This window comes from Phyllobates terribilis, unplaced genomic scaffold (assembly GCF_046119375.1).
Source record: "Phyllobates terribilis strain yellow unplaced genomic scaffold, ASM4611937v1 Scaffold_2__4_contigs__length_985480577, whole genome shotgun sequence".
NCBI classification, from domain to species: Eukaryota; Metazoa; Chordata; class Amphibia; order Anura; family Dendrobatidae; genus Phyllobates; species Phyllobates terribilis.
In genome coordinates this window covers 129326907-129398995 of record NW_027362762.1, presented here as the reverse complement: position 1 = coordinate 129398995, position 72089 = coordinate 129326907, and positions in this window count along the sequence as shown.

The following is a 72089-nucleotide window of genomic DNA, read 5'->3' as shown; positions in this document are numbered from 1 at the left end:
CATCTTGTTGTTCGGGGGACGTTGGAGGCACCAGCAGCTTCAAAAACTTGTCTGCTGCTATGACAAGGCTTTTTTGCCGCTGCTCTTTTAACCTGACGTAATTGCCTGTAGGAAAGAGTCCTCAATTTGCCCTTATCAGCACGCACACGTGTGTACTGTGAATCAGCTACATACTTCTTGATTGCCAAGACACTTCATCCTGATCATCGCACAATGTTGATTGTAGTCATGCCTTGACCTAAACACTCCACAATTTGTTGCTTCTCAGCAGCCGACACATCCTTTTTCTTTCCCATTTTGGCAGAAAATGTAGGCTGCTTAATAATGTGAGACAGCCTTCTTAAGTAGTCTTGCCTTTCATTGGAGACACCTGCCAAACTAATTAGCACAGGTGTCTGCAATTGCTTACAGTGATATAAAGAGCCCTGACACACATCACCATCAATCAGTTTAACTGACAAACAAACAGATTCTTCCCTTATCACTCCTAAACACTTTTTGCATAATAATTTGGAACACAGTGTACATGTGCTTTTCCACAAAACACCAGTGGTTCACGTAGTGAATCTTACAGTTCTAACTTGCCAACCGTGGTCTGTATGGAGTTGTTCAATAAAGGGCCCAAAATTAAGATAACATAGATGGGAGAGGTCTCTATGAATAGGAATTCCTAAGTATTTGATACCCTATGAGGGCCAGGCAAAGGGAAAGTTGGACTGGATGGAATCCTATATGGATTTGGGGAGGGAGACATCGAGGGCCTCAGACTTCGCTGCATTGATTTTAAAATTTGACCATGTAACAAAGTGATCTATTTCAGCCATAACAGCATGGATGGATATATGTGATTGAGTGATATATACTAGGACATCATCAGCAAATAGAGAGCACTTGTACTCGGTGCCTCCCACCTCAATCCACCTAATATTGGGGTTATGGCGAATTGATAAGAGCAGGTGCTCCGTCACTAGGATGTATAAGAGAGGGGACAGAGGACATCCCTGCCTTGTCCCATTGGTGATTGTGAAAGGTGATGAAAATGTTCTGATGCCTTGGGACACCCGGAGCCGGACCCTTTTTGGTGGATGCTGGTGGTTGTAGTCTTCATGGCGGCGACCCGGTTCCGTGGCTCAGGGTGGTCAAACCAGTGGCGGAACTATTTATGTGGTTTTGATGTTTAAATGTCCGACTACGCCACCCGTGGATTGCGGTCAGAGTGAACCGCCGCTGCAGGGCAGACCGCTGAGGCTGGTGTTGTGGGTGCAGCAGAGCGTAGCATAACTCCCCACGGGAGGAGTATAGCCTCAGGGCAGTGTATGCGGAGGATGGGGGTGATGGTGCAGGGCAGCAGCAGTAACGACACGGAGTCAGTGATGCAGTCCAGGGCCTTTACTCACAGTTCTTATTATCCAGACCACGTCTGCAGGTAACGGCTACCGACGTCGTACTGTGCTCACCAGGTGAGGGGCTCAGACAACTCCCAGATAACTTTGGAGCGCTTCACAGGACCCCCTTTGTGTGTACTTTGTCTGGCCTTTCTTACCAACCCTTCTGTCCGGCTGCCTCGGGCCTCCTCTTGGTAAACTTGGCGCCAGTTTCCCTGACCCTATGTGGTGCCTTCCTAGCGGGTGTAGCGAGGGGCTGCGCCACATAAAATGTCACAGCCTCCGGTTTCTAGCTGAGGGTCGTTTCCTGCCTCCACTAGTTTCGGTGACCGGTCTCCCCCTTTGACCTGACCCCTTCACGCAGGTGGATTCGGGCGTGCGGTGGCGACTCACCCGTCCGCACCCCTGGGATCCCTTCATTCCTCGTTCCTGGAGCCTTCTCCGCTCCTCTTCCTTCCTTCTCCCTCTTCCAGGCCTGGGCCTCTGTTACTAGGCCCGCCTCCGGAGCAGAGCTCATGCAGAGCCCCTGCTCCCTGCCACTTCTGCTCAGACTTCTCTGCACTGAACTAAGATGGTGCCCACCTTTTATACTCCCTTCTCAATGCACCCAGGAACTGATTCCTCCCTGCTCCTGCACTACAGGGTTCCCCTTCCTCAGTGTTCCCTCCCCCCACTCCAGCCAGGGACAGGGACTGTCGTGCCCATCTCAGAGGCATATTGGTCGCCCTGCCCCACGGCAATGTGGTGTAATGCATGCAGGTGTCGGGTCCTGATCCACACTCCATCCTTACCTGAGAGTGAGATATCACACCTCTGGGTGATGTGCAATACCTCTGTAGCAACCGAGCCCTCAGGGTGCTACAGTTCCATTTATCTTCAGCCTAGGTGACGTATTGTGACACAGGGCCGTGATTTTGGCTATAAAAGGGTCCCCTAGACCCCTACCCCAAGCTTTTTAAGAGAATCATATATGGCGTGCCAGGAGACTCTATGGAATGCTTTCTCAGCATCCAATGAGAGTATCTAATTACAAATTTTTAACTGCATCTAGCCCAGGAAATACTTTGTGCCTAGTAGCAGTGTCTGCTAGTCAGCGGAATATCCCCGCTGTTAAGCAAGCTACACCACCTGTAGTTTGGACACTTAATTTTTTCAAAGGAAATGCTTCGGGACCACGGGATACTCAGTGAAGAGCATCAAGAGACATCCCAAGGCATAGGGGCTGGGACTGGCAGTAGGATGCCTTGCGGTGGACAGCCGAGCTCGATCCTTATAAAAGCTTTTTAACTGCAGCAGCTTTAGTGGACGCTACTGGAGCTGGAATTACGCGGCTGCTGGCATGAGACTTGCCCTCCAATAGATCCTTGTAAATGGATTTAAAGTGTATTCATTCAAATTAGAGAGACAATTTAAATTAAAAAGCTTAGAGCTGCCTCCACCACAGGGGGGCTCACTCGACCCACCAGCGGACAGGCACCAGTATTGGGAGAGGGGGGCTGGCCGTCAGGGTTCACCGCGGCTCTGGCACAAACCCGGCGACACGGAGGTGGCACGGGCAGGAGCGGACTGAACGTGTCGGCTTCTCACTTTTTGGATTTTAGAAGGGCATGACATGCCTATATCTGTGTCTCCCCCTCCTTTTACTCCTCCACCTCTTTTCTTTTCGCATGACTATATGTACTTGTCACTTTTCCATGTGTTAGTTGTGACTTCTGAGCAGTTTGTCAGCTTTTGGACACCTTTGAAGGTGTTTTCTATGTGTTTCTATGTGTTTTTGTTTGCCTGCCATTGGTTTTAACGGTGTTCGAAGGTGTTCGACGAACAGTTCGACGAACAGTTCGGCGAACACACGGGTGTTCGACGAACCGAACTCGAACACTATGGGGTGGCTCAACACTACTCTCAACCCGATTGCAGTCCGACACCAGATCATCATTTCACTTTTGGGAGGCATGGAAATGGGGAATGGGTCACTCAGTCTTACGCTACCAATCTCACCACCAGACAGTTCTACCTGCTGCCGTCTCATCAGGGCTTTTATCTCCTTGTTGAGGACTCTCTGTTGGCTGGAACTAGCATTCACCGCCACCTGTTGTAGAATTACAATTACCTCTGAAAGACAATTTTCAATTACATTAGTACCCACAGTTATTTTAGGGTGACTTTCACGACGGTCAATGTCCACAATAATCACTCCCTGTGCCGGTAGTTCAACTTTACCAATTTTAATGGTCATCTCCTTGAACCCCATCTGCGGCACGGGTAAGCCATTACTGGCGATGATGCTCAAGTTACTGTCTGGATACCGTGTGATATCAGCATCAGTCCAATACTGCTTAAAAAGTACATAAGGGATAGTGGTTACTTGTGACCCAGTATCCAGCAAGGCGCTCATGGGGATACCGTCCAGCACCACGGGTAAAACCGGGCGCCCCCCAACGTACTTATTACGCCAATTGTAAGGGCCTGGTGATCTTATGCCTGGGGGTTGGCCCTCTGCCCCAGGTTGGACCCGTTTAAATTACAGTACCTGGAAATGTGTCCGGGCTGGTTGCATCGACGGCAAATGGGCTGTCCATCCTCTGCGTAGCGGTCTGTGGGCCTCTCTCGGAACGACGGGATCCTCCTCTGTCGACGCCACGGGACATCCTCCGGACTTGAAGCCAGCTCGATGGGTCTTGACGGGTCCACTTGCAACGCCTGGACGGTCCTGGTCAACGCCGCGACGCTCCTGGTCAGCTCCTGGACTTGGTGGTGCAGGTCTTTTGACGGGGCTTGGTTCGGGACCTGTGCATCAGCCCCCACGGGATCCATAGAGGAGGGCGCCGCCTCCTGATGGTTGGTGAGAGCAGGGCGCCGGGGGTTTATAGCGCCACTGGTTGCAGATTCACGGAGCACCCTTATGGCCCTGTCCTTAAATTGGGCAAAGGTCAGGTCGGGGTTCTGAAAGAACATGAGGCGCAGTTGGGCCCTGTGGGCGCTAGACAGCAGACCTTCTATGAATTGTTCTGTTAGCAGCTTATCCGTTTCCTGCACACTGCCAGGGTCAGTTTGTTGAATAGCCCTCAAGGCTTCCTGCAGATTTAGGGCATAGTCTCTGATGCTGTCCTGTGCCCGCTGCTTACATCCATAGAACCTCATTTTAATTTCAGCGGAGGTACGTGTGTCAAAGGTACCCCGCAGCCGGGCCAGAATACCCTTTACAGTTCTTTTCTCCTCAGTGGGCCATGATTTTACCTCCCTTTGGGCTGCGCCAGTTAACTGCCCTGTTAGTATGCTGACCTTCTGTTCCTCTGTCAGGGGGTAAACGTGGAACAAACTGTACAGCCTTTCCTTAAAGTCAGTTAGGGCATGGGGCTCCCCTGAGTACTTGGGCAGCCAGGCCGCTCCAGGGATGTAGGGCAGGGAAAAGGGCATCACTGCTGCTGCAGCTGCGTTGGTGGTAGTGGGCGCCTCTGTGTCCGACATCTTCCTCCCCCCTAGTCAAGCGTGGCCTACCTTCCGACGATCCTCTTCTGTAGGCCTCGGCTCCGCTGCTGCTGCTATGGACGAGGACCTGGCGTCGCGTCCTGATGACGTCAGCGTCGCTCTCTCTCCCTTCCAGGACCTTGCGCAGCGTCGGTGCGTCGGGCGGAGCTTCGGGTCTCGCGCGCTTTCGGCGTCCACGCCCCTCTTCTTCCAGCTCGGCGTCCTGAAGATGGCGTCCGATGGCGGGAAGCAGCTGCGGATGGCGGGAAGACGGCAGAAGATGGCGGGAAATGGTCCAAGATGGCGTCTGATGGCGGGAATCGGCTCCGGTCGGCGGGAAACTTCGCCACAGGTAAGTTACAAAAGTCTTTTTCAGGCACGCAGTACCCGGTGGTTGCGGGCACGAAATCCTGCCGACTACGCCAAAGCTGACTCGCCCCCTGGGCCGTGGGGCACTCGGATCCGGGCAGTAGGGGAACGATGGGAGTAGTAGTGGCAACCCGGTTCCGTGGCTCAGGGTGGTCAGGCCAGTGGTAGTCCGTTATGTGCTATTGATTATGTCCGACTACGCCACCCGTGGATTTGCGGTCATTAGGAACCGCCGCTGCAGGGCAGACCGCTGGGGCTGATGATATATGCAGCTGGGATGGTGTGACTCCCCACGGGAAGAGTGCGGCCCCAGGGCAGTGTAGTGGATGGTGGGAGTGATGGTGGTGAGAGTCCCAGTACCGGTAGTGCTGGAGGCGCGAAGGAGCACACAGACAATAGGTTGCAGTCCAGGGTCTTTACTGAAACAGGTAAACTGACCCATAAACAGTCCCAGCAAGGAGGGGACCTGGATGTCTGAGAGCAACGGGGAAATTGGCCCTGGTCAGGGTGAGGGTGTAGGCCTACCATGCTTTCTGCGCTCCTTCTGGCTATCTCCTTGTTATAGGGTAACAGCCCACGTTTCCGAGCTTTCCGTGTATTCTCGCCTGTATGGTCTGCGACGTGGGTTCCTTTCTGCTCCCAGCCTTGTATGGCTTTACTGGTCCCTTCGGTTGTGGCAGGGCCTCCAGGCATCTTAGGCTAAGGAATATACAGTCCCTTGCGAACTGGTTATCTGCTGGAGGATGTAGAATCCTCCCAGCCTCAGACACCAAAGTCTGGTAAAGTCAGTCTCTTATCTGTCAAGACAGGCTCTCTTCGCCTCTTGTCTCTGGCTTGTGGCTCTCCTCCTGCCACACTTCCTCTTAGGTGCAGTGCAACTGTCTGTCCCTGCTGTGCTCTGGGACAAGTCTCAGTGCTGAGACAGGCCATCAAGTTCTCCCTAACCCTGCCCCCAGTACCAGCTTTTATAGGGGCAGCCAGCTCCCCCTACTGGCCTGAGACAGGAGGCATTGCATGCTAATGTTCCCCTGACTAGAGAACCTCCCCCTTGCTCTCAGACACAGCTTTAATTACACTTGTGGCATCCAGGCCAGGGTGACACACTTGCATGGTGCACCACCTCCCACCATGCAAGACCGTGATCTTACCTGTCAGTCCATGCTGCACTCTTTGTTTCAGTTCCTGCTGTGTCCATGTCTCTTGTCTGATTGCTTAGGGCGTCGGTTCGGCTTTCTGCTTGTTTCTTATAGCTACTGTGTGCACAGTCCTAATGCATCCCCAGCCTATTGCTGTGAGTCACTGGATACTTAAACCCCCTCCACCCAGTAGGAGGTGCCTGATCAACACTTTCTTACAGTCTGTTCTGTGCAACTGTGGGTTGCCAGGTCCTGTCATGACTCTAGTCTGTCTGCCACCCTGGGGGCTGAGTACCCAGGGCCTCTACCTGTACCTGTGACTTCTAGTCAGTTTCTGCCACCCTGGGGGCTGAGTTCCCAGGCTCGTTCCTGTATCTTGTTCTAGGGTTCAGATCCTGTCTGAACAGTGTCCTAGTCCGTTACTTGTTTGTCTCTATGTCTGTATCTTCCCTCTTTCCTGCAGTATCTGAACCTGCACCTAACTCCAACTCGTTGTCTCTGTACTTCTGTTTGTGAGTCTTGTGTCCACTCGCTACTTCATTGTAAGTACATTGTGTGTATCTGGTTCTGCTCGTTCTGCTTCCCTCCCTCTGTATCTATCTCCTGTGTTCCAGCTATCTTCTTGTGTTTTCCAGTCTGTTCCATGTGAACAGAGCCCTGTCCTGTCTACCGCATCTGCGGGTTTTGCTTTGCTCTGCTTGCTCACCGCACCTGCGGTTTTGCTCTGCTTTGCTTGTTCACCGCATCTGCGGGTTTTGCTCTGCTTTGCTTGTTCACCGCATCTGCAGGTTTTGCTCTGCTTTGCTTGTTCACCTCATCTGCGGGTTTTGCTCTGCCTGTTCCTGCATCCCCCGGTGTGGGTCAACAGCTGTGACTGGGGTCTGACCTGGAGCAGCACCTGGTCCCTCTGCTCGGTTCCTCCCTGGTTCACGGAGTCGACTGAGCCGCCATGTGACCTTGGTCGGATCGGGTTGATACTTAGTTACGCCCCTCCAGGCACTCCTCGGTTCATGGTACAGTGGGATCACTAATCACGCTCACGCCAGTCAGTCCGGGCGCGAGCGTAACAGTAGACACCTGTGACGCTAATTAGTGGACACAACTTGATTTAACATGTCCATTTTGTCACATTATTTTCAGGGGTACCATCATTTATGTCCAGGCCTATTTCATGAGTTGAATTTTTTTTTAAATTCTGTGGAAGCAGGGTTGAAAAGCAATGACTGACTTTCATATGTTCATTTTCATAGATTTTTAATTTATTATTACTTTTGTCAGATTCAAGTTATTTCTGTGACCATTGTGGGTTTTTCTTTCATTAAACGAGGGGTAAAAACAATTTTGACCACGTGTATAAATATTGATTGGTAATTTACTGACAAGTGACTCACAGGTCAGGGCATAGGATTGTTAAACAGCTAGTTAAAAAAGGGGAAGGGTACATGCAACATGAGTGGGAAAAAGAGAGGTCGTGATGGAAGGGGGAATAGGCTTGATGTTCAAGCTGTACGTGGGGTAGGTGATAATGTTAGTGAAATCTCTATTAAACCAACATCGTCACTTTCTATCCAAAGACAACTGACATCTACTTTTGATGGATGGGCTACTCTACTCCCTTTCTTTGGCAGTAACACAGTGTAGATGAGGGCCAGAAAGAGCATGTGCTCCAGTGGATGGCAAGCGCTGCATCAAGTGGCCTGTCCTCCTCTTTCTCCACCTCAACATCATGCACAGTACAGTCTTCAGAGGTGGTACCCCAATTATCCTTGTTTCCCCCACTCTCCAACCGCCCAACTGACTGTAGGGAACTACAGATGGGCAAATATGCAGAGCTGTTCACACAATTTATGCCATGGGCATCAGAGGTCTGCTCCAAAGATCACAGACTCAAGAGGAGGAAAGCATCTGCACCGATGCCCAAAAATTTTTCTATGTTGGATCCAGGGCAGGAAGAAGTAGGGTCCAAGCAGAATCCTGACCGTCGTCACCATGCATTAAACCCTGTGGGGGGAGTTGATCCTGATGAGACTCAGATACCTGAGGCGCACGCGGACTGTACTGTGCTGTCAGGGCAGAAAGAGGAGGAGAGTGAATTTCAGGGCAAGGAATTGGAGAACAGAGAGGATGGTTATGAGGTTGTAGATCCTACTTGGTGTGAACCCAGACGCATGCAGCTGAGTAGCTCATCTGAGTAGGTGGAGGAGGAGGAAGATGAGGTTAGGTTGTGGCCTACCGCACAGACACGGAATGATGAAACGACGCCGAGCACTGCATCCTCAGCCACAACTGTGGTAGTGGCCAGCAGCGGTCACGGGTCTGCAGCTCGCAGGGGTGGCAAGGGTTGCCTTGCCTGGGCCTTTTTTGAAACCGCAAAGGATGACCCAACTCACTTCATCTGCCAACTTTGCAAAAAAAGACTCAGTAGAGGGAAAAATTGCAATCATTTGTCTACTACAGAGGGGTTACAAGGACACTAAAGTAAAGGGGTTACAAGGACACTAAACTTCAGGAAGACAAATTTCCAACGGTTGAGAGATGATCTTAGTGCAATAAACTGGGACAATATCCTGAGACATAAAACTACACAAAGCAAATGGGAGACATTTATTAGCATCCTGAATAGGACCTGTGCACAATATGTACCCTATGCTAGAAATAGGAGGAAACCACTATGGCTAAATAGACCTGTAAGAGGCACAATAAGTGACAAAAAGAAAGCATTTACAGAACTAAAGCAAGTAGGTAGTGATGAGGCATTAAATAAATACAGAAAATTAAATAAATTCTGTAAAAACCAAATCAAGGCAGCAAAGATTAATACAGAGAGACTCATTGCCAGAGAAAGTAAAAATAATCCCAAAATATTCTTTAACTACATAAATAGTAAAAAACTAAAAAATGATAGTGTTGGTCCCCTTAAAAATAGTCTGGGTGAAATGGTGGATGAGGATGAGGAAAAAGCCAATATGCTAAATGATTGTTTTTCAACCGTATTTACACAAGAAAATCGCATGACAGAAAACATGATTAGTGATGACAAAAATTCTCCATTAAATGTCACTTGCTTAACCCAGCATCTAAAAATCACTAAAGGGCCCGGATGGGATACACCCGCGAGTACTGCAAGAATTAAGTAACGTCATAGATAGACCATTATTTTTAATCTTTAAAGATTCCATAATAACAGGGTCTGTACCACAGGACTGGCGCATAGCAAATGTGGTACCAATATTCAAAAAGGGGACAAAAACTGAACTTGGAAATTGTAGGCCAGTAAGCTTAACCTCTACTGTGGGTAAAATCCTGAAGGGTTTCCTAAGGGATGCTATACTAGAGTATCTGAAGAAGAATAACCTCATGATCCAATATCAACATGAGTTTACGAGGGACCGTTCCTGTCAAACTAATTTGATCAGCTTTCATGAGGAGGCAAGTTCTGGACTGGACCAAGGAAATGCAGTGGATTTTGTGTATATGGACTTTTCAAAAGCTTTTGATACGGTTCCACACAAAAGGTTGATACATAAAATGAGAACAATGGGAATAGGGGAAAATATATGTATGTGGGTTAAGAATTGGCTCAGTGATAGGAAACAAAGGGTGGTTATTAATGGAAAACACTCAGACTGGGTCTCAGTTAACAGTGGGGTACCACAGGGGTCAGTATTGGGTCCGCTTCTTTTTAACATATTTGTTAATGACCTTGTAGGGGGCATACAGAGTAATATTTCAATATTTGCCGATGACACTAAACTCTGCAGGGTAATCAATACAGAGGAGGACAATTTTATATTACAGGAGGATCTATGTAAACTAGAAGCTTGGGCTGATAAATGGCAAATGAGCTTTAATGGGGATAAATGTAAGGTAATGCACTAGGGCAGAGGAAATAAAATGTATGATTATATGCTTAATTGTAAAACACTGGGCAAAACTGTAACTGAAAAAGACCTGGGTGTATTTGTGGACGACAAGCTCACGTTTGGTGGCCAATGTCAGGCAGCTGCTGCAAAGGCAAATAAAATAATGGGATGCATTAAAAGAGGCATAGATGCTCATGAGGAGAACATAATTTTACCTCTATACAAGTCGCTAGTGCCACCACACTTAGAATATTGTGTACAGTTCTGGTCTCCAGTATATAAGAAAGACATAGCTGAACTAGAGCGGGAGCAGAGAAGAGCGACCACGGTTATTAGAGGACTGGGGGGTCTGCAATACCAAGACAGGTTATTACACTTGGGGTTATTTACTTTGGAAAAACGAAGGCTTAGGGGTGATCTTATTACTATGTACATGTATATGAGGGGACAGTACAAAGACCTTTCTACTGATCTTTTTACTCTGAGGCCTGAGACGGGGACAAGGGGGCATCTTCTACGTCTGGAGGAAAGAAGGTTTAATCATAATCACAGACGGGGATTCTTTACTGTAAGAGCAGTGAGACTATGGAACTCTCTGCCGCATGATGTTGTAATGAGTGATTCACTACTAAAATTTAAGAAGGGCATGGATGCGTTTCTTGAAAAGTACAATATTACAGGTTATATATACTAGATTCCTTGATAGGGCGTTGATCCAGGGAACTAGTCTGATTGTCATATGGAGTCGGGAAGGAATTTTTTTCCCCAATGTGGAGCTTAGTGTTTGCCACATGGTTTTTTTTTGCCTTCCTCTGGATCAACATGTCAACAGGCTATCGGTTGAACTAGATGGACTTAGTCTTCCTTCAACCTTAAAAACTATGTTACTATGTAACTATGTTACTATATGCATGAACCGTCACATGCGCGATCAACATGCATTAGTCTGGCAATCTCACTGTGATAAAATGCGGACTAGCAGGCCTCACCAACTATCGGCCACCCCATCAACTGCATCTGCTTCTTCTTTCTCCTCTGTCATCGTGCCAAGTGTTGTCACACAGGTCTCCAGCCGCTGAACCTCCACTTGTTTACCCACTCCAGTCAGGCTAAGTGAAAGCCCGTCAGCTGTAACGGAAGTGGACATGCCTGCTGTTTTTGCTTTACCGAGCAGACCACATCTTTCTCAATCCACCTGCACCTCACTTACGGTCCAGCAGTTTGTCGTGTTCACCCTACTCCACCCTCTGTCAGCACAGGAGCCAGCCCTCAGTCCCGCAGTGTGGTCACGTAAAAGATTGTTTCATCCTACACATGACAAAACTAAGAGGTTGAACTCCACCATCTCCAATCTGTTGGCTATGGAAATGCTACCTTTCCGCCTGGTGGATACAGACGGTTTCCGAAAGCTGGCCGCAGTCCCCCAGTATCAGTTGCCCAATCATCATTAGTTCACTAACAAATCAATGCCTGCGCTACACCAGCATGTCGCAGACAACATCACCCGTTCCTTGACTAAATCTATGTCTGCCAGGGTGCATTTCACCAGACACCTGGACGAGTAAGCATCTCCATGGGTGAGTCATCTTGCTGACTGGTCTCTGGGTGACTCTGGTGGGTGTGGGGACAGGCGGGGAAGGAGCTGCTCCACAAGTCTTGGAATCCCCAAGGCTTGCAGGACAAAACTCTGTATCTAACACTTACTCCACTGCTTCTGCTTCCTCCACCTCCTCTAGCGCCTCCACCTGCACCCTCAACCTCTGCCTGAATGAGACACGCATTCCAAGAGTGCGTAGCGAATCCCCAGCACCACCGTATTGCGCAGCCAGGGCACACTACAATCAGGCAGTCTTAAAATTAATATGTTTTGGAGATCGCAGTCACACAGGTCAAGAGTTGTGGACAGCTATCAAGGCTGAGTTTGAGCAATGGCTATCTCCATTGAACCTGGAGCCAGGAAAGGCTGTGTGCGATAACGGTGCAAACCTGGTGCCCTACGCTGGGGCAACCTCACACTTGCCTTGCATGGCTCACGTCCTCAATCTGGTGGTACAGCAATTTCTCTGCCACTATCCCGGCCTGGATGTGCTGCTGAAGAAAGTACGGAAGCTGTGTGCTCACTTCCGTCATTCACACACCGCAGGTTATCAACTATCATCCATACAGAGGTCTTTGTCCATACCAGTTAATCAATTGATATGTGATGTGCCAACATGGTGGAATTCCACTCTGCACATGTTGCAGCGACTGTGGCACAGCGACGAGCCCTCATGCAATATCTTATTTCGTATAGCCTGGGCCGACGCAGTATGGATATGGTTTAAATCACATTTGTGGAGTGGGTACAGATTAAGAACCTCTGCACCCTTCTGCACAGATTTGAAATGGCTACTAAGATGGTTAGCGCAGACGATGCTGTCATCAGCATCACTATTCCAGTCATCTACATGCTGGAGCACACTTTGAATAGTCTGAGGGAGGAGGTGGTGGTCCCAGAGGAAGAGACGGAATCAGAGGAGGATGCGGAGGGGATAACAATGTCTCTAAGTTCCACACTGTCGTCACACAGGCGGGTGCCAAGGCAGGGTGTATTACAGCGATCGAGGGAAGCTCGTCTTACCAGACAAACTGTTAGTAAAGGTGAAGGAGCCAAGTAACAAATGGAGGCAGATGAGGAGAAAGAGGTGATGGGCTAGCAACAGTCAGGAGATGAAGAGGATAATGATCCCCTCTCTGTTGTCCGTGGTTGGCGGGAGTGGACGGAGGAAAGAAACATTGGTGTTACCCAACCACCAACACACCATGAGCTTGGAATGCATGGAAGAGCCCAACACATGAGCACCTTCTTGCTGCCCTATCTGCAACATGATCCCCGTATAGTTAGGATTCGAAATAGTGCTGACCACTCTCTTAGATCCACGTTACAAGATTAAATTCTGCCAGATGCTCCCCACCCTGGAAAGGGACCGGCGCATGCTGGAGTATCGAAACACGCTTTTAGACAACCTTAAGAGAGGATTTCCCCAGGAAAAGACAGCAGTGAGGCACACAGTGTGCCTCGCAGCTCTAGACTTCCAATCACAGGAACCTCAGTTTGTCAACGCAAAAACATTAGCAGCAGCAGCAGCGTAAGTGTCAGAAGCAATTTCTGTGAGTCCTTTCACCATTTTTAGACCAGCTCGTGCACAAGCACAACAGAGTGCAAGTCTGACATGTGGTGGACAACTTACAATAAGAAAGCACAGCAGCACACTGTAAGGGCCAATACATATGCAGACACTGAGAACATAAGAGCTAACCTCCTAAATGATGGGATAACCTCCTCATGATGGGATAACCTCCTAAATATGCCTCTCTTGGGCAATAAGCCTAGAGTATAAATGGGCAAACATGCCTCTCTTGGGCTAGAAGCCTACAAATTTAAGTGGGCAGGTAGAAACCAACACTAATTAAAAGCACCCTTGGGCTGATGGGTGGAGTGCAGAGTCAGAAAAGGAGGCATTCAAAACCTCCATAGTAAACTGCAAAGAACAAAAAACCTGACCAGCACCTCCATATAGTGTAAACAGGTGCACACTGCAATGACTGCATACCATACAATAAGAAAGCACAGTAGCACACTGTAAGGGCCAATACATATGCAGACACTGAGAACATAAGAGCTAAACTGCACTATTGCTAAATAAAATGTACTTACAAAAAATGAAGGCTCTTAGTGCATAAATTGGCCAATTCATGTATGCCCATCAACCACGACAAGGTAGCCTCTGCATAATGGGTAACTAACCTCCTTAATATACATCTCTTGGGCTATAAGCCTACAGTATAAATGGGCAAACATGCCTCTCTTTGGCTAGAAGCCTACAAATTTAAGTGGGCAGGTAGAAACTAACACTAATTAAAAGCACCCTTGGGCTGATGGGTGGAGTGCAGAGTCAGAAAAGGAGGCAGTCAAAACGTCCATAGTAAACTGCAAAGAACAAAAAACCTGACCAGCACCTCCATATAGTGTAAACAGGAAATGTGGAGACTCCTGATTGGGTCTCCATCTGCTGGGTTGGCTGTAGTGGAAAAGGTGTCAGTTTCCATTATACTTTTTCTACTCTAGTGAAATTGATGCAACTTTGGTGGTGTCTGCCATTAATTTTTGGAAATGTGGGACTCCTGATTGCGTCTCCATCTGCTGGGTTGGCTGTAGTGGAAAGGGTGTCAGTGCCCCATTATACTAGTTCTACTCTAGTGAAATTGATGCCACTTTGGTGGTGTCTGCCCCTAATTTTTGGAAAGTGGAGACTCCTGATTGGGTCTCCATCTGCTGGGTTGGCTGTAGTGGAAGAGTTGTCCGTTCCTATTATACTATTTCTACTCTAGTGAAATTAATGCCACTTTGGTGGAGTCTGCTCTTAATTTTTGGAAAAAGTGGAGACTCGTGGTTGAGTCTCCTTCATGTGTGTTGGCTGTTGCAGTAGGGCTCCCAGATCGGCAGGCCTCCATTTACCTTCAGTCAACTACCTGTGTTACTATCCTTAAATTTTTGTACCAATAGTACTCTATGAAACTGATGTTTGTGCCACCTGAGTGTAGCTGAGCAAAAAAGGAGCTTGAGCTGTTGTATGAGGCATCAGGGCTCCCAGCACAGCAGACGTACACCAATACCTCACCCACCTTGTCTTAATTTGAAGTTTAATTGAAAGCTGTAAATGCTGACCCAGACCCTGATACCTCATGCATGGCTGACTGCTGCTGTACCATTATAAAATGTGTACTGTGGGTCAATTGATGCCACTTTTCATGGTGTCTGCCTTTAATTTGAGCTGTTTTGGCAGCTTTTGGGCCCCTTTGAAGGTCTTGTGTATGCGTTTGGTTTTGCCTCCTATTGAATCCAATGGGATTCAGATATATTCGACAAACTGTTCGGCAAACATCGGGAAGTTCTCCAATCTGGAACGAATCGAACCTTCAAAGGTTTGCTCATCTCTAATCAGGAGAAAAGTTTCCACAATGAATTTTAGAGGCGTGCCTGAGGAAACAAGATAAGCGCAATAGGGTGTTATCCATATAACAGTATTATTGCAATGCGGTTTTGCTTACCTGATTTAGTTGTGTGAGACACAACACTGAAATAGCATGAAACAATTTCCCAGCTGCTACAGCTCTACAGGTTGAAAATCCAATTTAGTAATATAGATTATTGGAAAGTGACGGGTCTCCTGCCCTGCTGGTGTATATCCAATCAAGGCGTCAAATCAAACGGGAGTAGTATCAATGTAGTTTATTCTCTATTCTCACTTTCCAATAATCCATACAATGCATTTTTCTATCACTTACAGTGTGTTCACATTATTATTATTTATTTACTAGCTATTGAACCCGTTCTACGCCCGGGTGGCGACCATTTTTATTGGTATATGGTCTCCCATGCTGGTATGTGCTGCCCCCCCCTCCTGGTATTTGTGCTGCCCCATCCTGTCCCCACCATCCTATCCTGGTATGCATGGCACCCCTCATCCCCATCCTGGTATGCATGGCACCCCTCATCCCTATCCTGGTATGCATGACACCCCTCATCCCTATCCTGCATTGCATGGCATCCCTCATCCCTATCCTGGTATGCATGACACCCCTCATCCCTATCCTGGTATGCATGGCACCCCTCATCCCTATCCTGTAATAATGGCACCCCTCATCCCTATCCTGGTATGCATGGCACCCTTCACCCCCAATCCTGGAATGCATGGCACCCCTCACCCCCAATCCTGGTATGCGTGGCACCCCTCACCCCCAATCCTGGTATGTGTGGCACCCCTCACCCCCAATCCTGGTACGTGTGGTAATCCTCATCCCTATCCTGGTATGCATGGTACCCCATCCCTCATCCCTATCCTGGTATGTATGGTATCCCTCATCCTGGTATGCATGGCGCCCTCATCCCCAATCCTGGTATGCATGGCTCCCTTATCCCCATCCTGGTATGCATGGCACCCCTCACCCCCAATGCTGGTATGCATGGCACCCCTCATCCCCAATCCTGGTATGCATGGCACCCCTCATCCCCAATCCTGGTTTGCATGGCACCCCTCATCCCCAATCCTGGTATGCATGGCACCCCTCATCCTCAATCCTGGTATGTATGGCACCCCTCATTCCAAATCTGGTATACATTGCACCCCTCATCCCAATCCTGGTATGCATGGCTCCGTAATCCCAAATTTGGTATACATGGCACCCCTCATCCCTCATCCTGGTATGCATGGCACCACTCATCCCCCAATCCTGGTATGCATGGCACCCCATCCCTCACCCTGGTATGTATGGTACCCCTCATCCCTATCCTGGTATGTATGGTACCCCTCATCCTGGTATGCATGGCACCCCATCCCTCATCCTGGTATGCATGGTACCCCTTATCCCTATTCTTGTATGTATGGCACCCCTCATCCCCCAATCCTGGTATGTATGGCCTCCTCATCCCCCAATCCTGGTATGCATGGCACCCCTCATCCCCCAATCCTCGTATGTATGGCCTCCTCATCCCCCAATCCTGGTATGTATGGCACCCCTCATCCCCCAATCCTCATATGTATGGCCTCCTCATCCCCCAATCCTGGTATACATGGCACCCCATCCCTCATCCTGGTATGTGTTAAGCTCACGCCCGGACTGTGTGGCGTGAACGTGGTTAGAGGTCCAACTGGGCCACGAACCGAGGAATGCCTGGAGGGGCGTGACTAGGGACCTCGCCAGATCCGACCATGGATGCACAGCGGCTTAATCGACTCCATGGTCCGAGGAAGGACGTGGGAGGTGGCCCAGGTGCTACCCCTGGTCAGACCCCGGTCACAGCTGTTGACCCACACCAGGGAATGCAGAAATGGGCAGGTTTGGCTGGTATGCAGACATGCGGGTACTGGCAGCCATGGCTGGTATGCAGACAGGCGAATACTGGCAGGTAGGTAAACAGGCTGGATAGGGACCAGTACAGACTGGGATACAGGAACAGAGCCGCAGGTGCGGAGGGCAAGCAGAGCAGAGCAGAGCCGCAGGTGCGGAGGGAAAGCGGAGTAGGACAGAGCAGAGACGCAGGTGCGGAGGGCAAGCGGATCAGGGCAGAGCAGAGCCGCAGGTGTGGAGGGCAAGCGGAGCAGAGCCACAGGTGCGGAGGGCAAGCGGAGCAGGGCAGAGCAGAGCCACAGGTGCGGAGGGCAAGGGGAGCAGGACAGAGCCGCAGGTGCAGAGGGCAAGCGGAGCAGGGCAGAGCAGAGCAAAGCCGCAGGTGGGGAGGGAAAGCGGAGCAGGGCAGAGCAGAGCCGCAGGTGCGGGGGGCAAGCGAAGCAGGGCAGTGCCACAAGAGCGGACAGACAGGACAGGGCTCTGTTCACATGGAACAGACAGGGACCAGAAACACAGAAAGATAGCCAGAACACAGGAGGTAGATACGGAGGCAGGGAAACGGGACAAGCAGAACCAGATACACATAAGGTACTCGCTATAAGTAGCGAGTGGACACAAAACTCACAAACAGAAGTACAGAGACAACAAGTAGGAGTTAGGTACTGGTTCAGACACTGCAGGAAAAGGGAAGGATCGGACATAGAGACAAACAGGTAACAGGCTAGGACACAGTTCAGACAGGAACTGACACAGGAACGAGATACAGGAATGAGCCTGGGCAGTCAGCCCCCAGGGTGGCGGAAATAGACTAGAAGTCACAGATACAGTTAACGGGCCTGGGTACTCAGCCCCCACGGGTGGCGGAAACAGACGACAAGATTCAGGATAGAACCTGGCAACTCACAGTTGCACAGAACACACTGTAAGAAAGTGTTTATCAGGCACATCCCACTGGGTGGAGGAGGTTTAAGTATTCAGTGACTCACAGCAATAGGCTGGGGATGCATTAGGACTGCGCACACTGTAGCTTTAAGAATCAGGAAGTACCAGCGCCGCTGCCTTAAGCCAGCAGACAAGAGACATGCATACAGTAAGTAGAGGAGTATAGTGCACAGCCTGGACTGGTAGGTAAGTTAGTGGTCTTACATGGTGGAAGATGGTAAGCCATGCCAGCATGCCACCAGGGATGTTACAGTACCCCCCTTCCTTTACGCCCCCTCTTCTTCAAGCCTGCAAGGATTTTCTGTAGAGAAGTTGGAGGCCAATCCTTCTCAATGGACTCCCAAGACTTCTCTTCAAGAAGATTACCTCTTCTGTCCACTAGAGGGAATGAAACAGGTCTCACCATCTTGATGACTAGGATGCTTCCTCCCATCGAGCCATCCTGAGCATCAGATGAAGTGGACGAAGTACCAGGAACAGGACATAGAAAAGTCTCTCTCCATTTGTTAACATCAGGTAGCACCCCGGAGGACAACTGGAGGTCCTCTGCCTGGTAGGAGGGGTGCAGAGACTTGGGGGCAGCCACCGCCTTGATGGACTTATTGCCCGATTTATTAGGGATGGAGGATCCTTGCTTTGGGACCAACTTTAGTCTGGTTTCAGAGATGACACGTCTGCGAGGCGGGGCGGTACCTGAAGTCAGATCATTGGTACAATCGCTGAGACTGTGTGGGGACATCGCCTCCGCTTCCCTTCCTTTGAAGACTTCAGCGCACAGCGAGTCAGCGACTAGTAAATCTGGTGAAGAAGAAGAAGACATTGCTGACTGTTCTGAAGGTATGGGGACTGGACACCCCTTGTACCTCAGCAGTCCCTCAGGAAACACCATGCAGGATCTCCAGACCTGAGCGGGCACTGGAGCTCTCGGCTCTGGACGACCTGTGGGTAAACCAGTCTGCACCTGGAATGTGAACTTCTTCGTGTGTAATGCTCCAATCTGGAGCTTAATTTGTACAGACATATTTTGACTGTTTCTGAGTACGGCTCGTCCTACCCCTGACAATGCAAAACCGGATTCTGGAGTTGTCGGACGGGGATCAGACACCGACTCTACAAGGCTTTCAGCCCAAAACTTCCAGTTAATCTGAAGCCTTCACTTGCCACGGAGACAGTCACAGTCATCTGTGGAGAGGAAACACTAACGCTAAGGGCAGCCTCTCCTACAGGCCTAATGTCTTGGGACTCTACGAGCTTCGCTAGACAAAGACCGTCAGGGTGTTCCAAACAACCGCAGCGGGTCCGCAATCCGATTTTATGACTGAGCTCCGGCCTCTGCTTTGCCTCACGAACATGGTCGACCTTCATGGATTCTGTGCGGGTAGCTGCCTCTACAGGCTGGGGAACAGGAGGTCTTTGGGAGAACAGAACCTGACGTGACGGTTTACCTCTACGCCTTGCTCGTCTGGACTGCCTCTTGAGGTTGGGAAGGGAAGTATTCTGTGGTGCATTGTCATCCTGTGTGGATTCTGCATGGGCAGCAGCCTCTTCAGGCTGAGGAACTGGTGGGCTACCTACACGCATCACCCATCTGGACTGCTCCAGGATATTGGGAAGGGAAGCTTTAACAGAAGATTCAAGGTTAGGGTCATCAAAGACCATTAGAAAGGCCACCAGGAAGGCCTGCAGGTCAGAGATGGTAGGATCCCTTGCTTCCCATAGGGGGGTGACCCAATTTAAGGCCTCATCTGCTAGGTAGGACATCAGAAATGCTACTTTAACCCAACCAGTGGGAAAATACAGTACAGACCAAAAGTTTGGACACACATTCTCATTTAAAGATTTTTCTGTATTTTCATGACTATGAAAATTGTACATTCACACTGAAGGCATCAAAACTATGAATTAACACATGTGGAATTATATACTTAACAAAAAAAAGTGAAACAACTGAAAATATGTCTTATATTCTAGGTTCTTCAAAGTAGCCACCTTTTGCTTTGATGACTGCTTTGCACAATCTTGGCATTCTCTTGATGAGCTTCAAGAGGTAGTCACCGTAAATGGTCTTCCAACAATCTTGAAGGAGTTCCCAGAGATGCTTAGCACTTGTTAGCCCTTTTGCCTTCACTCTGCAGTCCAGCTCACCCCAAACCATCCCGATTGGGTTCAGGTCTGGTGACTGTAGAGGCCAGGTCATCTGGCGTAGCACCCCATCACTCTCCTACTTGGTCAAATAGCCCTTACACAGCCTGGAGGTGTGTTTGGGGTCATTGTCCTGTTGAAAAATAAATGATGGTCCAACTAAACGCAAACCGGATGGAATAGCATGCCACTGCAAGATGCTGTGGTAGCCATGCTGGTTCAGTATGCCTTCAATTTTGAATAAATCCCCAACAGTGTCACCAGCAAAGCACCCCCATACCATCACACCTCCTCCTCCATCCTTCACGGTGGGAACCAGGTATGTAGAGTCCATCCGTTCACCTTTTCTGCGTCGCACAAAGACACGGTGGTTGGAACCAAAGATCTCAAATTTGGACTCATCAGACCAAAGCACAGATTTCCACTGGTCTAATGTCCATTCCTTGTGTTCTTTAGCCCAAACAAGTCTCTTCTGCTTGTTGCCTGTCCTTAGCAGTGGTTTCCTAGCAGCTATTTTACCATGAAGGCCTGCTGCACAAAGTCTCCTCTTAACAGTTGTTGAAGAGATGTGTCTGCTGCTAGAACTCTGTGTGGCATAGACCTGGTCTCTAATCTGAGCTGCTGTTAACCTGCGATTTCTGAGGCTGGTGACTCGGATAAACTTATCCTCAGAAGCAGAGGTGACTCTTAGTCTTCCTTTCCTGGGGCAGTCCTCATGTGAGCCAGTTTCTTTGTAGCGCTTGATGGTTTTCGCAACTGCACTTGGGGACACTTTCAAAGTTTTCCCAATTTTTCGCACTGACTTTCATTTCTTAAAGTAATGATGGCCACTGTTTTTCTTTACTTAGCTGCTTTTTTCTTGCCATAATACAAATTCTAACAGTCTATTCAGTAGGACTATCAGCTGTGTATCCACCTGACTTCTGCACAACACAACTGATGGTCCCGACCTCATTTATAAGGCAAGAAATCCCACTTATTAAACCTGACAGGGCACACCTGTGAAGTGAAAACCATTTCCGGTGACTATCTCTTGAAACTCATCAAGATAATGCCAAGAGTGTGCAAAGCAGTCATCAAAGCAATAGGTGGCTACTTTGAGGAACCTAGAATATAAGACATATTGTCAGTTGTTTCACACTTTTTTGTTAAGTATATAATTCCACATGTGTTAATTCATAGTTTTGATGCCTTCAGTGTGAATGTACAATTTTCAAAGTCATGAAAAGACAGAAAAATCTTTAAATGAGAAGGTGTGTCCAAACTTTTGGTCTGTACTGTAGTTGGCATAGAATTTGAAATGTAGCATGCATTGCTCCACAAATGCACGGCTTTGTTTTGGATCCCCATAGTACCGTGGTGGATCCGCGGAAACGAGTGCTGATAGCTCCATTTGGGCTGGTGCGTAAATCGCTTGGACCTCAGCTTGGGAAAAAAAATAAAAATTCTTGGTGCATGTATTCGCCAGACAAGGATTCAAAATGTCTCCGAGAGCGAAGGGCCGTGGGACTCAACGGGGACCATGGCCTGAGCAAACTGTTACGCTCACGCCCGGACTGTGTGGTGTGAGCATGGTTAGTGGTCCCACTGTGTCACGAACCGAGGAGTGCCTGGAGGGGCGTGACTAGGGACCTCGCCAGATCCGTCCATGGATGCACGGCGGCTTAATCGACTCCGTGGTCCGAGAAGAGACGTGGGAGGTGGCCCAGGTGCTACTCCAGGTCAAACCTCGGTCACAGCTGTTGACCCACACTGGGAAATGCAGGAACGGGCAGGTTTGGCTGGTATGCAGACAGGCGGGTACTTGCAGGTACGACTGGTATGCAGACAGGCGGGTATTGGCAGGCACGGCTGGTATGCAGATAGGCGGGTACTGGCAGGTAGGTACACAGGCTGGATAGGGACCAGTACAGACTGGGATACAGGAACAGAGCCGCAGGTGCGGAGGGCAAGCGGAGCAGGGCAGAGCAGAGACGCAGGTGCGGAGAGCAAGCGGAGCAGGGCAGAGCAGAGCAGAGGCGCAGGTGCGGAGGGCAAGCAGAGCAGGGCAGAGCAGAGCCACAGGTGCGGAGGGCAAGCGGAGCAGGACAGAGCAGAGCCACAGGTGCGGAGGGCAAGCGGAGCAGGGCAGAGCCGAGCCGAAGGTGCGGAGGGCAAGCGGAGCAGGGCAGGGCAGAGCAGAGCAGAGCTGCAGGTGCGGAGGGCAAGTGGAGCAGAGCAGTGCCACAAGAGCAGACAGACAGGACAGGGCTCTGTTCACATGGAACAGACAGGGACCGGGAAACACAGGAAGATAGCCAGAACACAGGAGGTAGATACGGAGGCAGGGAAACGGGACAAGCAGAACCAGATACACATAAGGTACTCGCTATAAGTAGCGAGTGGACACAAAACTCACAAACAGAAGTACAGAGACAACAAGTAGGAGTTAGGTACTGGTTCAGACACTGCAGGAAAAGGGAAGGATCGGACATAGAGACAAGCAGGTAACGGACTAGGACACAGTTCAGACAGGAACTGACACAGGAACGAGATACAGGAATGAGCCTGGGCAGTTAGCCCCCAGGGTGGAGGAAATAGACCAGAAGTCACAGATACAGGTAACGAGCCTGGGTACTCAGCCCACCGGGTGGCGGAAACAGACGACAAGATTCAGGACAGAACCTGGCAACTCACAGTTGCACAGAACACACTGTAAGAAAGTGTTTCTCAGGCACCTCCCACTGGGTGGAGGAGGTTTAAGTATCCAGTGACTCACAGCAATAGGCTGGGGATGCATTAGGACTGCGCACACTGTAGCTTTAAGAATCAGGAAGTACCAGCGCCGCCGCCCTAAGCCAGCAGACAAGAGACATGCACACAGCAAGTAGAGGAGTATAGTGCACAGACTGGACTGTTAGGTAAGTTGGCGGTCTTGCATGGTGGGAGATGGTAAGCCATGCCAGCATGCCGCCAGGGATGTTACAGTATGTATGGCCTCCTCATCCCCCAATCCTGGTATGCATGGCACCCCATCCCTCATACTGGTATGCAGGGTACCCCTCATCCCTATTTTGTATGTATGGTACCCCTCATCCTGGTATGCATGGCACCCTTCATCCCAATTCTGGTACATATGGCCTCCTCATCCCAGAAACCTGGTATGCATGGCACTCAATCCCTCATCCTAGTATGCATGGCACCCTTCATCCCTATCCTGGTATGCATGGCACCCCATCCCTTATCCTGGTATGCATGGCATCCCTCATCCCCTAATCCTGGAATGTATGGTACCCAATCCCTCATACTGGTAATGCATGGCACCACTCATCCCTCAATCCTGGTATGCATGGCACACCATCCCTCATCCTGGTATGTATGATACCCCTCATCCCTATCCTGGTATGTATGGTACCCCTCATTCTGGTATGCATGGCAGCCCATTCCTCATCCTGGTATGCATGGTACCCCTTATCCCTATTCTGGTATGTATGGCACCCCTCATCCCCCAATCCTGGTATGCATGGCACCCCATCCCTCATCCTGGTATGCATGGTACCCCTCACCCCTATTCTGGTATGTATGGTACACCTCATCCTGGTATGCATGGCACCCCTCATCCCAATTCTGGTATGTATGGCCTCCTCATCCCAGAAACCTGGTATGCATGGCACCCAATCCCTCTTCCTAGTGTGCATGGCATCCTTCATCCCTATCCTGGTATGCATGGCACCCCATCCTTTATCCTGGTATGTATGGTACCCCTCATCCCTATTCTGGTATGCATGGTATGCCGAATTCCTATCCTGGTATGCATGGTACCCCGCATTCCTATCCTGGTATGTATGGTACCCCTCATCCCTATTCTGGTATGCATGGCACCCTTCACCCCCTAAACCTGGTATGTATGGTCCCCTTACTACCCAATCCTGGTATGCATGGTTCCCTCACCACCCCAATCCTGGTATGTGTGGTACCCCTCATCCTGCTATGCATGGTCTCCTCACCCCTATTCTGGTATGTATGGTACCCCTCATCCTGGTATGCATGGCACCCCTCATCCCAATTCTGGTATGTATGGCCTCCTCATCCCAGAAACCTGGTATGCATGGCACCCAATCCCTCTTCCTAGTGTGCATGGCATCCTTCATCCCTATCCTGGTATGCATGGCACCCCATCCTTTATCCTGGTATGTATGGTACCCCTCATCCCTATTCTGGTATGCATGGTATGCCGAATTCCTATCCTGGTATGCATGGTACCCCGCATTCCTATCCTGGTATGTATGGTACCCCTCATCCCTATTCTGGTATGCATGGCACCCTTCACCCCCTAAACCTGGTATGTATGGTCCCCTTACCACCCAATCCTGGTATGCATGGTTCCCTCACCACCCCAATCCTGGTATGTGTGGTACCCCTCACCCCCCAATCCTGGTATGCGTGGTACCCCTCACCCCACAATCCTGGTATGCTTGGTCCCCTCACCCCCCAAACCTGGCATGCATGGTCCCCTCACCCCCCCAATCCTGGAATGCATGGCCCCCTCACCCTCCAATAATGATATGTGTGGTACCCCTCATCCTGGTATGCATGGTCCCCTCACCCCCCAATCCTGGTATGCATGGTCCCCCCACCCCCTAATCCTGGTATGCTGGGTCCCCTCACCCCTCAATCCTGGTATGTGTGGTACCCCTCATCCTGGTATGCATGATCCCCTCACGCCCCAATCCTGGTATGCATGGTCCCCTCACCCCCCAATCCTGGTATGTGTGGTACCCCTCATCCTGGTATGCATGGTCCCCTCACCCCCCAATCCTGGGATGTATGGTCCTCTCACCCCACAATCCTGGTATGCATGGTACCCCTCATCTCCCCAATCCTGGTATGTATGGCACCCCTCATCCCTTTCACGCTGCACACATACAAAAAAATAAACACTTATACTCACCTTTCTTCCCTGTGCTCCAGCACTGCTGTGTCATGTTCTGTCGGAGGCTGGGGGAGGAGTGTGGCACCGGAGTACGCGCTTGCCCATACCGCGCTGTCCGGCGCCATTTTGCTGAAGACACACTGTGAATGTGTCTTCAGTAAAATGATGCCGGATAGTGCTATGCGCATGTGCCGATTCCAACGCCTCACTCCTGCCCCGGTCTCCGGCGAAGAGAGGCGCAGCGGCAACGCTCCTCCCGGTCAAGTAAGTATGTAAGTATGGTGCCGGTGATTGCGGTATGCGTTCAGTGTCTACGCATACCGTGATGTCCGGCACCATACATACTCCTTTTACCTGTAACGGCTCCATGCGGTCTTCTGTCTGGAGCCAGACTGTGCAGGCGTGTCGCGCTTGCGCAGTTTATAAAGGCTTCAAACAGAGACACACATCTCCCGTTATATTTTAGATATAGCACCATTCATTCCATGGTGCTGTACATGAGGAGGGGTTACATACAAAATACAGATATCACTTACAATAAACAAACTAACAATGATAGACTGGTACAGAGGGACGAGGACCCTGCCTTTGCATGATTACATTCTGCCTACATGGTCTGTTTCCCTGCACTCTGGACTTTGAGCTCCCAATGATCAAAGCTTATGACTTGATTCTATGACATAGCAGAAATGTTGTTAAAATTAAAGGTTAACTTTAAATTTTGGCTGCTTTCACGACTAGGGAGAGCTCAGATATTTATTGCATACAGATATTTAAAGGGAATCTGTCAGTAGGATGAACCCTCCTAAGCTGACTATATGGGTATGTATGTCATAGGAAGCTGAATTAAATTATACCTTAAGATCTCTGATCCGATGTCTTATTCCAGAGAAATCTACGTTTTTCTCATATGTAAATGAGCAGTTAAGATCTATGGCCGGATACTGATCTCCCTGAGAATCTGTCTCCAGAGCTTATTTTAAATGAAAGAGAGCCTTACCAATGTGAGACATGTAACTAACACAGAATTGTATAACTAAACACATTTGCTACAGATCTACAGCTCTTTGGGGGCTGATTCTCATGCAGTTCAGTGTCTGGGTATGGAGGATTTACAATATATTTGAAAAACAAAATGCACAGGAGAATAAAATAAGTGCAAAACTGTCCACTTATAACGTGATAAAAGGCCTCCTTTAACTGAATCTTGGGATAACTATACAATTGAAATCTTTTGAAAAGTTAGTGACTATAGTCAGGTCGTTCCTGGCTCCCTTTTGATGACCTACTGTGGATGTGAATGAGTAGTTGTAAAGAAGAGGCCACCCATGTGAAAACCCATCATGGATTTCCAAAACGGCAAGGACAGGTAAGTATAACTTTGGGTGCATGGTAAGCATCTCTGCCTTGCGCTAAAGCTGAATTTTAGATAAATGGACCTATCATGTCAGAAGTGGTCAGTTTTTGCTGGTCTTTACCAAGAGTGTGGATCATAGGGTAATAAAGTAGAGCAGCGTAAAGACACGCCCCCAGAGAATCCTGTGAGCACCGCCCCGTTGGTAAAGGTCATAAGAAATATCAATAAATAGAAAGGCCCATATCTCTAGAACCTTATGGCGGATTAATGGAGAATCTTAGAAGAATAATGATAACCCTTCAAATTAGCCTCCTAATAAAAGAGTGATAAAGAAACCGTTCATAAGAAAAAAATGAGAGCGCCACATAAGGTGATAACGTCAAGCAAATAGGTGAGTCAAATAATTGATAGGTTCTCACCTTGTTGAGTTGTGAACAGCCACAACTACTTGAAAAACCTATACAGAGATCAGTGTCAATTCCAGCAGCAGGGCTTCTGGGATTACTGCCAGTGGAATGAAAAGTTCCCAGAGTGGATGAATAGAATCAGGAAGAAGCGATTATTTGTGAAAATCAACATATATAATTGAAAAAAACCTGGATTCCAGCCTGGATAAGTAACGAAGGATAATTTATTGTTTATGAACTATAATGCGTTTCAGGGTAGGAAGAATTTCCTTCATTAGATAATCAAAGACAGTAGGAACTCCGAATTTTTTTTTTAGTTATTTGATGATTTTTAGTTTTACAAATAATCACTTTTTCCTGATCCTAATAAAAATTGACAATTTGCTTTTAAAGAACAAAGATAAATGGTGATTTAATATAACATAACACAGAGTGGGTTGTGTAAGCCATGTCAGCTTTCTAAAGCTGAAGAGTGACATCCTATTTCCCACAGTTCCTGCAGACCCATCTGAGATCTGCAAAGATGTAGTATAGCACCAATAGATGTCTGTAGGGTTACACTGTACCTCTTTCAAGCAGAAGCCACCTGAAGAATGAAGATGTCACTTCTTTTAACTACTTCAAGGTTCCCAAGCCCTAAAGCGGTGAAAAGAAATGATATTAGACAGAGCATGTGCACAGCAACGTCGTTTTGATGTGGCGCCCCTGCGGGTCCAGTTGCCACAGAGGTACTGCATCTCAGCCAGAGGTGTGGTACCTCACTCTCAGGTAAGGAGGAAGCACTACCCGGGACCCATACAGTCACATCCAACGCTACACCACTCCTGAGGGAAGGTCCAGATAGCTCCTAAGGGAGAGCACAGGCCTGGTCCCTGTCAGGAGTGTGGAACTAAGTACAGGAGGTGGGTGGAGGAAGTAGTTTAGGGGAACACTGAAGGAAGAGTATAAAAAGAAGGGTAGAAACATCTAGAAGGAGTTCAGTTTGGGTCCAGTCCTAGGTTCAGGGTTATGGAGCAGGAGTTCAGTAAGTGAGGACTGTGGAGGAGAGCGGCCCAGTCAGAGAGGCCCAAGAGGAGAGTGAGGAGAGAAGACAGGAGCAGTGAGAAAGGCTCCAGAGAGAGAGAGGATCCTAGGGGCACGGGAAGTGCAGAGTTCACCCGTGCGCCCGAGTTCACACTGACCGGGATCAGGCCGCTGTAGGGGACCGGCCCCAGACTAGTGGAGGACTGAAAGACTCAGCTAGCAAACCGGAGGTTGCGGTATCTTCATGTGCCATAGCCAAAATCCACACACATTCGCTGAAAATGTGGCCTTATAGGACAAAGAGAACAGACAGGACGTCACCCAACAAGGCCCTCGGCCACTGGCTCGGGACACTGTGTGTGAGGCACAGGGCAGGAGGGAGAGAGCCAGCGCAGTGAGATCACCTGGAGAGGTACACAGAAAGGGGTCCCGTTCAAGTGCACCCAAGTTGTCTGAGAGTTGGCTGGATCATTTCCCCGGAGGACACAGGATGACGCGGGCGGTTATAACCGGCTGCAGCGGCAACCTGGAACTGCCTAAGAACTGTGAGTAAAGCCTGAAGACTGCACCCCACTGTGTCCTTCACTTAATTGCTGCGTTACCTGCCTTGCACGACACCAACACCCTAAATCATTTATTTAACCACCCTGGGGCCTAGCTCTACCCGTGGAGAGCTGAACCATCTCTGCCTTGTCACCAGCAGCCCCAGTGGATCTGAACAGCAGCGGCGGCCACCTATAGCCGCATACCACGGGTGGCGTCATGAACTTTATTCCCCTTTTCTTTATTCCCCAATTGACTATTCATTGATTGATCGCCCTGGGCCACGGACCGGGTCACTGCCGCCACGACTACCCCAAATACTATGTTCATTTTATGGAGTACTATTGAGAGTGATTTTTCAGGTGGATCCAGGGGAGAATCTGCTTAAAAAATACGCTGTGTGCAAAGAGCCTTAACATATATTTGTCACAAGATTTAACAATATGGACTGCACCCTTTAGTGAAGGTCTCTGGTTTACTTACTTTGATAATTCATGTTAGAATGACTGTATAATCCTTTGTGAAAATATAAACTCTGCCCACCTAGCCTGATTGACAGCTCCTCAATATCCCTCCTCCCTAGTCACACTGCTCAGTGCAAGCTGCAGTTGTCTTTAAGACTGGGTGGGCAAAGTCTGTAAACCCATGGCTTATTAGCTTTTTCATTCTTTAACTTGACTCATGAAATGATTAGATTTTAGTTAGTACACCGGCCTGGTCAGGTCTAGGGGATTTATGTAATAGTGTAGTATTGCAGTATTATGAAATCTGTTCCAAAATATTGAGCGGTATGATGTCATTACAGACTCACAGACTGTGAAACAAAAACACAGACTCATTTTTTAGACAAATATTAACTTTATTCCAGGTAGTATTTAAAGATGGATTTAGTCCGTCAAAGGATTTTCACCACCTCAAGCGCTGATATTTTTGTCAACACTGTGCAACTAAGGCGTCTCAGTATAGCACAAATAGTCAATCTGATAAGAGGATACTCCCTTATCTGTCATCTCTCGTGGTGTTTAACCGTCCATCAGCCTGAGGCTTTAAGACGAATGTGTGAGAACTGAGGTAAAAATCCTACAGACCATACGACTTGATATAAGGAATGTCCATATTCACCTTCTCGATTTACCTCGAGAGAACTGCATATTTTATTTCTCACCCATTTTCACATATCAAAGACATATTTTCATTTTTCTTATCGATATCATTGGCCAACACGAAACAGGATTCATTACATAAACAAAAGGATCAGATTTTTCATTACAACTGAAAAAAAAAAGAAAATGGCACCCACGACAAGAATGCAACCTGGACTTTCACTGCTTTGTGACTGCTCAATATTTTTAACTTCCCTTAAAAATGATAGACATATAGCTCATATTCAGTGACAACATTCACATCACATATGATATACAGTCATGGCCAAAAGTATTGAGAATGAGACAAATAGTAATTTTTCCAAAGTTTACTGCTTCATTTTTTGTAATGGCAATTTGCATATACTCCTGAATGTCAAAGAGTGATCAGCTTAACAGCAATTACTGTACTTGCAAAGTCAATATTTGCCAAGAAAATGAACTTTAACCCCCAAAACACATTTCAACATCATTGCAGTCCTGCCTTAAAAGGAGCAGCTAACATCGTTTTAGTGATTGATCCATTAACACAGGTGTGGGTGTTGATGAGGACAGGGCTGGCGATCAATCAGTCATGATTAAGTAAGAATGACATCACTGGACACTTTAAAAGGAGGCTGGTTCTTGGTATCATTGTTTCTCTTCAGTTAACCATGGTTATCTCTAAAGAAACACGTGCAGCCATCATTGCACTGCACAAAAATGGCCTAACATGGAAGAGTATCGCTGCTACAAAGATTGCACCTCAGTCAACAATCTATCGCATCATCAAGAACTTCAAGGAGAGAGCTTACATTTTTGTCAAAAAGGCTCCAGGGCGCCCAAGAAAGACAAGCAAGCGCCAGGACCGTATCTTAAAACTGTTTCAGCTGCGGGATCAGACTACCAGCAGTGCCGAGCTTGCTCAGGAATGGCAGCAGGCTGGTGTGAGTGCTTCTGCACGCACTGTGAGGCGGAGACTCTTTGAGCAAGGGCTGGTTTCAGGGAGGGCAGCAAAGAAGCCACTTCTCTCCAGAAAAAACATCAGGGACCGACTGATATTCTGCAAAAGGTACAGGGAGTGGACTGCTGAGGACTGGGGCAAAGTCATTTTCTCTGATGAATCCCCTTTTCGATTGTTTGGGACATCTGGAAAACAGCTTATTCGGAGAAGAAGAGGTGAGCGCTACCACCAGTCTTGTCTCATGCCAACTGTAAAGCATCCTGAAACCATTCATGTGTGGGGTTGCTTCTCAGCCAAGGGAATCGGCTCATTCACAGTCTTGCCTAAAAGCACAGCCATGAATAAAGAATGGTACCAGAATGTCCTCCAAGAGCAACTTCTCCCAACCGTCCAAGAGCAGTTTGGCGCCCAACAATGCCTTTTCCAGCATGATGGAGCACCTTGCCATAAAGCAAAGGTGATAACTAAATGGCTCATGGAACAAAACATAGAGATTTTGGGTCCATGGCCTGGAAACTCCCCAGATCTTAATCCCATTGAGAACTTGTGGTCAATCATCAAGAGACGGGTGGACAAACAAAAACCAACAAATTCTGGCAAAATGCAAGCATTGATTATGCAAGAATGGACTGCTATCAGTCAGGATTTGGTCCAAAAGTTGATTGAGAGCATGCCAGGGAGAATTACAGAGGTCTTGAAGAAGAAGGGGCAACACTGCAAATATTGACTTGCTGCATTAACTCATTCTAACTGTCAATATAACCTATTGGTACTCATAATATGATTGCAATTATATTTCTGTATGTGATATAAACATCAGACAAACACTAATAAAAACCAGAGGCCAGCAGATCATGTGAAAATATAATTTTGGTGTCATTCTCAAAACTTTTGGCCATGACTGTACAGTGTAGCAGGCATTTAGGCACAGGCTACAAAGGTGGCAACATTTTACCAGCTTAAAAAACAACCATAACATTGTCTCAAGTAGCTGGAAGCCTGAAATAGAAGTCTATAAGTGCATAGTTCCCCCTATATGGATCATCGCTAGGCCTAAAAGCACTTGATAAAAGGCCAATTCAGAAGAAGAGGTATTTTTAGATCCTAAGTTTAATGCTCTTTCTCTGCCAGTTCTTTTCCGTAAAGAAAACAATTTTATCTCACGCTACTTAACCTCAGTATGAAAATTGGAAACAGACAGGGCGTCTGCTTCTCCAAGTCTGTTCTGCTACATTAATTAAGTGCTCTATTTCATTCACCAGTCTGATGTATGGTAATTGTGACGGGCCCACTGGGCTTCAGTTTTCAGACATGACATTGTACACGGACTGCGATCACTGACACCTCATGTATTCATGCAGAAAGTAGATGAATCATCACAAAACCAAAGCACTCACCTCTTTAAACAGATCTGACTCATTCAGACATCGATGATTTTTCTCATACGCAATAAACGTCAGTTTTTTTGATCAGAGTCATCAGAGTTTGGTCAGAGTAAATTTGTACTATCAGAGTTTGATCAGAGTTTCATTAGTTTTTCCTGGATGAAATTAAAACTGGTGAGGTTTCTCAAACTTTCCTATCAAACAGTCCATGAAAAACGGACAACACATGGCCCGGCATCGAAGTGCTGTCTGATTTTTTTCACGGATCCATAGACTTGCGCTGGTGAGTTTGATCAAACACCTTGATTAATATCAGACAAGACTCCGTGCTTTTATGCGGACCACTTGGTCCGACGAATAAAAGTTGGACATGTGAACTACCACGAAGACTATCCTAGGTACAAGTGTTATCCATGAAAAACCGAGATAGCATTCGTGCAAGAAAAAGTAATGCCTGAATGAGCTTTTGGTGTATGTTCACACATGGTATTGGCAGAGCTTTTTTTGCTGCTTTTTTCTGTGGAAAAAATCCTGAATTTTACTTTACTAGCAAAGTGAATGAGAATCCAAAAATCTCATGCATATTCTTTTTTGTGCTTTTCAAGCTACTGGCCACTTTTTGAAATCCACAGCAAGTCCATTTTTTTCAACATTTTTGCCATGGTTTTTTGCCCAGTCTAATGAATGGACAAAAAAGAAGTAAAAACGCATCAAAACCACATGCAAAAATGTGTCAAAAGCATGGAAAAACAGGCAAATTTTATGCAGCGATTTTCCTACCAACACTGGTGTTTGCTGCAGAAAGAAATGCTGCAAAAACGCCACGTGTGAACATACCCTTTGATTTCATCCAGGGAGTATTTGGTCCATGTTTAATTACAGATGCATCTGACAAAATTAGAATATCATCAAAAAGTTAACTTTTTCAGTTCTTCAATTCAAAAAGTGAAATTCATATATTATATAGAGTCATTACAAACAGAGTGATCTATTTCAAGTGTTTATTTCTGTTAATGTTGATGATTATGCTTTACAGCCAATGAAAACACAAAAGTCATTATCTCAGTAAATTAAATTAATTAACAAAAAACACCTGCAAAGGCTTCCTAAGTGTTTAAAAGGGTCCCTTAGTCTGTTTCAGTAGGTTCCACAATCATGGGGAAGACTGCTGACTTGACAGATGGCCAGAAGGCAGTCATTGACACACTCCACAAGGTCCCAGAGTCTGGAGGAAGAGTGGAGAGACACATAATCCAAGCTGCTTGAGGTCTAGTATGAAGTTTCCACAATCATCAGTGATGGTTTGGGGAGCCATGTCATCTGCTGGTGTAGGTCCACTGTGTTTTATCAAGATCAAAGTAAGTGCAGCCATCTACCGGAATATTTTAGAGCACTTCATGCTTCCCTCTGCCGACAAGCTTTTTGGAGATGGAAATTTCATTCTCCAGCAGGACTTGGCCCCTGTCCACACTGCCAAAAGTACCAATACCTGTTTAAAAATAACAGTATCACTGTGCTTGATTTGCCAGCAAACTCGTCTGACCTTAACCCCATAGATTCGGGTATTGTCAAGAGGAAGATGAGAGACACCAGACTCAACAATGCAGACGAGTTCAAGGCTGCTATCAAAGCAACCTGGGCTTCCATAACACCTCAGCAGTGCCACAGGCTGATCGCCTCCATGCCACGCCGCATTGATGCAGTAATTGATGCAAAAGGAGCCCAACCAAGTATTGAGGGCATTTACTGAAGATACATTTCAGTAGGCCAACATTTCAGATTTTAAAAACATTTTTCAACCTGTTGTTATAAAGTATTCTAATTTACTGAGATAACTTTTGTGTTTTCATTGTCTGTAAGCCATAATCATCAACATTAACAGAAATAAACACTTGAAATAGATCACACTATTTGTAATAACTCTATATAATATATGAGTTTCACTTTTTGTATTGAACAACTGAAATAAATTAACTTTTTGATGATATTCTAATTTAGTGAGAAGCACCTGTATGTAGGTGCACACATTGAGTATTTGCAGCAGATTTTTTTTGTAGAAAAAATAAGAGTGTTGGCAGGAGAAACGCTGAGTAAAATGTGTGTGTTTTGGATTTTTTTTTGCATGCATTTTTTCTCAATTCATTTGAATGGGCGAAAAACACTGTGTAATCACTAAGAAAATTGACATGCTGCAGATTAACACTTGGATGAAAATCAGACATACCTGTCTCCATGATTTTCTGTCATTTTTCGGTGTTTTTCACTCTGTTTTCAGCTCTTTTTTTGTAGCAGTTTTTCAGTAAGGATTACACGTGTGCTTTAGCTACAATACATATTTATTAAAGTTAGTTTTATTCACCAAAAATGCTTCAAAAATCTCTCAAAAACATTTGTTGCATTTTTACAGCATTTTTCACTTTCTCATTACTTTCTATGGGTAAAAAATGCTGCCAAAATGCTAAAAGAATTGACATACTGCAAATTTCAAATTTCATGCAAGACAAACTCTGACAGAGTTTGAGCCAAGTGTCATCTGAGTGCAATCAGAGTCTCTCGCATGAGAGTATCGCAGCTAAGTTGCAGAGAAGATGGAGAATGTAATTTCTCCATCTTCTCAATTGTCTCTGTAAGCGTACATCGAACTGCACTCGGATGACATCCGAATGTAGTCCGATGTTTCACACGCACCCATAGACTTCAGTATGAGAAGATAATCGCAGATCTGCACTGTCCCATAGTCTAACATTGGCCCGAGTGCTATATGATGAAACATCAGATAGCACTCATCCATGTTATGCGCTAGTGTGAGGGAGCCCTTAATGCGATGTCTGCAATTTGGATATGTCTTGCATACACATTACTTAGGGTACTCTATGTTATAACTGAACATGTTTAATAATACCATATAATAAATATTTATGTAGTATTAGAGCATTAAGTACACCATTTTTCAGGCAAAGAAGCTATCAGTCAGGCAGGAAGAGGCGGCACTAGGCGGGGAATAGAGTTGGAGTGATATAGAGTCTTCAGATCTACAATATCCATTTGAAAAACAATTCAAAATCAGTTTTCATAGTAATGGATGGATGAACTGGCCATGTAAAGATATTGCTGAATTTGCGTTTAAAAGAGCTACATGTGCATATAAATAGTTTTTGGAGTTAAATCCTGCTGACAGATTCCCTTTAATAAACATCTGCAACCCAGTAAATTCTCTATTTCCATTTATACATATTTAAACTCCTCAGAATTTTCATCTCTGCTTCCTGTCACTTAATATAAACATCACTGTTTATACCCAAAGGTTGAGATCTGCAGATCTAATATTTCTCACAGCTAAAGGTTTGCTACTATTCTGTAAAGGCAATTTGTCAACTAAATTGAAACTAAAAGAATCAGTTACACTAAACTCTTTCTTCTAAAAGACTCTATACTAGCAACGCCTGTTTAAACTGATATATTGCAAAAATCAGCAGCTATGTAATGACCAGTTCGTTGAGAGGGGAGGATCTTTTTCCTGGCAAGAGCCATTTACATATTTAGAATATCATTTGTGGGAAGTACAACATTATAACATTATCAACTTAAAAATTAGCATGATATATTTGCTCAAACAGCCCTAATGCCATGGCTAGATCTTCTTCTCTTTGGTGAGTTGTGTAATGTTAGGTCGTATTGATTATGTTGTAATTCACAACTACAAGACACACTAAGACTCTTTTATATACATCACATAAGATACACTGAGACTGCTGTATATATATCACATAGGAGCCACTGAGACTATGTACATATATCACATAGGAGACATGGAGTCTACTGTATATAAATAACATAGGATACACTGAGGCTGCTGTTTATCCACAAATAGGATACACAGAGACTGCTTTATATACTGTACATTACACAGTATACATTAAGACTGCTGCATACATCACAAAGGATACACTGAGATTGCTGTACATACAGTCGTGACCAAAAGTGTTATCACTGCATTGTTACTGTTTTGCTCTTAAAAACCTAAATTTAAATTTTTATTATTCTGTAAATCCATCTTTGGCTTTCAATACTGCCTTCTGGGCATGCTCTTGATCAGATTCAAGCATGTCTGAGTCAAAATTTGATCCTACGTCTCTTCTACACATTCCCAAAGTTGGTGCTAACTGGTCGACTCACTTGGGTATGTATACAGCTTTTTCTTCAACTTTACTCACAAGTGTCTGTTTGGTTTGAGGTCTGGGGATGGTGGGGGCCAATCCAGCACCTCTACTTCATTGTCATTGAACCATTTCTTCGCCAATCTCAACATATGCTTTGGGTTGTTGTCCTGCTGGAACACTGTGTCGTCTTTTTCATACCCATAGTGATCGAGTGTACGAAGTAACTCATCTTGTAGGATACTCACATTTAGGTCAGCATTGAGACCACCATCATTCCTGGTCAAGTATCCAATGCCTTTGGCTGGGAAGCAATCCTATATCATTAGGCTTCCTTCCACAAACTTGACAGTTGATTCAATTTCTCGATCCGTTAACCCCTTTTTCCCTTGTTTCTTCCTGACCCATTAGCACCTATCAAAGCCTAGTCTATTGACTTTCATTTGAATGGATGGACAGACTTAATTTCCTATTCTTCACATGATGCATTTTGGCAATTTTCTTGTCTAAGAGACCACTATCGATGAGCTGGATGATGCTGTTTCTCTTTTCTTGGGAAATCTTCTTCATGACTGCTCCTTGATTTGAACCAGTGACCTTTCACTTGGGAATCAACCTAATAACACACTGAGCTATTAGGGAATATGAGAACAGGCTGTAATTTATAGTATACTGGAAGAAACTGATTTTTCCACCACCAGGAACAAAACAGTAACAATGATACGCAAATCCAATTTTCATGACAAGAATCTACATAACTAATCATATGCTAAATAGTTGCCAATTAACGTCATGTATGAGATAGCCAAGATGATTGTCTATAAAATGACTCACTATTGAAGCAGTAGTGGATGGTGAGATATGGAGCCTGAAAGTCAAAAGTTCAAAACATTGTTACCCTTTTGCTTGTCAGTGTACATCACACAGAACACTGAGACTGCTATATATACATCACATAGAACACTGAGACTGCTGTATATACATCCATTAGAATACACTGAGACTCTGGTGTTTGGAGCACAGTGTCTCAGTGGTTAGCACTATATACACTGTTTCCTCCAAGTACTCTGGTTTACTCCCCCACTCCAAAGACAGACTGATAGGGAATTTAGACTGTGAGCCCCAATGGGTACAGCAATGCTAATGTATGTAAGATGCTGTGGTGCTTTAAAAGTGAGTAAAATAATTAAGAAAAATACATCACATAAAATACACCGAGACTGCTATATAAATCACGTAGGATACACTAAGACTGTTGTGTAGATCACATAGGATAAAATTAGACTCTGCTCTAGACATCACATAGGAAGTAGTGAAACTTTGCTGTACACCGAGTTGCAAATTATTATGCAAATGCTATTTCCTGATTTTCCTAAATGGTTAATGCAAAAGAGTCAGTATAATGTTTAAATTATCAACCGTTAGAGTAGAAATCAAATGTTATTGGTCAAACCTCCCATGATAACAGTATTTTTTTCAAAACTAAAAAAAACTCAAAATGCACTGTTCCAAATTATTATGCACAACAGAGCTTCTGAACATTTTATAGGTTGTAAAGAACTGAAAATGGTCATTTGTTGAATTTGCAGCTTTAAGAGGTCACATTTACGGAAATTACAAGCTTTTTCTTTAAAATTCTTTTTTATTAGGAGATTTTTACAGTATAGGGAACAAGGGATCAGGAAAGGGATGAAGGGAAAGGAAAGGCAACCAAATAAAGGAAAAGAGAAAATGGGGTAGGGAGGAAGAGTAGAGAAGAAGAGAGAGAGAAAAAAAAAAAAAAGGAAATGAAGAAGATCATCTTAACATAATTGCACCACAACGTTAACATACCAAGTGCAAAAGCAACATAGAATGAAGTATAGATTAAAAGAATTCTGGCAAAGTAATAAAACATCATATAAAGAGGCTTCTCTTGCTAGCGGGAAAAATTGCATTCCAAGGACCATTTGGAATTATATTTAGGTAGAGAGTTATTCCTTAAAGTTAAGGAGATTTCAAAGGCATTATAGGAGAACATGATATTAATTATGTTGGAAATAGAGGGAATATCCATCGATTTCCATTTTGACGCAATACAAGTTTTTTAACAGAAAAAATATGTAAAGAAACTTGTCTAATTTTATTACAAGCTTTTTCAAACAAAAACGTCTTAACAGACCACGTTACATGTTAACATAGGACCCCTTCTTTGATATCACAGTCACGATTCTTGCATCCATTGAGCTTGTGAAGTTTTGGATAGTTTCTGCTTGAATTTCTTTGCAAGATGTCAGAATAGCCTCCCAGAGTTGCTGTTTTTTTTCATGCGAACTGCCTCCCACTTTCATGGATCTTTATAGATCTTTTGTTTGACCATACTCCACAGGTTCTCAATAAGGTTGAGGTCAATGAAGGATGGTTGCCACACCATGAGTTTCTCTCATTTTATGCTCACAGCAGCCAGTGACCCAGAGGTGTCCTTTGCAGCAGGAGATGATGCATTGTCATGCATGAAGATAATTTTGCTACAGATGGCACGGTTCTTTTTTTGTACCATGGAGGACAATGGTGAGTCAGAAACTCCTACTTGCCGAGGTCATTTTACACCTTCGAGACCCATAAGGGGGCCTACCAGCTCTCTCCCCATGATTCCAGCCGAAAATATGACTCCGCCACCTCCTTGCTGACGTCACAACCTTGTTGGAACATGGTGGCCATCCACCAACCATTCACTACTCCATCTATCTGGACCATCCAGGGTTGCAGAGCACCCATCACACTAATCTTCATGTATGACTGGGCCCACAGCAACTGTTTCTGCTTGTGAGCACTGTTTAGGTGTGGCTGAATAGTAGATTTAAGCACAACTGCAAGTCTCTGGAAAATCCTACACCTTGAGGTTCAAGGTACTTCAGAGACACCAGCAGCTTTAAATACCTGTTTGCTGCTTTTTAATGTATTTTAGCAACTGCTCTCTTAATCCAATGAATTTATTTGGCAGAAACCTTCCTCATTATGCCTTTATCTGCACAAACCCGTCGGTGCTCTGTGTCAGCCACAAATCTCTTCACAGTACGGTGATCACGCTTAAGTTTTCGTGAAATATATATTTTCATACCAATGCAAGGCATTGCGGCAGAGAAATCTTTTTTTCTTTCCCATAGTGCTTGAAACCTGTGGCTGCTTAATAATTTGGAATGTCCTTCTTAAGTAGTTTTCCATTAATTGAGCTTACCTGGCAAACTAATTATCACAGGTGTTTGAGTGATTTCAGTGATCCAAAGAGCCCTGAGAGACAATACCATCCATGAGTTTATTTGAAAAACCAAAAATTACATCTTTGAAATTTTAATAATTTGAAAGATGGTGCAGTGTTACAAAGTTACAAAGGCAGGCCAAATTCATGTTAACGTCTGTGGATTTAGAATAAGGTGTCATGAAAGCTTCTGTAGGTGTAATGTATAGGTGTCCCAATATTTTGGTCTATATAATATACATTAAATGGGGCTGTAGGGAAATAGAACAGTTGCTTTCAGGACTCCCCACTAATTAAAGCTAATTACTTGGGGTCCCAGTAGCCTGATTCTCTCTGATCAACTTACTGACAGAGATACTTCTGACAACGGGGATTGTTCAAAGTGAACAACTCTGTTGGATTTTACTGCAATCTTTCTCTTTGGTACAGTTTAAGTACTTGCTCAGTAGCTTTGGTGTACAGAATTCATTAAATCATGGTTGGCATGAACTAAATGCATAAATACAGTATGTGCTGGATTAGACAGTTATATGTAAGAAAATTATTATATATTTTAAAGTACCAAGAATTTCATGGCCATGCATATATGAAAATGAAAAAAATAGCTTATTGCCATCTTCTCAAATTACCAAGTATCCACAAGATAGATGATAGCTAATTGCTGGGGGAAGGCAACTTTACAATGGAGGGGGGTGGCCACACAGGCTTACTAATTCTCTAAGCATTATGTGTGGGACTGTGGAAGATATTGAAGTACGTGACCTTTGCAGCTGAGTGAGCATTGTCAGCAACCGAGGAAGCGGCGGCCAATCACAGGTATAACATCTCTGCTTGCTGTATCTATGTTATCTGCTGCATTCTCATCTTGAAACATTTTTATGGTATAACATTTCTGCTTGCTGTATTTGTGATATGTTACCTATTGCATTTTATTCAATATTTACTGATATATGTCTGTCCTTCCATCATTGTAGACTTTATCTGATGGAAGGTGTTATACTGTGTCAGGCATAGTGTGTTAGGCCTGTGTCTTTGATCAGCTCTCCGCCCCCTGGGGTGGTGACCAGCTGTTAATTTATCCACAAGCAGCTCCCACAATCCCGCTCACCTGATGCTGTAGTTCTTTCTATCTAGATGCATCATAAGGGGTGGATGTGGTGTGGGGTGCATGCACATGTCCTCTTCAGCAAAGTGTCCTATTCGACAAGTGTCTCCGACAGTCATTTCAATGGCAGTCATTCAGGGCAGGAGTCAGGTAACCCACACTTTGTACTCTCTTCTAACTATGTACCTTTTCCTGCGTTTATATTCCTGTGTGATTTTTTCATCCACATTCACCGTTCCATCCCCCCTCCATCACCACTCATCCACATCTGCCCATATCTCCAGCCCTCTCCCATGTACAGCTTCCATGCACTTTTTAATTTCCTGAAAAATCTCACTCTATCTTATCCAAAGATATTGCACAATAAACTATGTCACAAATCCAAAAACGATTTGCTCTTTCTCTTTTTACTGTTACTACTTATTTCAGGGGATATCTCTCCTAACCCCGGTCCACCCTGCACCAACCTCAACCCCTCCCCCACCTCACATCGAAACCCTGCTAACCTTATTAACATCAGTTGTACTCCTTCATCTCCCTCTTTCAATTATGCACTATGGAATCCACGGTCTGTATGCAACAAGCTTCCTTTCCTGTACAACTACTTTCAGACCAACTCTCTCAATTTGCTTGCCTTTATTGAAACCTGGATTCAGAATTCTGACACTGTCTCCCCTGCCGCTATTTCTAATGGCAGCTTGCATTTTTCCCATTCCCCGAGACCTGCGAATAGACTTGATGGTGGTATCGGTTTAGTCCTGTCCCCACAATGCTCTTTCCAGGTCATCCCCCCAGTTCCATAACTCTCATTCCCTTCTTTTGAGGTCCACATCATGAGGCTCTTCCATCCCCTCTCCCTCAGAGTAGCAGTTGTATACCGTCCCCCAGGCTCACCCACCCAGTTCCTTGACCATTTTTCCACCTGGCTGCCGCACTTCACGTCCTCAGATTTACCAACCCTTATCTTGAGAGACTTCAACATCCCCATAAACAGCCCCACCTCCCCATCCACATCCCAGCTTCTATCTTTAACCACTTCTTTTGGCCTCTCACAGTTTTCAACCTCTGAGACACACAGTCGGAAACACCCTTGATCTGGTCTTTGTCCGGCTTTGCTCAATCCCCTACCAAGATAACTCACCTCTTCCCCTCTCCGACCACAACATCCTCTCCTTCACGCCCACAAATCCTCGCCCACCCCAGCACACTCCTACCTATCACACATTCATAAATCTACAGGCCATTAACCCTCATACACTTACAGACTCCCTTCACTCATCACTGTCCCCAATCTCCTCCTTTTCCTGTACTGATCTGGCTGTAAATCACTACAATGACACTCTCAGAAGCACCCTGGACCAAATAGCACCCCTCACCCTCAGAACCTCTAAACATGGAGTAAAACAGCCCTGGCTCACACCGCAAACCCGATTTCTCCAGTGATGTTCTAGGAATGCCGAACACCTATGGAGGAAAACTCGCACACTAGAAAACTTTATCCACTATAAATTTACGTTAAAAACCTATAACTCTGCCCTTCACCTCACCAAACAGTCCTACTTCATCACCCTGATCTCCTCACTATCCAACAACCCAAAAAAACTCTTTGAAACTTTTCACTCCCACCTCAGTCCTAAAGCGCAGGCCCTTATCATGGACATTTGTGCTGAGGACCTGGCCTCCTACTTCACAGAGAAACTAGAGAACATCCATCAGGAAATCAGCTCCCAGCCACCAAGTGCCATGACTCACATCCCTCCCCACATCTCCTCTGGATCACTCTGCAAATTTGACCCAGTCACAGAAGAAGTCTCTAGGCTCCTCTCTTCTTCTCATCCCACTACATGCACCACTGACCCCATTCCCTCACACCTACTCCACTCTCTCTCTTCAGTCGTCAATACTGACCTAACTAAAATCTTCAACCTCTCCCTCTCTTCAGGTATCTTCCCCTCCTCCTTAAAACACTCCATCATTACTCCATTATTAAAAAAGCCCTCTCTTGACCCTTCCTGCACAAACAACTACAGACCAGTCTCCAATCTCCCCTTCATCTTTAAACTCTTGGAGCGCCTGGTCTACTCCCGCCTTACCTGTTACCTCTCCATTCACTCTCTTCTAGACCCATCACAGTCCGGCTTCCGCCCTCTACATTCTACAGAAACTGCACTCATCAAAGTAACCAATGTGCTTCTGGCATCAAAAGGTTATGGTGACTACTCTCTGCTCATTCTTCTAGCCCTCTCTGCAGCTTTCAACACCATTGACCACCACCTCCTACTCTCTATGCGCCACTCAATCGGCATAAAGGGCACTGCTCTCTCCTGGTTCTCCTCCTTACTATCTGACTGCTATTTCAGTGTATCGTTCGCTGGCTTCACTTCTTTCCCCCTTCCTCTCACTAATGGGGTGTTAGAACCGTCCTGTTTGTTTTTTCCATCTTGTGTTTTGCGGTCACGTGACCATCTGCCTTTATATTCCAGCTCCGCCTTTTTGGCTGAGCTGGACTTCAGCGTTGTTTGACTGTTTTGCTAGCCAGGCGCTTCGTGCCTATCTCTCAGTTCGCTTGGTCCTTTGGGACTTCTAGTACCTTTTTGTCAGTTTGTCTTTGTTTTCTGCAACAACTTTCTCTGTTCAGGAGGTGTCCCTTTTTGTTCCAGTCCTTAGTTCTTTTAGGGATCCCTTCTCTTTACTCTATAGGTCTTCGTTCAGACTAGCCTAGGACTAAGGCGGGTCTGTTCGCTAGGAACAGGCAGCCCGCTACATTGTAGGGATTCAGCTTAGTCTTACTGTAGGGAAAGCTTTTCTCTTCCTTCCTTAGTTCTTGTTGCAGATCATAACAGTAAGTCCTGCCCAAAAAAAAAGAAAATTAAGGAAATATTAATACTGGGATCAGTATGGCTTCCGCCCAGGATTTGGCTCAACGCTTGCAGGGGTTGACTCTGGAGGTGGTCGAGCTCCAGCAACACGTGAGCAGCTGTTCCGGAGCACATTTTTTGGAACCCAAGGTAGGACTGCCGGATGTTTTTTATGGTAAACAGCAAGATTTTTTTTCCTTTAAAAATGTTTGTTTGTTATATTTTCATTTGAGACCAAGGTCCTTTGGGAATGAATCGCAGCGCATTGGTTTTATTATGTCACTTTTGCGCAATGAACCACAAGGGTGAGCCTTTTCTCTTCAACCTAATGATCCATGCTTGAGGTCGGTAGAAGAGTTTTTTTCTGAAATGGGTCTGTTATATGACGATCCTGATCGAATCTCATCTGCTGAGGCAGAACTCAGGCATTTGAATCAGGGGTCAAATGATGCTGAGATTTATTGCACACACTTCAGAAGGTGGGCTTCTGAAGTCAGATGGAATGATCCTGCTCTGAAATGTCTATTTCTTGCTGGTCTGAGTGAAAGGGTTAAGGATTTGCTAATTGCATTCCCTGCACCTGAGACTCTGCAGGATGCCATGCGATTAGCTGTTCGTGTGGATAGGAGGCTGAGATCTAGGCTGAATGAGGTAAAGACTCCTGCAATGCCAAGTCCTAGTCCCCAGAAAATCTGCTCAGACGGCATAGAACCGATGGAGGTTGGGGAGATGTCGCTCCACTCTCAGGAAAGAGACCGGAAGTACACAGAGGGATTGTGTCTTTATTGTGGTAAAGCTGACCATTTGATTAAATATTGTGAGCTTCGTTTAAGTAAAGAAAAAAAAGGTCAGGTACGCCCTTATAGCTTGTTTACGCTCTGCAGGAGTATTTCTTTCAATGAGTACTACTTTGCAGGAAAATTTGATTGAATTTCAGGTATTTGTGGATTGTGGTTCAACACTTTATGTGATTGATAAAGGGTTTTTGGAAAACCTTAAATTGAAATCCAAACTTTTGTCATCACCTATTTCTGTGATTGCAATTGATAACACTCCCTTGAAATGTATTACTCACAAGGTTGCTGCATTTCCCCTTACTATCAATGGTCTTCACCAAGAAATTTTGGACTTGGTTGTATTAGATAATTTACCCTCTCCGGTCGTTCTAGGATTGCCTTGGTTAAAACTGCACAATCCTTTGCTGGACTGGTCTAATAATATGATTACGTCTAGGAGTCCGAAATGCTATGATAAATGTTGTAATGGTCGCATTGCGGCTGTGGGAAAAGGGGAATTACCTGTACCTATTCAAGATTTTTGGAGGGTTTTTTCGGAAGAGGAGCCGCAAGTTTTACCTCCTCATAGAGATTATGATTGCGCCATTGAGTTTATTCAGGGAGCTACTCTTCCCAAGAGTCGCTTGTTTAATCTAACTATCCCGGAAAGAAAGGCCTTGGAGGAGTACATACAGATTAGCCTGGCTGCTGGTCACATTAGACCTTCTAAGTCGCCTGTGGCAGTTGGATTTTTCTTTGTTAAAAAAAAGGACGGGTGTTTGCGTCCATGTCTGGATTTTCGTGAAATTAATAAGATTACCATATGCAATTCCTACCCATTGCCGTTAATTCCTGACTTGTTTAACCAGTTAGTTGGGGCCAAGTGGTTCTCTAAGATTGATCTCCGGGGGGCATACAATTTGTTACGAGTGAAGGAGGGTGATGAGTGGAAAACTGCTTTTAACACTCCGGTAGGTCATTTTGAGAATCTTGTGATGCCTTTCGGTCTTACCAATGCACCTGCATTTTTTGAGAACCTTATTAATGACATCTTGAGACCTTTGATTGGTAAGAATGTGGTTGTGTATTTGGATGACATTTTGATTTATTCGCCAGATCTGGAGTCCCATTGGCAGAGTGTACATGAAGTTTTGCAGTTATTGAGTGATAATTCACTCTTTGCTAAGCTGGAGAAATGTGAGTTTGCTGTGCAGAAAATTAGTTTTTTGGGCTACATTGTCTCCAGCGAGGGCTTTGAGATGGACCCGGTGAAGGTTCAGGTTGTGCAGGAATGGCCTAGGCCTACTGGTTTGAAATCTATACAGAGATTTTTGGGTTTTGCCAATTATTACTGGAAATTCATTATGAATTTTTCTGTAATTGTTAAGCCTCTAAGCCCCAGGAAAGGTGCAAATACGGTCCAATGGACTACTGAGGATATTGAAGCGTTTAAGTATCTCAAAGAGAGGTTCAGTTGAGCCCATATCCTTATGCAGCCTGATGAGACCAAGCCTTTTTTGGTCGAGGTTGATGCTTCATCGGTGGGGGTCGGAGCAGTTTTGTCTCAGGAGAACAGGGATGGAGTACATCCTTGTGCCTTCTTTTCGAAAACAATTTCGGAAACCGAATTGAATTATGTTGTTGGAAATCGGGAGTTGCTGGCTATTAAACTCGCGTTTGAACATTGGCGTCATTTTTTGGAGGGCGCTAGATTTCCTATTCAGGTTTTCACAGAATCTAAGAATTTGATCTATCTGGATGCTGCCAAGCGCTTGAATGCCCGTCAAGCTAGGTGGGCACTTTTTTTTTCTCAGTTTCATTTTTCTGTTACCTATATCCCTGGTACTAAGAATGTTAAAGCCCATATCTCGCAGCTTCTCTTCTGCGGTTGGTGCCGAGGAGGAGGAGAACATTTTACAGAAAGGAGTTGTGGTGGCGGCATTGGACTCCGTTTTAGAGAATGGGATTCTAAAAGCTCAAGATGATGCTCCATCTAACACTCCCCATGGGAGGTTGTTTGTGCCTAGAACCTTTAGGAGAGACTTGTTTGTGGAGTGTCATGAGTCTCGGTTGGCAGGTCATCCAGGAATTTCTGAGACAAAGAGAGTTATCAGTCGCAGTTTGTGGTGGCCTGGATGGCAGAAAGAAGTCATCAAGTGGGTGCGTCAATGTACGTGGTGTGCTAGGTCAAAGGCTTCACATACTCCTGCTGCGGGGTTGCTTTGCCCTCTGGAGGTTCCTAGTGCGCCTTGGACACATCTCACAATGGATTTTATTACTGATCTGCCCGTGTCCAAGGGTTTTACTGTCATCTGGGTGGTCGTGGACCGTTTTAGTAAGATGTGTCATTTGGTTCCATTCATTAAGTTGCCCTGCGCCAAGACACTTGCTAAGGCGTTTGTTAAGGAGATTGTCAAGCTTCATGGCATTCCCATGGATATTGTTTCTGATAGAGGACCTCAGTTTGTGGCTCGTTTTTGGCGTGCTTTTTGTGACAGGTTGGGAGTCCATTTGTCATTTTCGTCTGGGTATCATCCTGAGTCTAATGGACAGACTGAAAGAAAGAACCAGGATGTAGAACAGTTTTTGCGATGTTTTGTGGCGGACAATCAAGAGGTGTGGTCTGAGTTTCTGCCTCTCGCAGAATTTACTCTTAACAATCATACATCCTCCTCAGCTGGGTGTTCTTTTTTTTGTTGTACTGGGAGACATCCGTCTTTTGGTTCGTCCTCCAAATTGGGGTCAGCGGTGCCGGAGGAGGAGAATTTTTCCCGTGATTTGGAGAGAGTTTGGACTAATGTACGTTGCAACCTTCAAGAGGCTAACAAGAAGTCCAAGAAGTATTTTGACAGGAAACGAAAAGAGGTTTTGTTTACTGTGGGTGACATGGTTTGGTTGTCCTCAAGGAACCTGTGTCATGTTCATAGAAGGGTTGTCTGGTGAAAACAAGATATCACTTATCCACAGGTTAGATGATAACATATTGATTGGTGGGGGTACCATCAATCCATGAGTACATCACCAGAACCACTATCAGTGCAGAGATACAGCATCACAACCATAATTTATACATGAATACAGCACTAAGCTTAGTACAGAGATTAATTGCAATGGCAGGTCAATCTCATATACAGTTGTATTGCTTGACCATACAAATCTCAGTATGTCCTTAAAAGGATTGTCCAGGCTTATCACAAACGTCTGCAGTGACTGTCTGTGAAAGTCTGTGTGATTGCCTACTTGTGAAACCTCACAGTGAGCAATGTGCCCTGCAGGGCTGACACCAGCAATTTCAGGGCCCCATACTGGCAACATTTTTGGGCCTCCCTAAGACTTCGCCCCAGGCTCCACCCCAGCTTCGCCTCCACCCCTCGAACCTTCTACAGTCCCACCGCCCACTCTTGGAAAAACCTCACTTCTGCACCACGTCCTCACCAATCACACATTAACAGTTCCTATCGAACACCACATCACATATATAGCCATCAGCTTTTGTTTTTGCCAAAAGACAAGGTAGACTCTTCTGGCCGGGCCTATTCTACTCTAATCTATTAAACATTTCTTATAATACCCAATACTCTTTTTAAGTATATTTTTCAGTGTCACATACATTTTTTAAAAATGTCCAATAATACCACATACAAGGGACAAATACTGCCACACCATAACCAGACCACATATTACCAACACATAGTGACCAAATAATACCACATACAAGAAACAAATACCGTCACACCATGACCAGACCACTTATTACCATGACATAATGACTGACTACTACAATACTGATCATTAATAAAAAAACACAATACTAATAGAACTATAAGTGCATTTATACACAGGAGGTCTGCACATAATATACAGTGTATACTGTCAGTGTACAGGTAATACAGGGGTCACCAGTGACATAATACACAGGAGCTCTGTATATAGTGTCAGTGTACAGGAAATACAGGTATCAGCAGTGACATTATACACAGGCGCTTTGTATATAGTTTCAGTGTACAGGTAATACAGGGATCACCAGTGACATTATACACAGGAGCCCTATGTATAGTATACAGTGCATAGTGTCAGTGTACAGGTAACACACTGACTCACCGGTGACGTCTCTAGTTGAAGGCATTCCTTAGCTATTTTTGTTCACCCAGTGCAGACCGCCATGACTTTGTAACATCCCTGGTGGCGTGCTGGCATGGCTTACCACCTCCCACCATGCAAGACCGCCATCTTACCTATTAGTCCAGGCTGCACACTTTGCTCCAGTACCTGCTGTGTGCATGTCTCTTGTCTGATTTCTTAGGGCGGCGGCGCGGTTACTGCCTGATTCTTATAGTTACTGTGTGCGCACTCCTAATGCATCCCCAGCCTATTGCTGTGAGTCACTGGATACTTAAACTCCCTCCACCAAGTAGGAGGTGCCTGAGCAACATTTTCTTTCAATGTGTTCTGTGCAACTGAGTTGCCAGGTCCTGTTCTGTATATTGTCTGTTTCCGCCACCCGGGGGGCTGAATACCCAGGCCTGTTACCTGCATCTGTGACTTCTATGCTGCTCCACCACCCTTGGGGCTGTATACCCAGGCCCGTTATCTGTATCTGTGACTTCTAGTCTCTTCCGCCACACTGTGGGCTGTATACCCAGGCCTGTTACCTGTATCTGTGACTTCTAGTCTGTTTCCGCCACCCTGGGGGTTGAGTTCCCAGGCTCGTTCCTGTATCTTGTTCCTGGTTCAGTTCCTGTCTGAACTGTGTCCTAGCCTGTTACCTGTTTTGTCTCTATGTCCAAACCTTCCCTTTTCCTGCAGTGTCTGAACCTGCACGTAACTCCAACTCATTGTCTCTGTACTTCTGTTTGTGAGTTTTGTGTCCACTCGCTACTTCATTGCAAGTACCTTGTGTGTATTTGGTTCAGCTTGTCCACCGCACCTGCGGTTTCGCTCTGCTCTGCTTGTCCACCGTATCTGCGGTTTCGCTCTGCTCTGCTTGTACACCGCACCTGCGGTTTCGCTCTGCTCTGCTTGTCCACCGCACCTGCGGTTTCGCTCTGCTCTGCTTGCCCACCGCACCTGCGGTTTCGCTCTGCTTGCCCATCGCACCAGCGGTTTCGCTCTGTTCTGCTTGTCCACCGCACCTGCGGTTTCGCTCTGCTCTGTTCCGCTTGTCCTCCGCGCCTGCGGTTCTGCTCTGCTAGTCCACCGCACCCGCGGCTCTGCTCCTGTATCCCAGTCTGTACTGGTCCCTATCCAGCTTGCGCTCCTACCTGCCAGTATCTGCCAGTCTGCATACCAGCCGTGCCAAACAGCACCAGCCTGTCTGCATACCAGCCATGCCTGCCAGTACCCGACTGTCTGCATACCAGCCGTGCCTGCCAGTACCCACCTGTCTGCATACCAGCTGTGCCTGCCCGTTCCTGCATTCCCCGGTGTGGGTCAACAGCTGTGACCGGGGTTTGACCTGGAGTAGCACCTGGTCCCTCTACTTGGTTCCTCCCTGGTTCACGGAGTCGACTGAGCCGCCGTGCGACCTTGGTCGGACCGAGTTGATACTTAGTCACGCCCCTCCAGGCACTCCTCGATTCATGGTCCAGTGGGATCACTAACCACGCTCACGCCAGTCAGTCCGTGCGTGTGCGTAACAAACTTCTAGCCAGGACTTGTCTCTGCAGAACATAACACATAGTTATCTAGAGCAGTTTCCAGAGCACATTCCCCAATTTTTCCCCAACTTCTACACTACACCAGATGAAGAAAAAAAGCGACATAGTGCCGCCCTGCACAGGACCCCCCACTGAAAACAGTATCCTCAAAAATAAAATACACAACAGCAGTAATAATATCCATAATTAGCCCGACAGTAATAATGTCCCACATCCTGCTCCCATATGTACTCCATTCTGGACCCCATATGTCTTCATCCTGCCTCATATGTTCTCCCATTCTGGCCCCATGTGACTTCATCCTGCCTGCATGTTTCTTCGTTTTGCCCCCATCATGTGTCATCTCCTATTCTGCCCCCATCATGTCTCATCTCCCATTCTGCCCCCATCATGTCTCATCTCCCATTCTGCCCCCATCATGTCTCATCTCTCATTCTGCCCCCATCAAGTCTCAGCTCCCATTTTGCCCCCATCATGTCTCAGCACCCATTCTGCCCCCATCATGTCTCAGCTCCCATTCTGCCCCATCATGTCTCAGCTCCTATTCTGACTCCCATCAAGTCTCAGCTCCCATTCCTCCCCCATCATGTCTCATCTCTCATTCTGCCCCCATCATGTCTCGGCTCCCATTCTGCCCCCATTATGTCTCATCTCCCATTCTGCCCCGATCATGTCTCAGCTCCCATTTTGCCCCCATCATGTCTCAGCAACCATTCTGCCCCATCATGTATCAGCTCCTATTCTGACTCCCATCAAGTCTCAGCTCCCATTCTGCCCCATCATGTCTCATCTCCCATTCTGCCCCCATCATGTCTCAACTCCCATTCTGCCTCCATTATCTCTCAGCTCCCATTCTGCCCCCATCATGTCTCATCTCCCATTCTGCCCCCATCATGTCTCGACTCCCATTCTGCCCCCATCATGTCTCATCTCCCATTCTGCCCCCTTCATGTCTCATCTCTCATTCTGCCCCCATCATGTCTCAGCTCCCATTTTGCCCCCATCATGTCTCAGCACCCATTCTGCCCCCATCATGTCTCAGCTCCCATTCTGCCCCATCATGTCTCAGCTCCTATTCTGACTCCCATCAAGTCTCAGCTCCCATTCTGCCCCCATCATGTCTCAGCTCCCATTCTGCCCCCATCATGTCTCAGCTCCCATTCTGCCCCATCATGTCTCAGCTCCTATTCTGACTCCCATCATGTCTCATCTCCCATTCTGCCCCCATCATGTCTCAGCTCCCATTCTGCCCCCATCATGTCTCAGCTCCTATTCTGCCCCCATCATGTCTCAGCTCCCATTCTGCCCCCATCATGTCTCAGCTCCCATTCTGCCCCCATCATGTCTCAGCTCCCATTCTGTCCCCCATCATGTCTCAGCTCCCATTCTGCCCCCATTATGTCTCAGCTCCCATTCTGCCCCCATCATGTCTCAGCTCCCATTCTGCCCCCATGTCTCATAAAAAAAAAAGTTCCTTCTTACCTTGCCGCCGCTCCAGCATTAACTCTCCTTTGTCATCTGAGGCACCAACCAGTCACAGGCCGGCAGTGACGTCATACGCTGGCGATGTGAGCACTGACGTCAGTTGTCGGCCTGTGATTGGCTGGCGGCTGTTAACTATTGCTTCCCGCAGGTAATAGATTTAAAGTGAACCTGCGTCCAAGGACGCAAGTTCAGTTCGCTGGGACCCGGTAAGCAGAGGGGGGCCCCATCCGGGCCCCTCTGCTCAGTGGGCACCATACGCCAGTAAGGGCAGAAATGCCCTGATGGCGACCCTGTTGCCCTATGAGGATTCTATGGTTCAGGCGGCAGGACTGGGAGGTCTTCTGCCTGCAAGTATGTGATCTGCATAGTACCAGCCATATTCCAACTAGACAAGTGCGGCCTCACTCAATACAAGTTTCCACTTCTGTGTCTTGTTCAGTGTTGGTCAGGTTTCACCTTTCCTAACCTTGGCCATGTCTTTGAGCACTGAATGCCTTTTACTTCTGGGCACTCCAGAGAAGTTGCAGTTCTGGAATTTGACAGCACTGGAGGATAATGGGTCCTGTTTTCTTCACGTTTGATTCTTCTCAAATCTCTGACAGTTAATGTGCGTATCTTCTTCTCAGCACGTTTTTCGCGACCCTGTTGACTATTTCCAACAAAACTTTTGATGGTTCTGTGATCACGCCTCAATATCTTAGCAGTTTCAAGAGTGCTGCATCCTTCTGTAAAACTTGTAGCAATTTTGGGCTTTTCAAACTCAGTTAAATATCATTTTTGGCCCGTTTTGCCTGGGTAAAACAAGCTGTCTGATAATTCTGCACACGTTGATAAAAGGTGTTGATATCCTTAGGTCAGACCCTCCCTCATTACACAAATACCCATCACCTGATCTGCTTTATCCAACAAACATTCAAGTTCATACAGCTTGGAGTTGTAAAATCAGCATAATTAGAATTATGATATGGTCAAACTGCTCACTTGTCTAATAACTCTGCACTCAGATGAAATATATATATATATTGTATATATACACTGCTCAAAAAAATAAAATAAAGGGAACACTTAAACAACAGAATATAACTCCAAGTACATCAAACTTCTGTGAAATCAAACTGTCCACTTAGGAAGCAACACTGATTGACAATCAATTTCACATGCTGTTGTGCAAATGAATAGACAATAGATGGAAATTATTGGCAATTATCAAGACACCCTCAATAAAGAAGTGGTTCTGCAGGTGGGGACCACAGACCACATCTCAGTACCAATACTTTCTGGCTGATGTTTTGGTCACTTTTGAATGTTGGTTGTGCTTTCACACTCATGGTAGCATGAGACGGACCCACCGAAGTTGCTCAGATAGTGCAGCTCATCCAGGATGGCACATCAATGCGAGCTGTGGCAAGAAGGTTTGCTGTGTCTGTCAGTGTAGTGTCCAGAGGCTGGAGGCGCTACCAGGAGACAGGCCAGTACACCAGGAGACGTGGAGGGGGCCGTAGGAGGGCAACAACCCAGCAGCAGGACCGCTACCTCCGCCTTTGTGCAAGGAGGAACAGGAGGAGCACTGCCAGAGCACTGCAAAATGACCTCCAGCAGGCCACAAATGTGCATGTGTGGCGCCCCTGAGGGTTCAGTCGCCACAGAGGTACTGCACCTCACCCAGAGGTGTGGTGTCTCCTTCTCTCACGTAAGGAGGGAGTGCTGCCCGGAACCCCAACACCTGCATCCAACACTACACTGCTCCAGGCCGGCTGGAGGGGCAACATGCGTGCGCAGAGCTGAGCCCTAACCCTGGCTGGAGTGGGGGGAACCCAAAGGTAGGGGGAACCAGTAGTGGGTGTGGGTAGAGGAAGCAGTTAAGTGGAGCACCATGGTAGGAGATATATAATGGGAAGCCATCTTAGGGTGGCAGGTCAGTAGATAAGTCAATAGGGAGCAGAGTCTTTTTAGGAGCTCTGCTCCACAAGTAGGGCCCAGTCCTAGAGGACCAGGAGGGGAGCAGAGGAGTAGGCTCTGATCTAAAGAAGGGATCCCAGTGGGTACGGCGAGTGCGGGACAGCACCCGTACGCCCCGAATCTGTCAGAAGACAGAGGGATCATAGGCCGCAAGAAGGGGACCGGCCCCTGGACCAGTTGTGTAACTCCAAGTCTCGGCTCGAAAAACCGGAGGCTTCTGGCTTTCATAGTCCAGTTGCCGAAGCCTCATTCTAATCTCCGTGAGGGTCAAGCTGGTCTGGGAACTCCAGTGAGAAAGGAGGGACCTCAGAGCACCCGAGCGGGATCGAGAGTGGGGAAGCGCAGGGCAGGAGGGAGAAAGACCCAGCGTGAAGACGGTCTAGCTAGGAACTCAAGAAAGTGGGGTTCCGTCAGGTGCTCCTAATCTGCCTGAGGAAGAGCTGAACCCCTACCTGGTGAACACAGTGCGACTTGGGAGGCTGGCACCCGTACAGTGCACCAGTGGAACTGTGATAAGAACTGTGAGTAAAGACTCGGATGACTGCACCGTACTGCCTCCGTCCATTCTTTCATCTGCGCCCTCTTGCCTCCCTGGCACTGCAATGCCCAGCGCAACTCACACTACCTACACTGCCCTGGAGCTAGCTCTACCTGTGGAGAGCCACACCATCCCTGCTGCCGTAACACCAGCTCCAGAGGACTGCTCCGCAACGGCGGCTCCCTTTAGCCGCATTCCACAGGTGGCGTCACGAACACTTTACAAATCCCCTATAAATAATATTCCCCTTCTTATTGACCGCCCTGGGCCATGGACCGGGTCACCGCCACTATGACATAACCCCCAGCATCTACCGGCCCGGCACCGGGTACCTCACGGCCCAGGGGGCACGTCATTTCTGGCGTCACGATCAGGATACATGACCAGACCGTTATCAGCGGGTATTGTGTGCCTAAGGAACTGTTTTTCTACATTGAATGTGGTGCCCGCCCCAGAAGAACAGGCGCCATTATGTGCGTGATCAAAGACAACAATATGGAACCTCCCATCGTGGGCCGGGTCCCAGAATGGTGCCAAAAGCACACCGTGCCCCTTGCAACAGTGACTGTCCGTGTAGATGTGTCCGTCAAGGCAGGGAGGACGTCGCAAGGAGTAACCGACAGCAGACTGCCATGGGACCACCCCCGAAAGGGGAGAGGAGGAGGAGAGAGAGGATGGAGACAGGGTGCAGTCTTAACCAGTCTAGACAGACCGCTCCCGGCAGCCAGCATGGACGGAAGCCAGGATCCAACCTCCGCCTCTGGCCTGCAGTGGCAAGCGACCCCACTCACCCTGGAAGGGGAATCCAGAAAGTTGTCCCCGGAGGATGCAGAATTCCTCCAGAGTGAGATTCTGGAACTGGGCCAACAAGTGGAACAGGCCCAGCAAGCAGCGGTCACCAAGTGGAGGAGCGAGCTGTTGGAGAAATTTGCAGCACGGCGGAGAGCAGCACCGGATGCCAGCAGCGGCACCTCAGCCCCGGCGGAGCCCGCTGAATACCAGGAGGCCGCGTGCAGCACAGGAGCAGGTAGGAAGAAATCCCCTATCCCGGACGCTGCAAGCGCCGACCTGCTCCTGGGCCTCCTACACCAGCACTCCCCGGACCCCCACCATGCCCTCCCTGGAGCAACTGCTTAGCCCATAACCTCCACCCCCGGGCATTGACCCTGAGGACATTCTACTTGGTGCCCTCCCGGAACCTCCACTCCCGGGCACTGAAGCCAGGAACCTCCTGCTCGGTTCCGTTCTGGAGCTTCCACCTCCGGCACCCGAGTGGGTGTATGGTGCGCCGGTCTTCGATTGGTCCGCCCGGTTTGAGGACCAGCAGCCGTGCCCGCTACTCCCGACACCAGAGCCCCCGGTTGCCTGCCCTAGCGGAGAAGAGTTTAGTTGGGACAACCGGGAAGGGGGGCCTGATGGGGTTCCCGCAAGAGACCGAAGCTAAAGCCCTGCGGAGGAAGCAGTTCTGAAGGTGGGAGCTCCAGCAGCTGGAGAAGGAGCGGCGCGCTCGGCGGGCGCGTTGAGTGTCTGCAGGCCCGGAACAAGGCCGCAACGGTTCAAGCTCGGCAGGCGGAGTCTGCCCACCCCAGTCCCCTTCAGGAAGGACTCGTGGTGAAGTTCGACCTGAAGGCTGGGTGGGGCATCATACGAGATCCCGACTTCGAAAGGGACATTTTTGTAAACCGGCGGGATGTGGAGCCCGAGCTGCAGCAGGGCCATCCCGGCCTGGAATCTGTACCCCGGTGACCGGGTTACCTACACTCGGCATCACGGGGAACGCGGGTGGTACGCCCTACAAGTGTACCACGTGATCGAGGACACACCCCCGCAGGACATACCTTATGACCCGGCTGGGTCCGGTAAGAATCAAAAATACCCCAGGCGGGGACCCCACTACTAGGCCAGTAGTTGGGACTAACTGTAAATAGTCGCCCGTGAGGGTATAGGAGTTAAATTGTGTTGCTTCTTATTGTATGAATAATTGCCCATCAGGGTATACAGACTCCAGGCTGGGGACTGTGAACAGCCAAAAACTGATATTGTATATAGTTCTGCACTTCTTAAAGTGCACCCTATTGGTTTTATATTAGCAAACCATGAACTCAGAAGAAAAACCCTTTTGGCTTGGCGGAAGACGTGGTCCACCACCAGGATCACCTATGCCCTGCAGCCACGCCCAGGGCCTATGTTGAGGGTTTGCGGACGGGTCCCTCATGCTGCTACTGTTACACCCTGTTACAGAAATTTTATTGAAAATGTCTATAATGTTATGATGACCTGTAACGTTTAAAGTGATGTGCCTCCCATAAAGGGAAGAAATGTTATGTTTTATAATCTTATATGTGAATGCATTCTTACAAATTTGCATGTCTGTAATAAACCCTGTCTTACTCTGTTCCAGCCCGCGGACGTGCTGTGTTTTACCAGGGGGGAGTGTGGCGCCCCTGAGGGTTCAGTCGCCACAGAGGTACTGCACCTCACCCAGAGGTGTGGTGTCTCCTTCTCTCAGGTAAGGAGGGAGTGCTGCCCGGAACCCCAACACCTGCATCCAACACTACACTGCTCCAGGCTGGCTGGAGGGGCAACATGCGTTCTCAGAGCTGAGCCCTAACCCTGGCTGGAGTGGGGGGAACCCAAAGGTAGGGGGAACCAGTAGTGGATGTGGGTGGAGGAAGCAGTTTAGTGGAGCACCATGGTAGGAGATATATAATGGGAAGCCATCTTAGGGTGGCAGGTCAGTAGATAAGTCAGTAGGGAGCAGAGTCTCTTTAGGAACTCTGCTCCACAAGTAGGGCTCAGTCCTAGAGGCCCAGGAGGGGAGCAGAGGAGTAGGCTCCGATCTAAAGAAGGGATCCCAGGGGGTACGGCAAGGGGTACCCGTACACCCCGAATGTGTCAGAAGACAGAGGGATCTTAGGCCGCAAGAAGGGGACCGGCCCCTGGACCAGTCGTGTAACTCCAAGTCTCGGCTGGAAAAACCGGAGGCTTCTGGCTTTCATAGTCCAGTTGCCGAAGCCTCATTCTAATCTCCGTGAGGGTCAAGCAGGTCTGGGAACTCCAGTGAGAAAGGAGGGACCTCAGAGCACCCGAGCGGGATCGAGAGTGGGGAAGCGCAGGGCAGGAGGGAGAAAGACCCAGCGTGAAGACGGTCTAGCTAGGAACTCAAGAAAGTGGTGTTCCGTCAGGTGCTCCTAATCTGCCTGAGGAAGAGCTGAACCCCTGCCTGGTGAACGCAGCATGACGTGGGAGGCTGGCACCCGTACAGTGCACCAGTGGAACTGTGATAAGAACTGTGAGTAAAGACTCGGATGACTGCACCGTACTGCCTCCGTCCATTCTTTCATCTGCGCCCTCTTGCCTCCCTGGCACTACAACGCCCAGCGCAACTCACACTACCTACACTGCCCTGGAGCTAGCTCTACCTGTGGAGAGCCACACCATCCCTGCTGCCGTAACACCAGCTCCAGAGGACTGCTCCGCAGTGGCGGCTCCCTTTAGCCGCATTCCACAGGTGGGGTCACGAACACTTTACAAATCCCCTATAAATAATATCCCCCTTCTTATTGACCGCCCTGGGCCACGGACCGGGTCACCGCCACTGTGACATCACCCCCAGCATCTACCAGCCCGGCACCGGGTACCCCACGGCCCAGGCGTCACATGTGTCTGCACAAACGGTTAGAAACCGACGCCATGAGGGTGTTATGAGGGCCTGACGTCCACAGATGGGGATTGTGCTCACAGCCTGACACCATGCAGGACGCTTGGCACTTGCCACAGAACACCAGGATTGGCAAAGTCGCCACTGGCGCCCTGTGCTCTTCACAGATGAAAGCATGTTCACACTGAGCACATGTGACAGACGTGACAGAGTCCGGAGTCGCCGTGGAGAGCGATCTGCTGCCTGCAACATCCTTCAGCATGACCGGTTTGGCAATGGGTCAGTAATGGTGTGGGGTGGCATTTCTTTGAAGGGCCACACAGCCCTCCATGTGCTAGACAGAGGTAGTCTGACTGCCATTAGGTACTGAGATGAGATCCTCAGACCCTTGTGAGACCATATGCTGGTGCGGTTGGCCCTGGGTTCCTCCTAGTGCAGGACAATGCCAGACCTCATGTGGCTGGAGTGCGTCAGCAGTTCCTGCAAGATGAAGGCATTGAAGCTATGGACTGGCCCGCCCATTCCCCAGACCTGAATCCGATTGAGCACATCTGGGACATCATGTCTCACTCCATCCACCAAGGTCACGTTGCACCACAGACTGTCCAGGAGTTGGCGGATGCTTTAGTCCAGGTCTGGGAGGAGATCTCACAGGAGACCATCCGCAACCTCATCAGGAGCATGCCCAGGCGTTGTAGAGAGGTCATACAGGCACGTGGAGGCCACACACAATACTGAGCCTAATTTTGACTTGTTTTAAGGTCATTACATCAAAGTTGGATCAGCGTGTAGTGTAGTTTTCCACTTTAATTTTGGGGGTGACTCCAAATCCCGGCCTCCATTGGTTAATAAATTTGATTTCCATTGATGATTTTTGTGTGATTTTGTTGTCAGCACATTCAACTTTGTACAGAACAAAGTATTCAATGAGAATATTTCATTCATTCAGATCTAGGATGTGTTATTTGAGTGTTCCCTTTATTTTTTTTGAGCAGTGTATATATATATATACAGTACAGACCAAAAGTTTGGACACACCTTCTCATTTAAAGATTTTTCTGTATTTTCATGACTATGAAAATTGTACATTCACACTGAAGGTATCAAAACTATGAATTAACACATGTGGAATTATATACTTAACAAGAAAGTGTGAAACAACTGAAAATATGTCTTATATTCTAGGTTCTTCAAAGTAGCCACCTTTTGCTTTGATGACTGCTTTGCACACTCTTGGCATTCTCTTGATGAGCTTCAAGAGGTGGTCACCGGAAATGGTCTTCCAACAATCTTGAAGGAGCTCCCAGAGGTGGTTAGCACTTGTTGGCCCTTTTGCCTTCACTCTGCGGTCCAGCTCACCCCAAACCATCTCGATTGGGTTCAGGTCTGGTGACTGTGGAGGCCAGGTCATCTGGTGTAGCACCCCATCACTCTCCTTCTTGGTCAAATAGCCCTTACACAGCCTGGAGGTGTGTTTGTGGTCATTGTCCTGTTGAAAAATAAATGATGGTCCAACTAAACGCAAACCGGATGGAATAGCATGCCGCTGCAAGATGCTGTGGTAGCCATGCTGGTTCAGTATGCCTTTAATTTTGAATAAATCCCCAACAGTGTCACCAGCAAAGCACCCCCACACCATCACACCTCCTACTCCATGCTTCATGGTGGGAACCACGCATGTAGAGTCCATCCGTTCACCTTTTCTGCGTCGCACAAAGACACGGTGGTTGGAACCAAAGATCTCAAATTTGAACTCATCAGACCAAAGCACAGATTTCCACTGGTCTAATGTCCATTCCTTGTGTTCTTTAGCCCAAAAAAGTCTCTTCTGCTTGTTGCCTGTCCTTAGCATAGGATTCCTACCAGGCCAGCTGCACAAAGTCTCCTCTTAACAGTTGTTGTAGAGATGAGTCTGCTGCTAGAACTCTGTGTGGCATTGACCTGGTCTCTAATCTGAGCTGCTATTAACCTGCGATTTCTGAGGCTGGTGACTCAGATAAACGTATCCTCAGAAGCAGACGTGACTCTTAGTCTTCCTTTCCTGGGGCAGTCCTCATGTGAGCCAGTTTCTTTGTAGCGCTTGATGGTTTTTGCAACTGCACTTGGGGACACTTTCAAAGTTTGCCCAATTTTTCGGACTGACTGACCTTCATTTCTTAAAGTAATGATGTCCACTTGTTTTTCTTTACTTAGAATTTGTATTATGGCAATAAATAAGCAGCTAACAGTCTATTCAGTAGGACCATCAGCTGTGTATCCACCAGACTTCTGCACAACACAACTGATAGTCCCAACCCCATTTATAAGGCAAGAAATCCCACTTATTAAACCTGACAGGGCACACTTGTGAAGTGAAAACCATTTCTGGTGACTACCTCTTGAAGCTCATCAAGTAAAATGCCAAAAGTGTGCAAAGCAGTCATCGAAGTAAAAGGTGGCTACTTTGAAGAACCTAGAATATAAGACATATTTTCAGTTGTTTCACACTTTTTTGTTAAGTATATACGGTAATTCCACATGTGTTAATTCATAGATTTGATGCCTTCAGTGTGAATGTACAATTTTCATAGTCATGAAAATACAAAAAAATCTTTAAATGAGAAGGTGTGTCCAAACTTTTGGTCTGTACTGTATATATATATATATATATATATATATATATATATATATATATATATATATATATATATATAAGTACTGGAGGGGAAATATGTTTCACTGAGGCTATTATTTTCAGTGATTTGAAATCTGGAAGTTTGCTCCAGCACACTAAGTGCTGAGAGGGGTTAATCTGCCATTTTAAGGACTAGATTTTATGTGAGCAACCAAAGAGCAGGTGAGAGCTTGTTCACTATATCTCCACCCCAGGATGTGGTCTGGGATATAAATAGCCAGTCATTTGACTCATTAGGTGTTCAGTAGGCCTGGAGATAGGAACTCCAGGGCTGTGTGTCCTGATAAGGAAGGCTGAACCATTGTATGTTACTCTTCCTGAGCGGGCGGATCCCCCCAACAATACGAACTGTGCTGTGTATTATGTTTAGTTTTTCCTTTGACCAGAAAAGCTGTGTTTGTTTTTGCTAACTCTACATTGGTTTATGCAGCACCCTTAATAGACCTGTGAGAGATTTAAAAAAACAGCACTCCTGAGTCTACCTCCGTGTGCAGCCTAGTGAGCCGATCTACCACAGGTGGTGTTTCGAATGCAGGCAACGTTCCAGGAACATGTGTAGCGGCTGTGGACAAACCGTATGTCCTGGGTGAAGGTGGCCTTAAGCCAGGAAACAACGACAGACAGCATGGAGGAGCTGATCGAACACTAGGTCCAAGTCCAACAGCAGCAACAACAGCAGCAACAGGTAAAACAGCAGCAGCAGCTAGCGCAACAGGAAACAAAATAAACTGTTGGTGCAGCAGCTCCAACAGCAGCAACAGCAGCAGACACAACAACAGGAGGTGTTTATGCGGCAGATGCAACTCCTCGCAGAGGCCGTTTGTGGGAAAACGGCAGCCCCTCCCCCAACTTCAGGTGATGACTCGTACGTCCGGAAAGTAGTAAGACGAACCATGCAAAAGATGACCCCAGGTGATGATGTGGAGGCATTTTTGATGGTTTTTAAACAGGTAGCAGAGTGGGAGAAGCTGCTGCCGGAGCAGTTAGTAGAGGTGCTGGCCCCCTATATAACTGGCGAGCCCCAAAAGGCTTATTATGACCTGGTATTACAGAATACACAGGAGTATTGCAAATTAAAAACTGAAATTTTGGCACGCGCAGAAGTGACTATGTCGGTCAGAGCACAAATGGTTCTCTACTGGGCGTACTGTGGTGACAAACCCCCTCGCTCCTAATGTTTGACTTACTGCATCTTGTACAGAAGTGATTGCAGCTGGAGTCCTCCTCTCCAGCCCAGATGGTTGAGCGGGTTGTCATGGACAAATTTATCCACTCCCTTTCTATGCTGGTGCAGATCTGGGTTGCCCAGGGAGACCCCCGGAATGCGGATGACATGGTTTGCTTAGTGGAAAGCTACCAGGTGGTCGAGAGGTCCCTAAGGAAGCCAGGCGGTATTGCATCCCCAAACTGGGATACCCAGAAGGAGCCCGAATCTCAGAAGAAGGGTGGTAGAGCCACAACTGGGGGAGTCCAAGGTCCTAAGGGGTTGCTGAGGGGTTGGCAAAGGCCGCTGGTAAAGACTTGCTCTGCTGGAGATGTCATGGTGCTGGACACATAGCCACCCATTCTCCTATGTCCTCCAAGGAGATGGACTGCAGCCTAGGGAGGCGCTGTTCGTGCTATGCCTGTCCCACCTGCAGTGTGAACTATCAGTCCGGTGAGGGACTACACTCATGTCCTGTAACAATAAATGGGGTACTTGTGTTGGGACTCTTGGACACCCCCACCAGTTGATCCCAGGAAAAAAGTGGGCATCCATTGTATTCACGGGGATGCCAAGGACTACCCCGTTGCCAGAGTGACTATAAAAACTAACTGTGGGGCTGAGTTCCATGAGATTGGGGTGGTTAAGGACCTGCTACATCCAGTGATAATAGGGCGGGACTTTAGCTTGTTCTGGGACTTATGGCAGAAGGCGGAGGTACCAAATGACCCAGACAGGAGCCGGTTCAACCATGACGTATCTCCATCACAGTCGGAGGCGGATGAGTTCCCCCAGTGTGTCCTTGCTGGTGACAAGGACGAGACGGTGACCAATAAGGCAGACATTTATGCGTTGGGGGTATCTGGGGGGAATTTTGGGACTGCTCAAATGCAGGATCTTACGTTAAAAGGTGCATTTGACAATGTGACTGTGATAAATGGGGCCGACGCCAGGTTTCTACATTTCACTTTAAATGAGGAGCTGGTTTATTGGGTCACTAAACCGAGAGGGCAAGTGATAGAGCAGTTGTTGGTACCGGGTCCCTATAGGTGTAAGGTACTAGACCTGGCCCATTCTCATGTCTTGGGTGGGCATCTGGGGAGCAAAGTGGGCAAACTGAAGAGCTGGTCCTTAAGAGATTCTACTGGCCTGGATGTCACCAAGACATTGTTAATTTCTGCTGATCCTGTCCTACCTGTCAGCTAACTGTTCCCATATCCCACTTTTGCAGTCCCCTAGTGGCATTGCCCATTCTAGAAGTCCCATTTGACTGGATTGCCTTGGACCTTGTCGGTCTCCTAGTTAAGTTCGCCAAGGGGCACCAATACATTCTAGTGTTGATGGACTATGCAACACGGCACCCAGAGATGGTACCACTGAGAAACTTCTCTGCCAGGAGTATAGCCCGAGAGCTAGTCCATATTTTCTCCTGGATGGGCCTGCCAAAGGAGATCCTGAGAGACCAAGGAACTACTTTTATGTCCAAAGTGATGAGGGAGTTCTGTAAAGATCTCCCGATTACATAACTCAGGATGTCAGTGTATCCTCCGCAGATGGACAGCCTGGTGGAGAGGTTCAACAAGACCCTTATGTCCATTCTTAAGAAGGTCATGGAGAAATATGGCCGAGACTGGGATTGTCTACTCCGGTACCTGTTATACTTTATTAGGGAAGTTCCACAGGCCTCTACAGGGTTCTCACCGTTCGAGCTGCTATAAGGACGGCATCCTTGGGGACTTATGGACATTGCGAAGGAGACCTGGGAAGCAGAGGTAACACCCCACCAGAGCATCATCGACCATGTGGCCCAGATGCAGGATAGGATCACATAGGTGATGCCGATTGTGAGGGAGAGCCTCCTTTAAGAACAAGAGGCCCAGGCAAGGGTCTACAATCAGTTGGCGAGAATGAGACAGTTTAGCCCTGGAGACCGAGTGTTGGTGTTAATCCCCACAGTGGAAAGTAAGTTCCTGGCCAAGTGGCAAGATCCATAAGAGGTGGTCATAAAGTTGAGTGACGTCAACTACAAGGTTCACCAGCCAGGGAGAAAAAAGCCATACCAGGTATACCACATCAACCTTCTTAAACTGTGGCAAGACCAGGAACCGGTGGAAGCTACGTGCCTGGGGGCCAATCCTGAAGCCAAGGTCAAGGATGTCACAGTGGCAGAGACACTGTCACCGGCCCAGAAACAACAGTGCTGAGAACTGCTTCAGCAGAACCTAAACCTGTTTTCGGTGTTGCCAGGACGTACGCTGGTTGTTGAGTATGAGATCTTGACGGAACCGCATGTGACTGTGAACCAAAAGCCATATGGAATCCCCGAAGCCCGCTGTGAGATGATTTAGAAGGAGGTGAGGAGAATGTTGAGCCTGGGCATCATTGAGGAATCAAAGAGCGGTTCGTCTAGCCCCATTATCCTTGTGCCGAAGCCGGATGGAGAGTGGAGTTTCTGTAATGACTACAGGAAGCTAAATGACATGTCTAAATTCGACACATATTTGATTCCCCCAAGTCGATGAACTCAATGAGAGCCTAGGGCCAGCCAGATACTGTACATCACCACCCTGGACCTAATGAAAGGGTACTGGCAAATTCTCCTTTCTCCAAGTGCCAAGGCCTTCTCTACACCTGACGGGTGCTTTCAGTACACCAGGATGCAGTTCGGTCTGCAGGGAGCCCCAGCTACCTTCCAAAAAGCATGCCACAGCTTACCTGGACAACATTGTGACCTTCAGCCCGGATTGGGGAAGTCACATGCAGAAGATCCAGGTGGTACTGGATGCGCTGAGGAAGGATTTACCATAAACCCAAAGAAGTGCGCTATGGGGAAAATACTTGGGCTACATCATCGGACGGGGCGAAATAAAGCCGCAAGTGAATAGCCGCATCCCTGACCAACCTTCTTAAGGGCACGTAGACGTCGATGGCCAAATGGTCTTTTGAATCAGAGATGACTTTCCAAGAGTTGAAGCTCGCCCTGTGTAAACAGCCGGTCTTGATTGCACCTGACTTCAGTAAGGAATTTGTGGTTCAGACGGATGCCTCAGAGGTCGTGTTAAATGGGGAGGAACATCCCATTCTGTACCTAAGCAGAAAACTCATTGCCTATGAGAAAAACTACACCATTGTGGAAGAAGAGCAAAAGGCTGGGGACACATTAGGAATGTGTTTCTTTAAATGCACGCGCGGCCACCCTAAGCATGCAGCCAGGAAACATGTACAGCAAGCAGAGGACCAGGACTGCACACAGCAAGAAGAGGACAAGGAACTCACTGCATAGCACAGGGTGGTAAATAAGTTGGGGTCCCTGCATGGTGGGGGATGGGAAGCCATGCAGGGACGCAGGCAGTGGTGTTACAGTTATGACTAGCTGTGAGGGGACGTAGTGACACACCTTGACCCCTGCGGTCCTCACAGGAGAATATGGAAGTTCCCACGAAGGGTTCCTGTACTTGTGACCAGTTCCTGCCTCTGGATCGTCCAGAAGATGTATTCGTAAAGTGTTGTGTCTGCTATCAGATCTATATACTTTTCATCAAGTTGTTAAGTAAATAAAAGTTTATTATTGGAATTTTGTCTCCCTCATTCATCCCTACCTCATCTGGTCCTGGCCAGCCAAATCAAGCGGCAGCATGCGGTCTGCAGAGGCACACCGCCAAGGTAACAGCAGCACACACACAAAGCCAGGACCCTCATTTTCCTGTAGTGAGGCATGGATGATGGATCCCTCAGCCACGATTACGGTCTCTGCCCACATTACAAATGCAGCTTAAAGCTATAATACACAATGTGTTTCTCTGAAAATAAGACAGGGTCTTATATTATTTGTTTGCTCCGAAAGATGGGTTAGGGCATATTTTCATTGGATTTTTTTTGTAAGAACAACAATCTACATTTATCCTTGAACAAAAAATATACATTCACACGTTTATACACACACTGCATATACGGTACATACCAGCCTGTCTCCTCTTCAACTCCCGCAGTTAAAGGACCTTTGGACACATCATGGTGACATAACCGTGATGTCACCAAAGGTCCTTAAGCAGTCTTATCTTTGGAATAGAGAGGTTGGGGGCCTCTAAGAGAGTGAAATTGCCCAGTTTTCCCCTGCTACCCCCTAACACTGGCCCTGCATACCAGCCTGTCTCCTCTTCAGTTCCTCTAGACTTGTGCAGTTAAAGGACTTTTGGTGACATCATAATCACATGACTGGTATGTTAGCAAAGGTCCCTAAACAGTCTTAACCTCCCTGACTATAACTAGTGCTTATATTTCAAGTATACTCCAAAAATCCTGTAAAATCATGCTAGGGCTTATTTTCGGGAAACACTGTGTATAAGATATACATAAGAATCAGAACTAGAAGCTATTGCCAGCAATCAGTACAATAAAACAAAATAGGAATAGCACTAGAATCAAACCATGAGCCAACCTTAAATTTATGATCAAAAATGCTGCAAATGATTAAACAAGGAATACAGATATCCTTTTAGATCATGCATCCTATATGACATCAGGAGCTGCCACTTGCCAACAAAACTTGACACAGCTTTTGGAAGAGCATAATAGTCCGGAATGTGATGAGTAACAGGTTTATTGTTTGTATTGAGTTTTAGTCATTGCTACATCAAGGTCCTTTTTCAAAGATTGTTTCTAGCATATAAATAGTTGTGTGACCACAACATGAAGAAGGTTAGCACATTTTACCATAAAGATGACAGTCTACAGTTTCAGGGAACTAGCATATGAAACCTTCAATGTGTTTTTCAAATATTTTCTAATTTTTACAACAAAACAAAACCCGATCTTTGTACTGTGCATGCTGTCCTTGTTCCCTGGTATTTGACACTTAGCATACGAGTGGGCAATACAGTTCATTTTATCCAGAAATATGAGAGAATTTCTTTTAAATAATACATCTGTGCTCGGGAAGTCAGTTTTTTTTTATAGAAAGGGTTAGTGTTACTCTATGCTTTGCTGATATGCCATGAACATGAAGTTACAAGACTAACTCAAACATTAAAAGTTTACATAGCCATAATTTTGAGTACTCCGGTAAAATATCATTGTTTGGAGGCAGCATCAATTCACATATATTCATAGGGTGGTGGACACTTGTACCATGAACCTTTCCTGTTGACTGGAGATGAGCAGACCTTTTGAAATTCAAATTTGCAGAGTTTGCTGAATTTTCCCAAAAAATTCAATCAGTGGTGAATAAATTAATGCAAATTTCAATACTGGAAAGCTTGTAATCGCTCAGAAAATAAAAGTATGGGAGAAGAAAGAGAGAGAGAACCCTGTTGACCAGACCGAAAGAACTAACAGTCAAGAGGAGAGCAAACCCCATTGACCATAAGATCTTAGACTCTACAGGAGAGTGAGAGGGAACCCTGCTGACTATAAGAGATTACACTTAACAGGAGACAGAGAGAGAGGACCCTGCTGACCACTGAGCTTACACTTAACAGGAGACAGAGAGAGAGGACCCTGCTGGCCATAAGAGCTTACACTTAACAGGAGACAGAGAGAGAGAGGACCCTGCTGACCATAAGAGCTTACACTCTAGAGGACAGACAAGCCCACTGACCAGAAGAGCTTACACTCTATTAAAGATAGAGAGAGGACCCTGATGGCCAAGGTCTTAGAAAAACTATTCCTGAACAATTCACCTCCCCCACTGTTACATTTGTAATTCTGGTTAACATGGTTTCACATATGTCTTGCATTGATCACCTGTCTTCATGCTTCTGTAGTGGAAGCAAAGCTGAACTTTGGAGTTCTGAAAAGCGCAACAAAAAAGCAACAAAAAATGCACCAAAACCTGCATTTTTGACACAGCTTCTTTCCTGCCAAGAGATCAGGTTTTGCTGCAGGAAAAAAAGTGCTGAAAAAATACCTAGTGTGAACATAGTCAGAGATAAGCTGTCACCAGACATTTCCAGCAGAGGCTTTAACATAGAGAAGAAAGAGGCGCTTGGCCGAATGAGTGCTCCTGTGTATGGGAAAGTCGGATGAGATGGCTGCTGGCTGAACTATTGGCAGAACCGTCATCTAATGTGTATGGCAGGCTTAAGTCCAAGAGGGATACATTTTATCTCTGGCAGCATATCTCAGAACTGGAAGAGTTTCGAAAATTGATACATAGTTTTATGAGACAATATTCAGTATAACTTGTATTAATGCTAATCTCTACTCACTCTGAGCTTATGAGTCCAGTGCTTGGTGCTACTCAGCCATAGATAGTTGTCTTTCACTGTGTGGACTCATAAGCTCTGAATGTGTAGGGATATAAAGAGATGAAAAAATATATACGGCAGCACAACCAATGTAACTCAATAACTAACAAATAATTAATCTGTTGTGGGTTCTAATTGACATTTGCCTCCATATAGTTCATCTTTTTTGCAGTCACAAAAATCATAGGAAGTCAAGTCACCGATCAGTCCATATAGAAAGTGTATAATATATAACTAGAGTCACAGATCATACACATAAAATCATAGTTTATTAGTATCAGTTTAAAATTAAACAAATTGAAAAAACTCCCTCAAAGGAACACTAACCATAACCAGTAAAAAAAAACCAAAGCATGGTAATACATAGGACTGTATGCAATTTAAAACCAAAACCGAGCGCAAGATGATAGACAAGATGCACAGCCCTAAAAGGGGGGCCACACGCCTATATGTACAAAGTAGTATTCTAGATTTCATCTGTTAATGGCCGCAATGTGAATGTGCACCTACACTGTGTACTTATACCAACCAACTTTATACATATAGGGGTGTGTTACCCTCTTTTTGGGCTGTGCATCTTGTCTACATAACTTTGCATGACCAGGGGTGAAACAGTCAGGTCTGGATTCTGATTTGCCCCGTCTATATTGAGGCCTGCTGGCACATAGAGAGGTTTAATACTAGAGATAGGACCATCCTGATTGGGTGCACCTTGTCGTGGTGGGATGGCTTTTATACTTTTTTGATTAAAATAGTGTTAACTAAGTACCCTATGTTATTTACATGTACTATTTATGTATTTACTTGCTACAGAGTATCTGCGCATTGTTTTCATCCTAGGTTTTGTACATTACACTATAATTTCACATGAAGAACAAAGACGGCTGTTTCGCAACCTTCCGGTGCTTCTACGGGTCCAAGGTTCACGGTACCAGAAGGTTGCGAAACGGCCGTAGTCCATTCTCTCTCCCCCGCATGTCTCTCCTTTTATCCTGACATCGCGACGATGTCCGACATAAAGGAATAAAGGACTATTAGACTGAAGATTCAGTGCTTTGCTCTTCATGGGAATTCATGCTTACGTGGCTTGTTGCACCACCAACAGAATCTGAGAGTACGCCGACTGAGACAACACATGGTAATTTCTGCGGGTTGCATATGGTGTGTTGCCGGAATACTTCTCCAACGTAGAACACATTACACTATAGGCTATACGTTATGTTAAATTATTAAGCCTTGATATTGTCATGATAAATACAGAAAGCCAAGATTAAAACTCATGTATACACCGCGTGTAAGGAAGCACACGGCAGTATTGCAGACTGTTGCTCAATAGCACCGTGGCCTCATCTTACTCTTATGTAAGCTGCCTTCAGTGACTCATGGAGGAATTTTCTGTATAATATCGATCGCATGCAGTCACCATGACACATAATAGCTGAAGACAATAGCAGTAACCTGACTACTGTATGCCTATTCATATGTATGTACAATGCTTGTGTCTAACATGCGGCCACTCCCTTTACTTTTAGTATAGTAACATCCTAATTAATGTACCGAATATGTTATACTCATATGGAAGAATGTAAACACTAGTGACACATGGAGAATGAGGTAGTTACATAAGAGGACGGGCGTCATTCTTGTGTGAAACCACAAGGCTCGACACACTGCTTGGGTGACCTAATATACTGATATAGTCATATATTGGTCATAAGAAATATTCTACATATCTTTGGTTAGCATATTATTACCACACTTGTATTAATCCTCTAAAGCGCAGTACTCAGCAGCGGCCACTAAGCAACCTATGGCGCTGTTGTGTTCCGCCCATTGCTTATACCTGGCCACTGCTGGAGCAGTTTTCATCCAATCATTGGGGAGCTGGGTGTCAGACCCCCTCCGACCTCATACTAATGACCTATCAAATGGATATGTCATCAGTTGTTAGGTCCTAGATATCCCCTTTTTACAGAACTTGTTGACAGGTCCACAATGATATTTTATTCACTTCTCTATATGGTGCATTGTGCAGGAAGGGAGAAAAGGAAACTGCTCCCTTTAATATCAAGTTGATGGTCAGTTTCCAATGAACTAGTTGCTTTCTCACAGGTCTTCCATTAAAATCTACAATACTGTAAATGTCCTTAGAATATACATGTAAAAACTAGGCATTAAAAACGTTGTCTAGTGGGTCAAAATTATTTTATTACAGACTCAAACTTGTTTAAAAATAAATTAAAAGAATTAATACTCAACCTTACCGATCCCGTTCTGACACCTAACCAATCCGCACTCTTCCTGTCTGGACACACATACTCTGCCAATCACTGGCCACAGCAGCGACCTACCTCCATCAATGATTGGCTAAGGGGCATTTCCTGCCATGTCCTTTGTGTCAGAAATCTTTTTCCCTAAAGGTAAAATGAAGCTGTAATACGGCCGCTTAATGGGTCCTCACTAGTGTTGAGCGATACCTTCGGATATCAGGAAATATCGTATCGGATTGGATCGGACCGATACCCAAAAAGTATCGGATATCGCCGATTCCGATACCGGAAACCAATGCAAGTCAATGGGACACAAATATCGGAATGAAAATAAACCCTTTCTTTCCTTGTAGGTTAATTCTACATGAAGTAAAACAACTAAGAATAATGTAGAATGTATTACGCAAAAAGCCGGCAATTCATCAGCGGCATACACCAGTACCCGACAATTTAGAACAGAAAGAATAAAGAATCACACATAGATTAGATAGATAGAAACATGTCAGTCACATATATATGAAGTACAGTGACAGTGTTGCTTACTGTACTTGTCATTTAATGTAAAGGATTTATTAAAAAAAATAATAGTGTTTTCATGCACCGTCTCTTTAAAAAAGCCGGCCGGCAATTCAGCAGCGGTACACGACAATTTAGAATAGAAGGACTGGAGCTTCACACATAGATTAGATAGATATAAACATGTCAGTCACATATATAATAAGTACAGTGACAGTGTTGCTTACTGTACTTGTCATTTAGTGTAAAGGATTTATTAAAAAAAATAATAGTGTTTTCATGCACCGTCTCTTTAAAAAAGCCGGCTGGCATTTCAGCAGCGGTACCCGACAATTTGGAATAGAAAGATAGAGCATCACACATAGATTAGATAGATAGAAACATGTCAGTCACATATATATGAAGTACAGTGACAGTGTTGATTACTGTACTTGTCATTTAGTGTTAAAATAAAGGATTTATTTAAAAAAAAATTGGCGTGGGGTTCCCCGTAATTTTAGTCTCTAGCGGAGGTTAAGCAGACAGCTGGGGCAGATGTTTGAAGCCTGGGAAGGGGGTAATACCCACAGAACTTCCCAGGCTACTAATATCAGCCCCCAGCTGAATACCTAGCCTTTACTAGCTATCAAAATGGGGGACCCCCCCAAAAAATGATGTGGGGTCCCCCCTAATTTAATAGCTAGCAAAGGCTAGGCAGACAGCTGGGGGCTGATATTAATAGCCCAGGAAGGGTGCCATGAATATTAGCCCCCTCCCAGGCTAGAAACACCAGCCGTCAGCCGCCCCAGAAATGGCGCATCCATAGGATGCGCCAATTCTGGCACTTAGCCTCGCTCTTCCCACTGCCCTGTAGCGGTGGCAGTGGGGTAATAGAGCTGGGGTTGATGTCAGCTTATAATGCCAGCTGACATCAAGCCCAGGTTAGTAATGGAGAGGTGTCTATAAGACACCCCCATTACTAACCCCATAGTCAAAGTTAAAAAAAAACACAAACACCCAGAATAAAGTCCTTTAATTGAAATAAAGACACAATTCTTTATTGTTCTAAATTAAACCATACTTACCATTACGCCCATTCCAGCTGAAGCCAACGATCTCCTGCAATAAAAGAAAAATAATAAAGCAACATCATCCTTACCTTTCCATGGTTCCTACGACAGCTTCAGCTCTGCTGCATCGAGATGACAGGCTGGACCGCAGCAGAAAGCTGCCATCCAGCTTGCCATGCCGCACACACTGAGAAGCGCAGGCTTGCTTGCGCTCCTCAGTGTCTCTCTGTGACGGCATCCAGATGAGCCGAGTTCATATCTAATGAACTCGGCTCACCTCATGCACGTCACTGACAGCGTGGGAGAATTCTCACGCTGAAGCGCTGAGTGCAGGAGAATTTTCCCACGCTGTCAATGACTTGCATGAGGTCAGCTGAGTTCATTGGACATGAGCTCACCTCATGCACATCACTGACAGCGTGGGAAAATTCTCACACTGAAGCGCTGAGTGCAGGAGAATACTCCCACGCTGTCAGTGACGTGCATGAGGTGAGCCGAGTTCATTGGACATAACCTCGGCTCATCTGGATGCCGTCACAGCGAGACACTGAGGAGCGCAAGCAAGCCTGCGCTTCTCAGTGTCTGCGGGATGACAGGCTGGATGGCAGCGTTCTGCTGCGGTCCAGCCTGTCATCTCGATGTAGCAGAGCTGAAGCTGTCCTGGGAACCATGGAAAGGTAAGGATGATGTTGCTTTATTATTTTTCTTTTTTTGCAGGAGATCGTTGGCTTCAGCTGGAATGGGCGTGATGGTAAGTATGGTTTAATTTAGAACAATAAAGAATTGTGT